At 42.2% G+C, this 60,948-nt stretch overlaps 1 protein-coding gene and 1 long non-coding RNA gene across 5 annotated transcripts; both read left to right on the top strand.

Annotated features, from left to right (window-relative positions):
* Positions 1-784: 784 nt before the first annotated feature.
* Eogt (EGF domain specific O-linked N-acetylglucosamine transferase) lies at positions 785-31,466 on the top strand. Of its 4 annotated transcripts, XM_048356125.1 has the most exons (18): positions 785-990; positions 1,552-1,593; positions 3,218-3,292; positions 4,865-5,084; positions 7,126-7,226; positions 8,037-8,145; positions 10,271-10,365; positions 11,385-11,489; positions 15,271-15,377; positions 18,977-19,080; positions 21,372-21,464; positions 21,799-21,870; positions 21,970-22,056; positions 24,796-24,864; positions 26,740-26,801; positions 28,122-28,241; positions 30,034-30,136; positions 31,119-31,466. In XM_048356125.1, the coding sequence occupies exons 4-18, from the start codon at positions 4,878-4,880 to the stop codon at positions 31,263-31,265; spliced, it is 1,581 nt and encodes a 526-aa protein (XP_048212082.1). In that variant the 5' UTR covers positions 785-990; positions 1,552-1,593; positions 3,218-3,292; positions 4,865-4,877; the 3' UTR covers positions 31,266-31,466. The 4 variants fall into 4 exon arrangements, with proteins under 4 accessions (XP_048212082.1, XP_048212079.1, XP_048212081.1 ...); XM_048356122.1 differs by lacking the exon at positions 1,552-1,593; XM_048356124.1 differs by lacking the exons at positions 785-990; positions 1,552-1,593 and having other exon boundaries at positions 3,006-3,292.
* Positions 31,467-32,365: 899 nt separating this feature from the next.
* On the top strand, positions 32,366-34,085 carry LOC125358044. Its single transcript, XR_007212256.1, has 2 exons — positions 32,366-32,641; positions 32,684-34,085. It is a non-coding gene; the product is annotated as an uncharacterized LOC125358044 (long non-coding RNA).
* The last annotated feature ends 26,863 nt before the right edge of the window (positions 34,086-60,948 follow it).

Raw genomic sequence — 60,948 nt, 5'->3', positions numbered from 1 at the left:
CTCCTTCCCTTCCCGCGCGGCCCCGCGGAGGGTTCGCCCATTCTGGCGGCTGCAGCCGGGCGCGGGTCCCGCGGTGCCGCCGCGCGTGCGGGGAGGATGCTGCGCCCGGGGCCCCGCGCCTTGGTGGCTGGAATCCGGGGTGCGCGCGCCTCCGGGGTCCCCCCCCCCACCTTTGGCTGCCCTGGGTGGGGCCTCGCTGGGCTGGGGGACCCGCGTGCGGCATCTTAGCCGCCCTGGGGACGCTGGTGGGCATCTCGGGCCACCAAGGCCGGCCTTGCGTCTGCCGACACTTTAGGATTTCAAGTCGGTGGCATCATTTAGGAGTCGTGGACTCTCAGATGCGTGCGTGTGTGTGTGTGCATGTGTGTGTCTGTGTCTGTGTGTGGGCACGCGCACGTGCATGCCAATACTGGAGTTTGAACTCAGGACTGCACTATTGCTAAACTTCCCTTTCTCTTTCTTTTTATGCCTGTACTGGGGCTTGAACTCAGGGCCAAGATGCTGTCCTTCAGCCTTTTCCGCTCCAGGCTGGCTTTCTCCTATTGGAGCTACCTCTCCCCTACTGTGGTTTTGTTAGTTTTGTTTTGAGCTGGTTAATTGGAGATAAGAGTCTCACAGACCTTTCCTGCCCAGATTGGCTTCCAACCTTGATCCTTAGATCTCCGCCCCCAGTTGGGTAACTAAGATTACAGGCAAGCACTACCACCCTCCTGCTTCCTATGCGTTTGTCTTCCTTGATCCACTTCCTCCTTTTCACATTTCCCAAAACTCGAGGTGTCCCTGCCAACTCAGCTGTCATCTGTCAAGATCTGTTTTGTTTTACTCGCCTCTTCCTAGGCTGGTGGAAATCCAATCCAGTGGTGCCGGAGTGGAGGGCGCCCACCTGTGCTGAAGAAAAAGCTTCCATCTGCTGGGGTAACTACAGATCCAACACCAGGCTCCAGGCGGCACTTTCATGCTCCAGCAGATACCCCCATCCAGATTATGCAAGTGGGTGCCTGCCCTCCTCTCTATAGCCAGGTTTCTTGCTGATCTGCCTCTTTACTATTTTCCCCCATGCTGAACTGTTTGCACCCTGCCCAAGGATGGGTGAGTTTAGTGACCACCAGAGCTCTCTGAAGGACAATGGACTTGGGTGAGGGAAGTTCAGTGCTCGGACCCTAACAATAACTTTTATGACCAGGAGGGTGAGTCAACGGATAGGATGGCCTGTCTGTGAACCCAAGACTGGCTGTTTTGCAGGCAGTCCTGTCATTCCGTTCAGGATTACTGCAGTGAGAACCAGGAACACAGTTTGCTCCCAGGAATGTTTTTGCTGCCAAATTTCCTGTTGGCCTCTGTCTGCTAATGGCTGTGTAAAATCGGACCACTTCTTTCCTGCCCACACTTAGAATCTAGTCTGTTGGGTTAGATGTTCAGTATGGTGCCTGTAACTTTTCGTTCCTCAAGAAAAGAAAGAGTAGGCTGAGCTGCCAGACCTCAAGGTTAGGGCTGTGTGAGAAAATCTGTTTGAGCATGCTTTTAAAGATGTTGTGTGCTCCTTTCTGACAGGTTTTAAATACTTGAAACCTCAACAGCTTCTGAGGAATACAGGTAAATACTTCCATTGTAAATAGAGTCATGGTTGCTATTTATATGTATTTTTAATCTTGATTAAGTTGCTGCCAATTCACTGTTTGAGAAAAGTACTAACTAAAATTATCAGTTGAGATCAGATTTACAACAGGACTGCCTACATGGAAAACCTCCATATGTACTGCTCTGGAGGAAGAAAGGATTTCATTTTGCTGTTCCCACTGTTCAGTAAGATCTCATGGCCTTGGAACTGTGGGTTTGTTGAACATAGCGGTGTCTGTCTGTCTGTCTCTCTTTCTGCAGTACTAGTGATTGAACCCAGGGCTTTGCACATGCTGGACAAGTGCTCTATCATTTAAAATATACCCCCAGTTCTATCTCATTTTGTTTGTTTTTTATTTTGATTTTGAAATAGCATCTCTCTCCCTTTGCAAGGATTGGCCTCAGACTTAACATCTTTCTGCTTCCCTCTGTGAGTGGCTGGGATTACAAGTGTGTGCCACCATGCAAGTCTGTAGTCAGTAAAGCCTGCTTTTGAAAGTTGTGTTGATCTTTCTTATCCCAGGAAAATGACAGATCTTACTGAGGAACAGCCAATATATATCATGGCTCTGTCAGCTGGTGGAAAGAGAATGAAAGCAAACCAACCAACCCAAAACAGCGTGGATACCAATAAAAGGAACTGAGATGACATGATTATTGTCAGAGGCATATAGGAGAATTTGACCCAAGAGATTTGACCCTTTCTGATTAATTTAGAAATGTAACCATTAGTACTTTTAGTAATGTTAATACTTTTTTAAGGCCAATATTAAGGACAAGAATGGCCTTAAGGGCCCAGCATTTGAAGGGTACTGTTTGATTTCACTCTTGGAGTTTCTAGGTCATAGAAAAATATTGTAGGTTTTAACTATCTTCTGGAATGAGCTTAGGTCATGATTATACCTTCCTTAATAGTCTGTGTGGCAAATAGAACACATAGACCATATATGAATTGTGATTGATTTTCAGAGACAAGGTTTTGCTATGTAGGTCAAGCTGGCCTGGGACTCCCTATGCTAGCCCCTTCAATCTGCAATCCTCCTGCCTCAGCCACTCTGAGTGCTGGGCTTACAGGCATGCGCCACCTTGCCTGGCATGGTTATTACTTTTTATTCAGCAGATATGCGCTTGCTTGGAATAATAGAACCTTGTTTTATTGTTGTGTATGTTTTTTTTTTCTTCCCAGTCCTGGGGCTTGGACTCAGGGTCTGGGCACTGTCCCTGGCTTCTTTTTGCTCAAGGCTAGCACTCTTGTCAACTTGAGCCACAGTGCCATTTCTGGCCTTTTCTATATATATGGTGCTGAGGAATTGAACCCAGGGCTTCATGTATGCGAGGCAAGCACTCTTGCCACTAGGCCATATTCCCAGCTCTAGAACCCTTTTTTTTTCTCTCTTGATAATGTCAATTCCTTCCTCACAGTAAGGTCTCAGCTGATATGATATTTAGCACTCCACCCCTGTCAGTTCCAAATGGCATTAAAAATGCTGTTAATAAGCACTGTCATACCACTGACTGTGTGCTAGATATAATTCTAAACACTTTACCCGTTAACTCATAAGCTCCATGTGGGAGGTTTATTGTTATTTCTGTTTTACAGGTAGGAAGTTGAAGTTTCCTATAGAAAGTTTAAACCACCCAGGTGACTGAGCTTCAAAGTTTGTGTTCTTAACTGGTAAGCTATATTTTCTTTCACACTACCTGACTTTATTTCAGTCATCAACATACTGGGTCATATCAAGTCCTTACCTCCATCTTTATAAATAAAGTTTTAATAAAACCACAGTCACACTTATTGCTTTACATTATGGCTGCTTTTCCCACAAAGGCATTGTGTGGTTTGCCACAGAGATTGACTAGCCAGCAGAACTAAAAGCATTTGCTTTATTCTTTTTTTTTTTTTTTGGCCTGTCCTGGGCCTTGGACTCAGGGCCTGAGCACTGTCCCTGGCTTCTTCCCGCTCAAGGCTAGCACTCTGCCACCTGAGCCACAGCGCCGCTTCTGGCCGTTTTCTGTATATGTGGTGCTGGGGAATCGAACCTAGGGCCTCGTGTATCCGAGGCAGGCACTCTTGCCACTAGGCTATATCCCCAGCCCCTGCTTTATTCTTTACAGAAAAAGTTTCCTGGCCCCTGGCTTGTTTGATTTACAGTTATCATCATATGAAATTGTTTATTTGTTAGACTGCTTATGTCTTTCGGACTAGGTCATGAGATCCTTGAGAGCAAAGCTCTTTCTTGTTTTGTTTACCTTTGCATAGAGAAGTTTTTCATTCTTTTTGCTTCTGAATTTGGTAATGTCAGTCTGTGGAACAAAATGACAATCAATAGACAACAGAAAAAAAACAACAACCACACCACACCGTACAAATCTAAGTAGGTAGCCAATAAACCAAACACTCCTGGAGGGACAAGACAGTGAGGAAAGCTTAACATTAGGATCTAGGGTTTGGGTTTCAAGAAGCCGGTAGTGGAGACTGTGACTAGTTGATGGGGAGAGGGAATGTGAGCAAGGCTTGTCTTAATATACAGATGAAATCTCCTAGGTAAAAGCCACCTGTGGTGATCTTGGACTGGGAAAGGGGCAGGTGTCAGATCCTCTATCTTTCAGTGGAAAGACTTTTCTTAGGCACTAAGGGGAATGTCCAGTCGAAAAACCCACATCTGGCCCCACTGTTTGCTAATGGTGATAGATGCAAATTTCTTTCTACCAAACAATTTTTCTGAGCCATCCTGTGTCTGCGGAGGTCTGTGGTTTCTGTGAACAACCAAAGGAATCTATTTAGGGAAGAATATTTTACTCTCCCACGCACTCACACACACACACACACACACACACACACACACACACACGCATGCACGCATAGCTGTCTCCTAACAGTGCCTGCCACATAGCAGGTATTCGATGAATAGCGACTAAAGAAATATGATTTAGTAAAAAGCGATGGCAAAACATACTACAGCTATGTTTCCTGCTTGGTATTTCTTTTTCTTTTCTGGTGGTGGTACTAAGGCTTGAACTCAGGGCCGGGGCATTGTCTCTTAGCTTTTTTCCACTCAAGGCCAGCTCTACTTCTGTCCTTTTGGTAGCTAACAGGAGATAAGAATCTCATTCATGGACTAGTCCTGCCTGAGATGACTTTGAACTTTGATCCTTAGATCTCAGCCTCCTGAGTAGCTAGGATTACAAGTACGAGCCACTGGTCCCGGCTAAGGGCATTTCTTAATGAAGAAATTTTCATCTCTAGGTTGGAGGTTGCTATGTTAATACTGCTTGTCTTTGGAGTACTTCATGAAGTCCCAGTGAGTGGCCAGGATGAGGCTCATTTCCAGAGTGCCAGCCTTCCGAGCCTGCCCCTGTATAACTACACCAGTGTCCGCCTGCCCGAGGAGCACATTCCCTTTTTCTTGCACAACAACAGGCATATTGCCACTGTCTGCAAGGAGGACTCCCACTGTCCATATAAGGTAGGTTTTGTATCTTTTCTCTCTCTCTCTTTTTTTTCTCCTGTACCAATCCTGGGGCTTGATGCTGTCCTGAGCTCTTTGCTCAAGGCTAGCCATCTACCACTTGAGCTATACCTCCATTTTTGCCTTTTTTTTGGCTTCACAGACATTCCTGCCTGGGCTGGCTTTGAATTGAGATCCTCAGATCTCAGTCCCCTGAGTGGCTAGGATTACAGTTGTGAGCCTTCAGGGCTTGCCTCTTGTTCATTTTTAAAAGGGTGCAATTGAGACTGGCTTGCAAGTTGTGCTTTACAACTTGAAATGGAAGGTAGAATTCTTTCTGTTGTCATCGTGAGCCAGTCATTATCTTTAACCCTTCTAAGTCACAAAATTGGTGAAGTGACATTTCAAACTCACCCCCTGGAGTAAATTGAAGCCACTATCATCTGCATATTCCCTGAATGAAAAGGCACATGTTCAAAGGAAAACATTTCGCACCTTTCCTTTTTTTTCCACTGCACTTAAAGAGGTCTCTTAGCACTTAATTTCAGTAATGACGCCTCAGCCTCTGTCTCCAAGTAATTACGCTGGTGGGCTTGGAAAGGCCTCAAATGGGAGCACATTAAGCGGCTCTGGCGGCCTTGGAGATCAAAGCTGGGCATGAAGTGGCATTTCCTTTCCCATGGTGCTGGCACAGGAAGCAGATGGAAAAGTGACCCTGGAAGCAGGCCAGCTTTGCTCCTGGGAGGAGCTCAGGGGAGGAGCCCTGATGGGCAGCAGCTGTGTCCCTCAGTGAGGTGGAGGGTTGACCTTGCCTGGTGTCTCTGACCTTGATTGATGACTAAAGGAGTGATCTACTCAGTTCAATTCTGTTTTGGGTGAAAGAAAATTCACTTCTGTGCCCTTTTTTTGAGGGACTGATTTTGGAATCAGTTTGCTCCCTGAGGAGGGCAACTTTTAAAAGCAACTTCAAGAAGTTTCAATTCCAGTGGCGTTTGGCAGTCTAAGTAAATTGAGCCTGTATGTTTGATGTGAGAACTGACTCGGGACCGTGAGAAAGGACAATTTTAAGGACATTGACGCTGTCCAGGCACCCATGGCTCACACCTGCAATCCTAACTACTTGGGAGGCCGAGAAACGGTGGGATCATGATTTGAAGCCAACCTGGGAAAAGAAATTGATAACACCCTTTTCTCAACCCACATCTGGTGCAGAATTGTGCACCTGCCATCTCAGGTTATGTAGGAGGCTGAGACTGGAAGGATCCAGGGCAGCCCTGGGAAGGAAAGTCCACGAGACTCCATCTCCATGGAGGGAAGCTGGATGTGATTGTGCATGCCTGTCTTCCCAGCCCCTTGGGAAACCTAACCTAGGTGGATCAAGGCTCAGGCGTATGCCCAGCTAAGACCCTATCCTAAAAATAACCAGTAAAAAACAGGTTGGAAGAGTGGTTCAATGGGTATCATGCCAGTCTAGCAAGTGGAAGGCTCTGAGTTCAATCCCCAGTACAAAAACAAAAGGAACCTTGAGATTGCTCTTCTTAGAACTAACTCTAGCTACTGTTGCTGCTGCTGCTGCTTTTTCTCCTACTTCCTTTTCCTTCTCCTACCTCCTTTCTCCTCCTTCTTTTCCTCTTCCCCTCCTCTTCCCTCTCCCTCTCCCACTCCCTCTCCTTTTCCTTCCCTCTTCCTCTCTCTTCCCTCTCCATCCTTCTCCTCCTCTTCTTGGTTTTTGCTCATAGCTAGTGTTCTGCCACTGGAGACATGCTTCCAGTTCTGTCTTTTTGCTGGTTAATTGTAGGTCAAAGTTTCCTGACTTTTTTTCCTGCCTGGGCTGCCTTCGAACCTTAATCTTCAGATCTCAGCCTCTTGAGCAGTTGGGATTCGATGTGAATCACCAGAGGCTAGCCTTGGTCACTTCTGTTCCATGCATATATGTTGTAAAATATCAATGTTAAAGTTCTATGAAGGTTTGCTTTCTTAATGGAACAAAAGAAAGCCAAGAGTTTTCTCTAAACATTAGAAGGAAGTCCAATCTAAATGTCCACATTTTATGTCCTAGAAACACTTAGCAAATCTAAAGTACTGCTGGGGTTATGAGAAGTCCTGCACACCAGAGTTCAGATTTGGTTACCCTGTCTGCAGCTACGTGGACCTGGGGTGGTAAGTTTCCATGTAGATTTACTCCTTGCTTTTACATCTGCTTTTTTTGAACCATATATTGATGCCCTCATTCCCAGCCAGACTCTTTGGTTGTTAGATCATAGATTCTTTAGATGTTATTTTGCTTATCCAGTCTTGAATTCAACTACCTCACACCGGGGTAGAAATCTGTCGTTTCCTCTACCAGAGGAGAGAAAACAGCTGGGCTAAAGTCTCCTCCCTTGCCCCACTTTCTAAGCTAAGAAGATAAATGGATGTTTTCCTCTAGGTCCTGGAAGGAAGTGACAACTATAATTAGTACCTCCAATGCATGCAAAGGCAAAGGTGAAGAAAAATACAGCCACCAAGAGTTCCTGATGGCCCTGAGCTCTGAAAGTTCTGTTTTCTCTTTTCATTAGAAGGGAACAAACCTATAATTAACTTATTACCATAACTTTATGCACAGAGGGATGATTTGGGGCCAACTATAATAGGATAAAATGAATTAAAGCAGAACAAAATAGTCATCTAGCAATAGAGCCTGTAGAAAATAAGTTCAAGTCAAATACTGTTGATTCACACTCAGGAGGATGAGATCTGAGGATCATGGTTTGAAGCCATCTGGGCAGAAAAGTCTGTGAGACTCTTATCCTCAATTAACCAGCAAAAAGCTAGAAGTACCTAGAAGTGTCACTCAAGCAAAGAGTGCCAGCATGGAGGAAAAAGCCAAGTGAGAGTGTAGGGCTCTGAGTACAGGTGTGCACACACAGCAAGTTCCAGGAAAAGGGAAAGGAAAAAAAAAATCTCAGAATCTTTTTCTTTATAAAATAGGACGGACACCCTAGAATCGGCAGCTGACATATTCTGGAAACAAGCTGACTTTGGCTACGCCAGGGAGCGACTAGATGGAATGCATGTACTCTGCCAGCCACAGGAAATGGTGTGTTTAGCTCCACTAAGAAGCGTTATCATGTCGTATCATACTCGTATCATACTGTTGCTAGATGGTAATATAAAAGCAAGATAAGTGGTGCAATGAAAGGAATCTCTCAGTCTCATTTATTGGCTCAGAATTTTTTTTGACCAGACTCTACATGACAGGTCTTGTCATGTGGCCTCGGCTGGCCTTAACCTCTGGACCTTTCTTTTTAGCTTCTCTAATGCTAGGATGGTGAGTATATCCTACCATCTTGGGCTCTGAATTTTATTTAACATCCTAAAATAAATCATATTTGTTTTCTGTTCTTCTTTTCATATGTCCATCAGATAGTCATATTTTGAGGCAGTTGAAATATATTTTTTTAAACACAATTTAAATCCTTCCCCATCATATATACTAACGAAGAGAAATTGACCTGGATGTCAGTGGCTCATGTCTGTAACTATTCAGGAGGCTGAGATCTGGAGGATCACAATTTGACAGTAGCCTAGGCAGATAAGTTGAGAGACTATCTCCACTTAGCCAGCAAAAACCTGGGGTTGGAGGGGTGGCTCAAATGGTAGAGGGCCAGCTGTGAGAAAACAAGCTGAGGAAGTGTTAGGCCTTGACTTCGAACCCTCTGTTAGAAGAAAGAAAGAGAGAGAGAAAGAAAGGAAGGAAGGAAGGGAGGAAGGAAGGAAAGAAAGAAGGAAAGAGAAAGACTAATAGGTGGAATCTTTACAAATGCCTTCTCAGATTGTTTGGGACAGGCAATATATCACAAATGTTTGCTTAGCCCGTGATAGTTTGAAGAAAGCTTTTCTGTATGTTGTCTAGTTTGCATCTCACAAGCCTTACAGTAGAGATAATACACTGATACCAATGTGTGTGTGTGTGTGTGTGCGTGTGTGTGTGTGCGTGCGCGCTCATGCACGCGCGTCATTACTGGGGCTTGAACTCAGGGCCTAAAAGCTCTGCTGTTCCTTAGCCTTTTCTACTTCTGTTTTTTTTTTTTTTTTTTTTTTTTTTGCTGGCTAATTATAGATAAGAGTCTTAGGGACTTTCTTGCCTGACTGGGTTTGAACCAGGGTCTTCAGTTCTCAGCTTCCTGAATGGCTAGAATTACAGGTGTGAGCCACAGGTGTCAGGCTCTGATATGATTTTCCAGGAGTAGAAAACAGGGACCTCACAGGAGCTGAGCAATTTCTCTATTATCATTGGATATTTTTGAGGAAAATAATTTAAATCTTGAAATAAAATCCAGAGCAGGGAAGTTTTTGAATTAGCTCCCTTCTTTTTGATTGGTTGAAATAGAAATGGGCTCTGGCAGTTCAACTATTTTGTTCCCTATATAGAGAGGTATGCTTTCCTGTTACTGATGAGATGGAGACTGACACAGAATTATGGGAAACTTTGCAGAAAGTGCCCATTATTAAAATAGGCAAACTGCTCTTGCTTATAGTCTTGCATTTAAATGTCTTCTCCTTGTGCATTCTCACTTGTTTTCTTTGGCTCCTCTTTGAAAAAATGCCTTTTCAAAATAGCTGGGGGTAGTAATGGCTCAGAGTGATTTTTTTTTTAAAGGAAACTGAACTGAATTGCTTATATATCTTCTGGCTTTAACTCTTAAAGCCGAGCTGGATAGGTAGTAAAAACCTGTAATCCAAGCTCACAGGAGGTAGAAACAGGTGGATTACAGGTTTGAGGCCATCCTGTGTTACATAGTGAGTCTGTGTCAAGAAAACAAGAATAGGCCTGGGGATATGGCCTAGTGGCAAGAGTGCTAGCCCCGTATACATGAGGCCCTGGGTTCAATTCCCCAGCACCACATATATAGAAAATGGCCAGAAGTGGCGCTGTGACTCAAGTGGCAGAGTGCTAGCCTTGAGCAAAAAGAAGCCAGGGACAGTGCTCAGGCCCTGAGTCCAAGCCCCAGGACTGGCCAAAAAAAGAAAAAAAAAAGAAAACAAGAATAAATTGTATCTCAAGAAAAAAAATTGAGGCAATTCAAGACAGATGTAGGCTGTGGAGGGATTGTCCATCATTTTGGGTGGGTTCACATCGCCAACATGTCTAGCAGAGTCTGTTACTCACTGCAATGTTAATTCACTGCTTTCTTTTTCTTTTTCTCCCAACGTGATTTCAGAGCGACTCAAGTCTGGTATGTTCCCGTTATCTTCAGTACTGCAGAGCAACCAACCTTTACCTTGACTTAAGGAGCATCAAGAGAAATCGTGACAGGTACTTACGTGGTGATGCTAGAATGTAGCCGAAGTTTGAAGTATGTTTAGGTCCTGGCTACATGCTGGATTATGATTTCATAAACTGAGGAGCTTGGAAATAGGTAAAGGAATAGGGACTCCAATTGGTTTCAGATTGCCCATTTTGTGGTCAAGGGTATATGGAGTCCCTTATATGATTCTCCTAGTTTTGAATTGGTTTTGCATTTTCTATCATAAATACAGCCTTGTCTCCCTTAATGATGGTGATACATTATGAAAATGCATTGTTAAAGCCGGGCACCAGTGGTTCATGCCTATAATACTAACTATTCTGAGATCTGAGGATGGCAACTCAAAGCCAGCCTGGTCAGGAATGTCCATGAGACTCTTATCTCCAATTAAACACCAAAAAAGCCAGAAGTAGAGCTGTGATTCAAGTGGTAGAGTGCTAGTCTTGAGCAAAATAGCTCACTGACAGAGTCCAGGCCTTGAGTTCAAGCTCCAGGACAGGCACCAAAAAAAAAAAAAAAAAAATCCCACACTGTTAGGTGACTTTAGTGCTATGTAAACATTATAATTACAAACTAGGATAGCCACATTGCCACTTGTGATGTAGTCTTAGGTGACCACCATGAGTCCAATTCATGAATCAGATTGTCATGTAGCACTTGGTGCTTGTTAAATGCTAATGAAAAACAGGTTTTTGAGAGACTAGTAATTCCTCTTAGTTACAACACAGAAGTTTGAGTCATAAAAACATTTTTAGCTGGGCACTGGTGGCTCATGCTTATAGTCCTAGCTACTCAGGAGGCTGAGATCTGAGGATCACAGTTGAAAGCCAATCCAGGTAGGAAAGTCTATGAGACTCCTATCTCTCATGAACCAGCAAAATGCCAGATGTGGAGCTGTGGCTCAAATGGTAGAGTGCCAGCCTTGAGTGAAAAAGCTAAGGTAGAGTGCCCAGGTCCTGAGTTCAAGCCCCAGAATCAGCACCAAGAAAAAAAAATCAAACTCAACTTCACTTATATTATACACTAGATTCAAGGAAGATTTCTTCAAGACTGGTGAAATTGGAGGACACTGTAAACTTGATGTTCGTACGTTGATGTCTGAAGGTCAGCACAAAAGTCCCCTGCAGTCTTGGTAACATGATTTTTTTTCTTAAAATATATGTTTTAAAAGTTTTATTTTGCTTTTAGTCCTTGAAAATTTGGGGGAGGATTCTAAGCTGGAAAACGTCATTTAATTTGTACACACTTGGGTTTCTAAAGTGAGGTAGTTACAGATGAGCTTCTCATTTGTCTCTGAAGTGAATATAGGTTTATAAAATATTTGGAAGTATACGTGGTATTTATTATTTGTAAATGAAAAATCTGTCCAAAATGAATTATTATTAACTCATATTTGATACATGTATTCTAGGGACAACTCTTAATTTTTTGTTATTATAAAGGTGATATATGGAGGGGTTACAGTTATATTAAGTTCAGTAATGAGGGTACTTCTTTTTGGACAGTGTCACCCCCTTTTCTTGTATAGGCACCACAATGTTTTGACCCACTCATCTGTTGTAGAGCATCGGGGTGTCTCCATAGCTTAGCTTTTGTGAGTAGTGCAGCAGTGAACATGGATGTGCAAGTATCTTTATCACTTTCTGACTTGTAATGTTCGGAGAAGACCTCCAAGAGTGGTATGGCTGGGTCATAGGAAAGTTCTATGTTTAGTTTTTTGAGGAACTTCCAAACCACCATTCAGAGTGGTTGTCCTAGTTTACGTTCCCACCAACAGTGCATTAGGGTTCCTTTAAAATGCACATGGATTGAAATATATAATAAAGATACAAAAAGTGGGGTTTGAAACTCATGGCCTCACCCTTCCCTTGACTTTTCCCACTTGAGGCTGGTGCTCTACTGCTTGAGCCATACCTCCACTTTCCTGCTTTTTGGTGGTTAATTGGAGATAAATGTCTCACAAACCTTTCTGTCCAGGCTGGCTTTGAACCATGATCCCCAGATCTCAGCATCCTAAGTAGCTTAGATTCAAGCTTCTCTTATGTAATGGGAGTTTTCCAGGTTAAATGTCCATTCTGAGAAAAATAATCTACTCTCGTTCAGTGCACTGAAGTTTTTTCCTGTGACGTAACAGACTTTTGCAGCGAGTACTTCCTATGTTCTACTGCTGTTTTCATTCTTTTTTTTTTTGACCAGTCCTGGGCCTTGGACTCAGGGCCTGAGCACTGTCCCTGGCTTCTTTTTGCTCAAGGCCAGCACTCTGCCACTTGATCCACAGCGCCACTTCTGGCCATTTTCTGTATACATGGTGCTGGGGAATCAAACCCAGGGCCTCATGTATATGAGGCAGGCACTCTTGCCACTAGGCCATATCCCCAGCCCCTGTTTTCATTCTTTTTTTTTTTTTTTTGGGCCAGTCCTGGGCCTTGGACTCAGGGCCTGAGCACTGTCCCTGGCTTCTTCCCGCTCAAGGCTAGCACTCCGCCACTTGAGCCACAGCGCCGCTTCTGGCCATTTTCTGTATATGTGGTGTTGGGGAATCGAACCTAGGGCCTCGTGTATCAGAGGCAGGCATTCTTGCCACTAGGCTATATCCCCAGCCCCCTGTTTTCATTCGTAGTACATTTTGAAATCTGACTCCTTATCATAGTTCCCTGTGGTATAATTATTTTCGTTATTTATTGTTGTGTAATACATTCTTTCAATTATACCCTAGGGGTATCTATTATTTGTATCTATTATCTATGGCCGTGTATGTATTATTTGTATCTATTATCTATGGCCGGGTAACAAATGACTGACTGATAAAGACACAAGTTGAATATCTGCCCATGATGGTCAGGATTTGAGATCCTAGCTTAGGGCTAGGGCTCTTGTGAGGTTGAAGTCAAACTGTTGGCCAGGGCTGTGCCATCTGTGGATTCAACTATGCCCAGAAAGATGTATTTCTGAGATCACTCAGGGTATTGCAAGCTTCATTTCCTCTCTAATTATTGGCCAGAGAATTCAGTTTTCACTCCATGGTTCTCACACGAGTGTCTGAGAGCGTGTGCCCATGGTAGAAGCCATGGCACTTGTATCAAGTCATCTCAGGGGTGACCTATGTTCCTTTCTCCTGTGTTCTCAGTTAGAAGTGAACCACTAAATTATACCTGTAAGGGCATGGAAGTCAAGGGCATGGAATTAACCTCCGCCTCTTTGAGAAAGAAATACGAAGGAATTTGTGGAGATACTTTTTTGTTTATTTGTTTTGTTTTTGTTGCCAGTCCTGGAGCATGGACTCAGGGCCTGAGCACTGTCCCGGGCTTCTTTTTTGCTCAAGGCCAGCACTCTACCTCTTGAGCCACAGCGCCACTTCTGGCTTTTTTCTATATATGTGGTGCTGAGGAATCGAACCCAGGGCTTCATGTATACTAGGGGAGCACTTTATCACTAGGCCATATTCCCAGCCCGTTGTGGAGATATTTTTAAAAGTTAATTTATGTTATTGTTATTATAGAGCTGGTGTACAGAGGGATTACAATTATATGAGGCAGGTAATGAGTGCATTTCCTTTCACACAGTGTCTTCTGTTCCCTCGCTCTCTCCCAGCCCCTCCCTCCCGTCTCGACTCATAAGTTGTGTAGTTCACTTTCATCAGTGTCCAGTGAGCTCCACTGCTGTACTTTTTTGCCATTTTCCCCTCAAATTCTGCACCCTCCCAGCAACCCTCTCGAAGGTATACACTTGAATACACAATACATAAGGAAACAGAGACAGAATTATCAAAAACTAAGAAACAAAAACATAAAATTAAGAAAGAAAAGAAAAGAGATCTCTTGTTTCCATAGCTTGGAGAATGTATATGTGTGTGTGTGTGTCTCTGTGTGTGTACCTACATACATATATAATTTTATGTAAATATGAAGAGGCACTTGGGCACTGTGCCTTTGTATTTCTCTCCTAAGAGTATCCTTTTGCTCTATTGTGTGTACTTATAATCTTGTGTAATTTATCATATCCCAGTGTATTTTAGATCTAACTTTTGCATATTGGAGAGAACATACCCCATTTGTCTCTCTGAGCTTGGCTTACCTCACTGAACAAGATTAGCTCTAATGGTGGACATGCTTTTGAAGCTATCATGATATTTTTGGTATTGCGTTTGAAAAGAATCTCTTTGATACAAATTTTTACATGAGATGTGAGCACAAGGATAAAGAGTTAAAGATCTTTATGTTAACTCTAGATAGCTCTTCTCACATGCTTGTGATTATCTTCTATTGTTTGGAAGAAAATTCTATCATGTAGCTTCGAAAGACCTTTTCTGAGAAATAGACTAACTATTCTTTAAAGAAGTTTAGCTGTGTGTTGTCTTTCTGAGGTACTAGATAAGTCTGGGAATGTAATCTTTTCTTAGATCCAATAATCTACCATAAGAACTTTTCTGGTCTTGGCTTTTCTGGTCCTTTGAACCTCCAAACAGACAGGACCTTGTTTCAATGTATGTACCAAATCTTGCTGCTTCATTGGTAGACACTTCTTTTGCTCAAGGCTAGCACTCTACCACTTGAGCGACAGGACCACTTCTGGCTTTTTCTATGGATGTGGTATTGAGGAATCGAACCCAGGGCTTCCTGTATGCTAGGCAAGCATTCTACCACTAAGCCACACCACATTCTCAGCCTGGTAGACTCTTAAGCCAGTCCAATATGTAATTTGTGGTAGGTTTCTAGTATAACTGTTTTGTACATTAGGCTAACATTTCAAATAGCTTTGTTTCTGTCTCTACATTAAAGCTGGTATCAAACTATCTAAATGAAGAGTTCATGTCTTGTACATACTAGAAGTAAAAGCTGCCCGCCCAATGATCAGAAGTTGTATTGGGGAATTTGGAGGAATCACTGAAATTACTTCACAATCCATCCTTCCAGGTTTGCTGAGCTACAGAGCTACACTCAACTCAACTTCAGACCTATAGAAGATGCTCAATGTGATGTTATTATTGAAAAACCAACTTATTTCATGAAATTGGATGCAGGTGAGCATTTAGTCTATTGGTGTTATCTGTTACTGCAACTTATCAATATATAATTATCTGTCATTTATATATTGGTGAGTGAAACTTGGTTTTCTTCTGTGTATGTAGTACTTTTTTTCCTTTTGGTGCTAGTCCTAGGGCTTGAACTCAGGGCATGGGTGCTGTTCCTGACTTTTTGTGCTTAAGGCTAGTGCTCTACTGAGCCACAGCTCCTCTGGCTTTTTGGGGGTAGTTTTTTGGAGATAGGAGTCTTGTGGACTTTACTTCCTGGGCTGGCTTCGAACCATAATTTTCAGATCTTATTACTGGCATGAGCCACAAGTGCCTGGTGAATATGTAATAATTTTTAATGAATTTTTTAAAAGCATTTTTCTTCTCAAGTAGAAGAACAAGTTTGAACTTCCAGTTATTTGTTACTATTAGTTTTATAGAAGAAACTTTAACTTTTATAGCAAGTGACTCAATCAAAATCAGAAGATGAGGGAAGTTTTGTATACCTTTTCTAACTGAATGTGCCTCATCTGATTTCTCTGGGTTTAAATTGTTTCATTATGAGTGTGTGTGTGTGTGTGTGTGTGTGTGTGTGTGTGTGTGTACTGGGGGTTGAACCCAGAAATTGGGTGCTGTCCCTGAGCTTTCCTTTTGTGCAAGGCTAGTGCTCTACCACTTGAGCCATAGCTCCACTTCTGGCTTTTTTGGTGCTTAATTGGAGATAGGAGTCTTACTGACTTTCCTGCATTGGCTGGCTTTGAGCCATGATCTTCATATCTCAGCCTCCTGAGTAGTTAGGATTACAGGTGTGAGCCACCAGTGCCTGGTTTCAATATGATTAAGAAAAATTTAATTTGCAGCCTTCCATGAATCAGAAGGAAGTTAGCTCCTGTGCTCAACTTTCCATGACTAAAGTAAATAAATTCGTTTTCTGGAAGTTACCACTGCAGCCTATTCTTGTAAATACATCAGAATGATTTTTCTACTTATGCTGGCAGCCTCTAAGTCTGGTGAACTTGTTGCCTGGAGAAAAGAAACACACTGTAGTGTATCATCTCACTCACCACGAGCGACAAAGATTACCATGCAGTGTCATATCAAAATTCATAAGAGGCTGGGCTTACTGTGAAATATAGAGTGCCTACTACCATAAATATTCAAAGATTAGCATAATTTATTGGTCATAGTTTTTTTATGTTCTCCATCTTCTGAAGTCATAATTCTTATATTACAAAGTATTAGATTCAGAAATCAGACAAGTTTAGGTCTCTGAAAGACCAACTGAAGGGCTATGTTCAAGGTTCTAACTCATTTTTTATAAATATGCAAATTTAAAGGGGCAAAGAAGAGGTTGTGATCTGCCTGTAAAAGAGGCAAATAATGTGTTAACTGTGAAATTTATGCAGATCTTATGCAATAAAGTATGTAAAGTGGGAATAGGAGGCTAAGGTAGACATGCTCTATTTCTTTCCTATAAGCATACTTTTTTTTCCCTTCTAATTTACACTATCATCCAATTTTCATCTTCTTAAGTTTTACCTTGGGAGAATGAGCTTTTCTGTGGTACAAAATTTAGTAGGGTGCACATTTCTCCAGAATGAAGCCTGTGTTTGGTCCCTCATTTATAAATGAGAATTTATAAATCTTCTGTGATACAAACATTATTGTGTACACAACTGTATTCCTCAGTGAGTGCTGGGAACACACTAAATGTTACCTGGAAGCGAATGTAAGCTCTGTGTCTCAGCTGGAGAGAGGGGGCTGATTTTCAAGAGAACTTTATTTTCTTATTAATTGGAAAATATGTTCCTTCCCAAGACTTTCCTGGGGGGAAATCTTTAACCCTTCCAAACATTTGTGTAAAATATCAGCCTGCAAAAGAACTTGGTGTTGGGGCTAGCAATGTGGCTTAGTGGTAGAGTGCTTGCCTAGCATACATGAAGTCCTGGGTTTGACTCCTCAGCCCCACATAAACAGGAAAAGCTGGAAGTGGTGCTGTGGCTCAAGAGGTAGAGCGCTAGCTTTGAGCAAAAGAAGCTCAGGGACAGTGCCTAGGTCCTGAGTTCAAGCCCCAGGCCTGGGGGGAAAAAAGAACTGGGTGTTACCACTCTTTGTTTCTGGCACACAATATTATTATTCTCTGTGGAAATGAGGTCAGAATATTTTATGGTTTCTGCTTTTAAGACTCACTGGCTTTCTTTTTACTCAGCTCTTTCCTTCCTTGGAAATGCATGAGTTTGGTTTTGAATTTTCTTTATTTTCCTTCCTCCCTTCCTCCTCCTCTCTCCCTCTCCCTCTCCCTCTCCCTCTCTCTCTCTCTCTCTCTCTCCCCTTCCTTCCTTCCTTCCTTCCTTCCTTCCTTCCTTCCTTCCTTCCTTCCTTCCTTCCTTCCTTCCTTCCTTCCTTCCTTCCTTCCTTCCTGCCTTCCTTCCTGCCTTCCTTCCTGCCTGCCTTCTTGCCTTCCTGCCTTCCTGCCTTCCTTCCCTTCTTTTAGTTGTTTAGTGTTTGTCCAAGAGAATGGTATAAGCAAATGCTGCACAGGAGTAAAAACTGGAACAGGGCTTGATTGATTTCCTTTTTCTTTCTTTGCTGCCACTCCTGGGGCTTGAACTCAGGGTTTAGGTGTTGTCCTTTAGCTTTTTTGCTCAAGGCTGGCATTCTACCACTTGAGCCACAGCTCCATTTTCAGATTTTTGCTGGTTAATTAGAGACAAGAGTCTCACAGACTTTCTTGCCTGGGCTAGCTTTGAACCATGATCCTCAGATCTTAGTCTCTTGAGTAGCTAGGATTTATAGACATGAGCCATAGGCACCTGGCTTGTTTGAATTATTTTTAAGAAAATGAGCAGTCCTAAAGAATAACAATTAGTCTTCTGGACACGAGAGTTCTGCTGCATTTTGAGTTTAATAGGCCAACACAAATTTTTTCTAGGGCCTTAATGATCATTTTCTACTTATTGTATATGAAAAAGTGAATTCCCAGGGCTGGGGATATAGCCTAGTGGCAAGAGTGCCTGCCTCGGATACACGAGGCCCTAGGTTCAATTCCCCAGCACCACATATACAGAAAATGGCCAGAAGCGGCGCTGTGGCTCAAGTGGCAGAGTGCTAGCCTTGAGCGGGAAGAAGCCAGGGACAGTGCTCAGGCCCTGAGTCCAAGGCCCAGGACTGGCAAAAAAAAAAAAAAAAAGTGAATTCCCGACTTTATGAACCAGTCAACTAAAAAGTGCCTGTTCAATCTGGGTATGTGGCTTAGTGGTAGAGTGCTTGTCTAGCACGTATGAAACGCTGAGTTTGATTCTTCAGTACCCTATAAACAGAAAGAGCCAGAAGTTGCGCTGTGGCACAAGTGGTAGAATGCTAGCTTTGAGCAAAAGAAGCTCAGGGACAGTGCCCAAGCTCTGAGTTCAAGCCTCAAGACTGGAAAAACAAAAAAGTGCATGTAAAGCGTTTCAAGTTTGAAAAGAACAAACACCCAACAACCTTGTTTTCTCCCATTATTTAAATGAAAAGTTTACCAAACTCTGAGCAATGGGTATAGAATAGACATTGCTTATTTATGTGTTCTTTGGGTTTAATTAACGTAGCTTTGTGTGTTCCCACACCAGGTGTTAACATGTATCATCACTTCTGTGATTTTCTCAACCTGTATGTCACTCAGCACGTGAACAACTCCTTTAGCACAGACGCGTATGTGGTGATGTGGGACACGGTAAGTGAGCATGCCTTCTGCTTCAGCCCCACCTCCACTGTGCCCTGTCACTGTGTAGCACTGGCCTCATGAAACAGAATTTTCCAAGACACACATTTAAATACACACACATTCACACTCATGCAGACAAGTGTGAATGTGTTCCCGTGTGTTCACTAACATGCCCATACACAAAAATGTATGTGTCCTTCTTTGTTCTTTGAAGCAGTGGACAGTTTTTCCACCTTTTATTACTATTGTTATTGTTGTTGTTATTATTATTATTGCCAGTCCGGGCACTGTCCCTGAGCTTTTGCACAAGGTTAGCACTCTACCACTTTGAGTCACAATGCCACTTATGGCTTTTTCTGTTTATGTGGTACTGAGGAGTTGAACCCAGGCCTCCATGCATGCTACGCAAGCACTCTACCGCTAAGCCACATTCCCAGCTTTCCCTCTTTTTGGTAGATGGAGGTTCCAAGAGCAAAACTTCAGGCTGGTTGTTTCAGCAGTGCTATGAGGGAGAACGCTGGAAAATGCTCATTCACTCTGCCTCTAGCACACATTGGAAGAGCTGCTGTGTAGTTTGTCCTTTGGAATTTATTGTTTGCTTTTTTTTTTATGGGTTAGAGATTGAACCTAGGGCCTCACACATAGTAAGCAAAACTCTACCACCAAATTACAGTCCTCATCTCTGTCTTTGCTAAGAGTAGCTTTCCTGTCACTTCCTTCTACATGCCACATCATGCTGTGTATTTCAGCTTACTGTGCAGGGCAAGTCTTTTGCATGTATATAAACACGCATATATATATATATATATATATATATATATATATATATCCCTGCTATCAGTTTTCAGTATGTTTTTTCTTCCTTCTGTCTCTCTTTTTTCTTAGTAGCTCTGGGGTTTTATACTCATGGCTTTACACTTGTTGGGCAAGTGCTCTACTACTTGAATCATACCTCCAGCCCTTTTTATTTTAGTTATTTTTCATATAATGCCTTGAACATTTGCCTGGACTATCCTTGGATTGGAATCCTTCTACCTCTGCCTTTGGAAGAGCTGGAATGACAGGCATACACTTCCATGCCTGGCTCCCCCCCCCCCCCCGCCCCGCATTCATTTCTTGCTTGCTTGCATTTTAAATGTCAGTACTGTGGCTAGAACTCAGGGCCTGTGAACTATCCCTTAGCTTTTTTGCTCAAAGCTAGCTTTCTACTACTTGAGCCACAGCTCTTTTTCTGGCTTTTTGGTGGTAAATTGTAGACCTTCCTGTCCAGGCTGGCTTCAAACCTTTCATCTTCCAATCTCAGCCTCCTAAGTAGCTAGGCTTACAGGTGTGACCCACCAATGCCTGGCTCTGATGCATACTTTAAATAATCCCTAGCATGCTATATAATCACTGCAGTGTAAGGGATATACAAATAGCTCTTATACTCATTCATTTAAGGAATGGCAGCAATCAAGTCTGTACCTGTTCAGGTCACATGCAGTTTTCCTTTTCCATTTCTCTTCATATTATTGGGCTCACAGATATAGGACGCATGTATATGGGGGCCGAAGTATTCTTCCACACTCCTCTTGATTATATACTAGGAAATTCTATGCCATCTTGAAGTGTGGGAGCTGGATGAAATGCTTCCTTCTGCTGTTGGCAGAAAATTGTAATTTGGTGATTGTGTCCTAGTTTCCTCATCTACAAGAGGGACAAAAATATTTGCTAGCTCATTAGGTTTGTGGGTCTGTTTATAGATTTAATATCAATGACTTCCCAAAGTGCCTGGCACACAAGAAGTGTGCCCATTTAGTAGTTATATAATGTTCTTGTGATTGGTGGCATCATCAGTGTTAAAGGGGAATTATCATGTGTTTTTCATTAATTAATGGGGAGAATCTCTTATAGCTACATGTATTACTTCTTTAATGTTAAAGATTTTAATACATTTTTGTGCTTTGAAGTTTATTTCCAAACCTGATTTGTTTACTCTGCCAGTTTTTGCTTATTGAGCATATCAGTATCTGTGTGTGTGTGTGTGTGTGCGCGCGCACGTGTTGCATGTGTTACATTGATCTGTGTTATGGATATGGGTAGAAACTTAACAGGAAAAAAAGAATCCCACAACCATAACTTAAGAGATGAGAGACTAAGCTAGGCACCGGTGGCTCACTCCTGAAATCCTAGCTCCTTAGGAGGCTGAGATCTGAGGATCGAAAGCTCACCCAGCAGGCATATCCGGGTATTTCCTCATATCTCTGGGCATCTGTGTCAAGTCCTTTCATTGCCCTAACTTACCTTATTTCCACGTGCAGAGTTCTTATGGCTACGGTGACCTCTTCTCTGACACTTGGAAAGCATTTACGGATTATGACGTCATACACCTGAAAACCTACGATAACAAAAGGGTACTGGAAACTTTACTGAAGTTCTCGTAGTAAGCAACTATTGTGTACCGACATCTCACTCCTGTAATAATTGCTTCATTTGAGTAACTAATTTCTGATTTCTTGGGTTTTTCTAAGCAGAACTCTTGTTGTTCTTAACCATGTAGCTTTTTGCACCTTTCTGTCACTCTCCCACAAATATGAATTTCACTCTCTTTGAAATTGGATGCTATGCAGATAATTCTGATGCAAAATAGAGATCGATTAAAATTTAGTTTGAAAAATTAGGAGTGCAATGTTGGTGCAAAGGATACAAACGATCTTCTCTAATGTTTTAAGCTCTCTTTATTCCTAGGTGTGTTTTAAAGAAGCTGTCTTTTCGTTACTGCCCCGCATGAGGTATGGGCTATTCTACAACACTCCTCTGGTAAGCACTTCAAGATAATATTCATGCATTATTTAAAACATTGTGGAAATTGGAAAGCAGCATTGCTCATTGTAACACTAACTAGCGCTTGTGTTTTAGATATCTGGCTGTCAAAATACTGGCTTATTCAAGGCTTTCTCCCAGCATGTGCTGTACAGACTGGGCATCACCCAAGAGGGACCCCAGGTAAAGTACAAAGGATGGGCTCTCAAGTGGGCTTGTTGTTATCCCTAAAAAAAATTCAGTGCTACCATTCCGGAGAAAAACAAAAACAGGAGACAGGTGTTTTCTGTGTTAATATTTTCTGATCCTGACTCATTAGAATTCAGGTGTCAAAAACCATTAAGGAGTTGGGTGCTGTTGGCTCACACCTGTAATCCTAGCTCCTCAGGAGGCTGAGATCTGAGCATCTGGGTTCAAAGTCAGCCTGAGCAAGAAAGTGTTTAGAGACTCTTATTTCTAACTAATGAACTCCTCCCTCCCCCTCAAAAAAAGTTGGAAGTGGAGCTGTGACTCCAGTGGTAGAGCAATAGCCTTGAACTCAAAAGCTCAGAGACCATGCCCAGGTCCTGACTTCAAGCCCCAGGATTCACACACACACACACACACACACACACACACACACACACACACAAATTAAGGCTATTGTAAGACTGGGCTTTTTCTCTCCTTTGTTTTTCCCATTTGGCCTTATTTCTCTACCTTCTGCTAAGCTCCCTTCTAACACACACACACACACACACACACACACACACACACACACACACACACACACACACACACACACACCTCTGCTAAGGAAAAAAAAAACCCAAATCCTCACTCTCGGCCAGGTGCTGGTGGCTCATACCTGTAATTCTAGCTACTTAGGAGGTTGAGATCTGAGGCTTGAGGTTCAGAGCCAGCCCAGGCAAGTAAACCCTCTTGCCTCCAATGAAATCACAAAAAGCCAGAAGTAGAGGTGCGACGTAAGTGGCAGAGTGTCAGTCATGTGCCAAAAAAGTTCAGCCAGAGTGCCAGGCCTTGAATTCAAGTCCCAGCATTGGCGTGCACACACGTGTGCACACACTTACACATATACAATCTACCAACCAACATCCAAACAACAGTGTAATGAATGAATGGCCTTTGTCTCTTATGGCTAAAATAGACCTATTTATTTATTTCATCATCACTTAATAATGATACATAGTTAATAGTAGAATGTGTAATGATCAAAGCAAGGTTCTTCAGACAGGAAAATGGAACCAAGAAACTTGAGGGGATGGTTGGGTTGGAACAGATGGGAAGATGAATGAGGGAAGGGGTGATGTTGGTCAAGATGCATTGTGGACATAGGCTGACATGCTGCGTTAAAACCCCTTTGCACAACTAGGGAAGATTATAAAAAAAAATTAAAGTTAAAGAATAAGGTACTTAGCACATGCATTACTGCTAACATTTTCACATCTTTCTGTTAAAACACAATGAAAATCTTCTGGCTATTTGGAAATATATAATAAATTGTTGTTAAAAGTAGTGAAACTTCAATGGAATTTTATGCCTCTATCAGAAAGAATGACATTGTTCCATTTTTAAGGAAATGGAAGGACTTGGAAAAAGTTATACTAAGTGAAGTGAGCCAGACCCAAAGAAACATGGACTCTATGGCCTCCCTTATTGGGAATAATTAGTACAGGTTTAGGCAAGCCATAGCAGAGCATCACAAGGCCCAATAGCTATACCCTTAGGAACACATAAGATGATGCTAAGTGAAATGAACTCCATGTTATGGAAAAAAGTGATATATCACAGTTGTAACTACTTTCAACGTCCTATGTGTATGTGTAGTTTCTATTATTGATGATGTTCTTGTATCACCTTCCTATGGTTGTACCTACACTATCTCTGTAATCTTATCTGAGTATATTGGAAACCGTGTTTACTGGTATGGGAAGTAGGAAATTCAAAGGGAATACCAAATTTGATAGACACAGGGTAAAAAAAGAGAAATAACTACAAAAGCAATACTTGCAAAACTGTTTGGTGTAAGTGAACTGAACACCTGGGGGGGGGAGGTAAAGGGGGGGAGGGAGAGGGGCATGAGGGACAAGGCAACAAACAGTACAAGAAATGTATCCAATGCCCAACGTATGATACTGTAACCTCTCTGTACATCAGTTTGATAATAAAAATTTGAGAAAAAAAAAAAGAAGAAAAAGAAAAAAAAAGAAAAAAAAGTAGTGAAACTTAATCCCCCTCATTCACTATCTTTTGTAATCATTAGCCAGCCCATTTCTGGTCTCTCCTCCTCATACCACTTTCAGCCTCTAGCATCCACTTTTCTATTTTTCTTTTTTTTTTTTTTTTTGGCCAGTCCTGGGCCTTGGACTCAGGGCCTGAGCACTGTCCCTGGCTTCTTCCTGCTCAAGGCTAGCACTCCGCCACTTGAGCCACAGCGCCGCTTCTGGCCGTTTTCTGTATATGTGGTGCTGGGGAACCGAACCTAGGGCCTCGTGTATCCGAGGCAGGCACTCTTGCCACTAGGCTATATCCCCAGCCCATTTTTCTATTTTTCTAATGCCTTGCAATCAAGTTTTTAGCCTCCAAAAAGAACTGCAATAATGTCTGTCTATGCAGACTTATTTTACTTAACATGATGTCCTCCACTTCTATTTATATGGCCACAATTGATAGCATTTTCTTCTTTTTTTTAATAACTGAGTAATATTTCATCATGCACAACCTGTCACATTTTCTTTGAAAGCGGACACATTTTTTTATTCCCTGGGAGAATGACTAAGGAATCAGGCTAAAAACATCATCACTGCCTATGTGTGTTTTTACTGAGTTGCCTTTCTTCATGAGAATCCCATTTTATGTTCACCCGTTCATCCTTTGGTGCTGGCACGGCTTGCGTCATTTTGTCTTTCCATTTTATTACAGGATGGAAAAATTCGAGTTACCATTCTTGCTCGGAGCACAGAATACCGGAAAATACTAAATCAAAATGAGGTCAGTTTGGGGGCAGGCAATTTTCCTATCACAGTGACCCTGTCTTCCCAGGACCCGTGAGCCAGGTTTTCCATATCCCATTCCAAGCTTTGATTAGGAAAGATGAGTCTGGTAAAGTTTACGTGGCCTAGCCTGGCCATTGGATTTGAATATCTAATGGAGGTCACCCTCCATTGATGCTTAAACCAACTTTGCCTTGTTCCCCCATTACCAACTAAGAGTGGAAAGACACAAAAACAACCCGGCTCTGAATGTAGCAGATCATTAAATGTTTGTCCTCATACCCAGAAGTTGACTAATCTAATTGTGATTAGAATTCTTTATTGCCAGAATTTACATGAGCCTTGGTCTTTTAATGAAGTGGTTCCCCTAAGAGGAAACAGTGGCATGCGTCTTTGAGTCCCATAGCACCAGGAGCCCTACGTCACAATTTCTTTTTTTCTTCTTTTTGCCCATCCTGGGGCTTGAATGCAGGGCCTGGGCACTGTCCCCGAGCCTTTTTGTGCTCAAGGCTAGCACTCTACCACAGCCACATTGCCATTTCTGGCCTTTTTGGAGTGGTTTATTGGAGATAAGACTCTCACAGGGACTTTACTGTCCTGGCAGGCTTCAAGCCACGATCCTCAGATCTAAGCCTCCTGAATAACTAAGATTACAGGTGTGAACCACCAGCACCTGGCTCTGTGTCACAAGTTCTAGCCACACTAGAGAAGTGGCCATGTGCCTTCCAATACCACTGGTCAGTCTGCCACTGTTGAGTGTGAGCAGTATTGTCAACGAAGTCTAGGCACTGCATGAGAAATTTTCTTTATGTAACTGTGTGTGTGTGTGTGTGTGTGTGTGTGTGTGTGTGTGTATGTGTGTGTTGCTGGTGAAGGAACTGAAGCCTTGTGCACACTGGGCAGGCACTTCACTGCTGCCCCAGTGCTGGGGCTGCTGAAGTATAGTGTATAGTGTGTGCCCCAGACCTCTTGTTTGTACACAAGTTCAGAACTTGCTGATTGATGCTGATCTGCAGTGTTGGGTTGCACTGGCCTGCTTGCAAGGGGTAGGGAGAACTGTGGCTATGGTTTTGGTAATATACTAATTATGTTTTGTTGACTTCTGTTTGCTAGAAGAAGAATCATTTTTCTATCTAGAATAATTGAAATGAAGTTATTGAAATGTGTGTGTGTGTATGTGTGTGTGTGTGTGTGTGTACACATACTTGGGCTTGAACTCAGGGCCTACGTGCTGTTGACTAGCTGTTTTGCTCAAGGCTAGCCCTCTTCCAACTGAGCCACAGCTCTACTTCTGGCCTTTTGTTGTTTAATTGGAAATAAGAGTCTCATGGACTTTCCTGCCTGGGCTGACTTTGAACCTCAGTCCTCAGATCTCATCCTCCTGGGTAGCCAAGATAACAGGTATGAGCTGCTGGCATCAGGTTGAAAACTGAAATGTTTTTCTGCCAAGACTTCAGCAAAGTTCTGGTGATTATCTGAAGCAGAACATGGAAGGGAGGAAATTTTACCATGGCATCTGGAATATGGCGGGAACAGTTCATACATGTTGAGAGCTGCAGGAATAACTTGGCACATGATGGTAATGGCAGCCTCTAGTGCTGGGTGTTGCATGCTGTTTGCTGAGTACTGGAAGGAGAGCACTGTATGCCTCTGAGCTGTGGCCTCCCCTCCTCCTCACACCCGGTGTTTCGCCAGGTTAAACAGTCAATGTGCTCAACAGCCACCATTTCACCCCAACTCACACTCAGAACCACAGACCCAAAGAATAATCGATGCCTGAAAAATCCATGCAAAAATCTCAGGCCTCTGGAAGGAAGGCAGACCAGAAAAGGAGGAAGGGAAAGTGATGCTACCGGTGTCTTTGTTTTTCCAGCTTGTGAGTGCACTGAAGACAGTGTCAACGTTCGAAGTCCGGGTTGTCGATTACAAGTACAGGTGGGTCCTCGTCACCCCTGGGTGGGTGCCGTTCACTTTTGCTTGAACGAATTTGTGGTGAGGCACAGTGGGTGCTGTTGGCACATGTAGAGAAAGGAAAGTGGACAAAACCCTCCAGTGCACACGGTAGCCTGGAAATCTAGGGCCTGATAATGTGACATTGTCCTTATTACTCAAGAGAGGGAGTGAGTCAAGGTTTTCACTTGAAATTTCTGAAGTTTTAAAGTTTGGCAGGTAGTTTTGAATTAAATACACACACACACACACACACACACACACACGCAAACACACACATTAAAGGCTTAATTGACCTCACTAGCTACCAAGTTTCAACTGCTCTCCTAAAGTTATTTCTAAGAGAATCATTTCAGGGTCATAGAATAACATGGGGAATTTTTTTTTTTTTTTACTTTCACATTTATTTTAAAGTTTGGATGTAATCATAAGGTGTGGAAAGACAGACTGTTCCTAGCAGTTGCTTTTGTAGCAGCCCAGGCCCTGGTTTTAGTCTGGTGTTATGCAAGCGATGAAGGGAAAAGATATAAAGGAAAAATTTTTGTCTCTGCTCAGTCAGCCGCAAACACCATCCTGTTTCCCAAATGTGTGATAATGAATAGTTGGTGCCATGTTAAAGGTGTTGGCTGGGTTGGGCATCTGTGGCTCACACATGTAATCTTAGCTACTTAGGAGGCTGAAGTCTAAGAATTATGGTTTGAAGCCAGCCTGGGCAGGAAAGTCTGTGAGATTCTTATCTCCCATAAACCACTCAGAAAAAGCCAAAAGTGGTGCTGTGGCTTAAGTGGTAGAGAGCTAGCCTTGAACAAAAAGAAACTCACGAACAGTGCCCCTGCCCTCTTCTCCTTTGAGCCCCTCGACCTGCTGAGATTATTTTAAATAAATCTATTCAGATGGCATGAATGCAAAGAGAAACTTATTTTTGTTTAATAAAGATCCTCTTATTACCTTAAGGAAATGTTTCAGTCTGAATCAAGTTGCCAGCACAGGTCTGGACAAAAACACCAAGATCTTTATCTTAAAATAATTAATGCAACAAAGGCTGGAGGCAATGGTCTGTGGTAGAGCGGCTGCCTAGTAAGTGAGGAAAACTGAGTTTAAAACAAAAATTGAAAAGGAAAGTGAGCTCACTTTGGAAAAAAAGAAGTTGAAATTATTCAGGAATGAAGTTCTTCATTCCTAGAGCATGCTTGAAATTGGCCAGGAAGTAGATGTGGCCTGTGATTGGAGCCAGGCTATATCGTATCATCGTGAGCCATGGTCTCTCCTTCCTCTTCACCTCTCCTGGGCGGTTCTGTGTTACAGAGAGCTCGGCTTTTTGGATCAGCTGAGGATGACGCACAACACGGACATCTTTATTGGAATGCACGGCGCCGGTCTCACTCATTTACTCTTCCTTCCAGACTGGGCCGCTGTGTTTGAACTGTAAGCATTTGGGGGCAGCTTTCTACCGAGGCAAATAATAAGGCTAAGTCTTAGATGTGCAGTAGACAATGGTTGTATAGTTTCCTGACTCTGACTTCATTCCTGTTTGCCTCTCCTCCCTACAATCAGTGTTGAGTTTTACTGTGTTACGCTTACCCAACATACACAGGCCCTGCATATGAGCTACAGCCTCAGAGAGAAAGACAGAGACAGAGAGACAGAGACAGACAGACAGAGAGACAGAGAGAGACAGAGAAATAGAGAACAGGGACGAGAAAGGAGGGGAGGGGAAAGAAGAGGGGGATGGGGAGAGAGAGAAGGGGAGGGAAGAGAGAGGAGGAAGGGAGGGGATAGAGGAAGGGGAGAGGGAGAGAGTAGAGAGAGGGAGGGAAAAGGAGAGAAAAAAGGGGGGGAGAGAAGAAAACCTAATACTTGTTTAGTAGTCAATAATCAGAGAAACTGAGGCCCTCAGAAGTAAAAATGATTTAGCCACAACATCCCTCTGACTCAGTGGTAAGTTATGAAACCATGGTCCTCTTAACCTTATTAAGGGTTAATAACTGGACTTTTGACACCAGGCCCACCTTGAATTCCTGACCTATTGGTAGCAATTCTTGTTATTTCCTTTTCCCCTTTGTATCTTAATACCTTGGTGGTTCTCCTTTTCCTTTCCCTTCCTTTTCATTTCCTTATGCTGGGATTTGAACTCGGGAGCTCAGACACTCAAGGAAAGTGCTCTACCCCTTGAACCCTACTTAGATCTTTCTTAGCTATTATTCAGGTAAGGTGTTGTGCTTTTGCCAGGCTGGCCCCAGACTGTGATCTGCCTCCTGCTACCTCCTAGATAGTTAGTGTTAAAGGCTAGCACTAACACAACTGGCCTTTTGTTGTTGTCCTGGGGTTTGAACTCAAGGCCTTGAACTTGTTTGGTACGTGCTCAGCCTCTTGAGCCATACCTCCATGTTTTGCTTTACAAAATTATTATTTTTGCTTTGCAAATTAGTATTAGTGCTATAGCCAGGTAGCTGTGGATTTCTTTTTTTTTGGCCAGTCCTGGGCCTTGGACACCGGGTCTGAGCACTGTCCCTGGCTTCTTTTTGCTCAAGGCTACTAGCACTCTGCCACTTGAGCCACAGCACCACTTCTGGCCATTTTCTGTATATGTGGTACTGGGGAATCGAACCCAGGGCTTCATGTATACGAGGCAAGCGCTCTTGCCACTAGGCTATATCCCCAGCCCTGAGCTGTGGATTCTTGTCTTAATTCATTCCTCCTAGAGGATGTAATGATAGATGACAGGAGGCTATTGGGGAAACATAACCGGGACGATGGAGTTCAGTAGACCCGGAATGGCTGCTTGCCTTGCTTGTGAACTAGCTGTGTAAGCTTAACTGTGTTCTCCCCCTAGTCTCCTCCCCTAAGGGGAAAGACATAGTATCTTACAAAACAGTATCAGGTTGGTAGGCAGGAGGGCCTATCGAGTAAGCCATTCCTCACCTCTCTCTGTGTTTGCAAAGTTAAGGTAAGGTTCTGATCATGTTAATATTTTGTATTTGAAAAATAGTTTTCACTGCTGGGGACAGAGTTGCAAGGTCTTGTACATTGCCAGGCAAAGTGCTCTTACCAAGCCCCCGGAATCTCATTAAAGATTATCCTTGCTAGTCTCATGTCCTGTGTGTAAAAAAAGCCCTTTACATGTGAATGCATGTCCCCCCACCCCGACAATGGCTGATCAGTCGACAGGTTGATTGGGTGGCCGAAACGTCATCTTCTGACACCCTCGTGTGTTTAGATACAACTGTGAAGACGATCGCTGCTACTTAGACCTGGCCAGGCTGCGAGGTGTCCACTACGTCACGTGGCGAAGGCAGAACAAAGTCTTTCCTCAGGATAAGGTAAGGTTCAGCCACCTTGTCTGCAATTTTTTATGTGGCTTCCAGTTGTTAAAATTGGGTGGGGGGGGGGGAGTAGTCATTGGGCTTGAAAGATGAACTACTTTCTAAAAAACAGAGTTGGATTCTGATCTTTGCAAATGGATGACAGTTGTCATGTTGGGAAGGCAGCGTGGTGACCCTTGGGTGTACAGAGATCTAATGGACTATGTTTATCCCAGGGGCCAGTGAACTGCAGCTCCGTGGGAGCAAAGCTGGCCCACCTGCTGTTTTTATAAATAAAGTTTTATTGGGATCAGGTTCACTTATGTATGGCTTGTCTGTGGCCAAATCCAGTTATTGACTGAGTACTAACATTAGGGACGGAGCTGAGGGTGATTGTTACTTAGTTGAAGATATTTATACTCTTTCCCTTTTCTCCCCTTTCTCTCCTTTCCCTTTCTTTCTCCCTCCCTCTCTCCTTTTCTCCCTCCCTCTTTCTCCTTTCTTCCCTCTCCCTTTCTCTCTCTCCCTCCCTCCCTCCCTCTCTCCTTCTTTCTCTTCTCTCCCCCTCTCTCCTCTCTCCCCTATCTCCCTTTACTCCCTTCTCTGCCTCTCTCTTTCTCATCTCCCTTGCCCCCGTCTCCCCTCTCCAGTTTGGGGGCTTGAACTCAGGACCTGGATGCGACTCCTTCTCTTTCTCACACAAGGCTGGTGCTCCACCACTTGAGCTACAGCTCCACTTCTGGCTTTTTGATGATAACTTGGAGATGAGTCTCAAGGATTTTTCTCCCTGGGCTGTCTTTGAACCTAGCTTCTCAGATCTCAGCCTCCCGAGTAGCTAGGCTCTCAGCCCTGGGAGGCCCTCTCCAGAAACAGTTTGCCCACCCTTGTTGCACATTGAAGTTAAAATGGTTGGTTAGCCAGAGTAAAAGGACTTTCTTTCTGTTGAGGAGACATCTTGCCGTGGCCTGATGAGGTCCTGGTATCTGGCTTGTTCTTGCAGGGCCATCATCCAACCCTTGGGGAGCACCCGAAGTTCACCAACTACGCCTTTGATGTGGAGGAATTCATGTTCCTTGTCCTTCAGGCTGCAGATCATGTGCGACAGCACCCGAAGTGGCCATTTAAGAAGAGCCGGGATGAGCTGTGATGTGTGGAGTCTTTCACAGGAAGAGAGGGTCGTCTAAATACCCACACTCGCAGCTCAATGTTTGCTAGTCCAAAGTGAACAAGGACCTTTTTCTTCTTTTCTTTTTTCCTTCTTTTCTTTCCCTCCCTCATTCCCCTCCCATTCCCTCCCTTCTCCTCCCCTCTCTTGTTTCCCTACCCTTCCCTTTCCCCTCCCTCCCCCCCTCCCTCCCTCCCTCCCTCCCTCCTTCCCTCCCTCCCTCCTTTCCTTCCTTCCTTCCTTTTTGATATGGTCTCTGTATATAGCCAAGGCTGACCTTGAACTCAAAATGTCCCTGCCTCAGGCTCCCTAGTTCTGGGATTACAGTTATGCATTACCAGGCCAGGCTCCAAAATGATTTACTCTATGCCAAAACAGATCTTCAGGATATTTTATATTTCATTGTCTTTAAGAGTTTCATTTGATTATTGAGTCATTGCTATTTATCAATAACAGTGCTATTTTTGCACTGAAAATGTTTACTTTTAATAGTTTAACGTGGAGCAGAGGCTCACATAATTGAACCTTCTTGTTAGGGCTACCAAAGTTTTCAACTTTTTCTTGGCTTTAGAATTTGTTGTAAATTTTTAAAATGTAAAATAGTATATGATTGTAATTTCAGAGTGTTCCAACTTGTTTTTGACATATGGGGGCACATTCAGAATTGCTTTTTTGTTTATTGTTTGCCATCTGTTCGTAATACTGAGTGTTGTAGGAAAGGAAAAAGAGCAGAACACACACACACACAGTTGTAATACTCAATTCCAAGCCTTTAGCAGTGTTATAGATCAGTGTTAAGTCCTCTGTATATTTATTAAGAACCTGAGTACACCCTGGGCACAGGTTTCTCACTCTTGTAATCCTAGCTACTCAGGAGGCTGAGATCTGAGGCTCACGGTTCAAAGCCAACCCAGACAGGAAGGTCCGTGAGATTTTTATCTCCAATTAACTACCAGAAAACCAGAAGTGGAGCTGTGGCTCAAAGTGGTAGAGCGCTAGCTTTGAGCAAAAAGAGGTCAAGGACTGCATCCAGGCCTGAATTCAAGCCCCATAACCAACAAAAACAACAAAAGAATCTGAGCAAATTGGGGCTAGAGATGTGGCTCAAGTGGTGAAGCTCTTGTTTTGTGAGTGTGACACTTTGTGTCCAAACCCCAGTACTGCCACAAGAAGGAAAAAAAATCTGAGTAAGTCATGGTACTGTATTGATTTTGAACTCAAATCATGTGATAAAGGTCCATCAGAACCTCCTGCAGTGCTGTCCTGCACACCTGGGGCTGGGCTCTGCTGACTTCTTAAGCCACAGAATTTACATAGGAATAGTGGTTATCATTATGCAGGTATTTGTAAGATCACAGGTTGTGTGTGTGTGTGTGTGTGTGTGTGTGTGTGTGTGTGAGTGAGTGTGTGTACATAAACAAATCTACCTCTATTAGCAAAAAATGATGGTTTTTGATTTTACAGACTAAAGTAGCTTCATACAGAGATTTTTATTCCTTACAGGAAAAGGAGATCATTAAACAAAAAAAGTAGGTGTGTGTGAATTATCCAGCCAGAATAAAAAGCTGTAAGAATTTCTACTGACTATAAAGAAACGTTGAAACAAATGTCTCAGCTGGGATTCATTCATGTCTTACTGTGTAACAACTTTCAGTTTTGATATTACCAATCCTGTTTATTTCACTGGGAAGGGTGAACATTACATTTTCTTAACATTTGACTCATCTAATTTACAGACTAGCTCTGTTTTTCTTTCATTAGAGGTTGGACAATGACATCAAAGCTTAAGAATTAAAAAAGTTAAAATTGTTAAAAACAAAGAGAATATACAACAGAGAAGTGACCCACAAAATGGAATATTTATACCTGCACCTTATCAAAGGCTTCTGACCTCCATCTTGCTTCAAAGAATTAGGCAGAGACTTCTAGAATTTAGCAATATTTATGAGAAGATCTGTAATGAAAATTTATATTGATCTAACAATAACTTTGACTTGGATCCTAAGACTGTAGAAAACAACTATAACTATAAACTTTAAATGTCAGGCATTTCTATGCTTCTAGGTACATAATATTAAGTAAATATGAAGACAATTGTTTGGAGGAAAGGAATTGTAAAGATGTTATGCTGGGTGCTGGTGACTTAACACATGTAACCCTAGTTGCGCAGGAGGCTGAGATCTGAGGATTGTCATTCAAAACCAGCCTTGTCAGGAAAATCCATGAGACTCATCTCCAGTTAATCACCAAAAAGCCAGAAGTGGAAGCCACTTCAAGTGGTAGAGCACCAACCTTGTCAAAAAAAGTTAAGGGAGAGTGTCAGGGCCTCAATTCAAGTGTCACTACTGGTACACACACACACACACATGCACACACACACACACATAAAATAAAATAAGAAATGGCATTGCATTTCAGAGGTATAATTGTTTGGGAAAATTATCTGGGAAACATCCTCAATATTTATTTTTTTACTTCATTTTATGAAGCACATGGAAATGGGATTCCACAGACTGAGACTAATTCCATAGACAAACGAGAAGTTGAGAATAATTTCATAAGACTATATTTGACTATTTTGCATTTGAAGAGAATGTATATAAGCAATAATGTACTTTGACACTTTAATTATGGAATTTTATCAGATTTTCTTTTTGTGGGAACAACGGAATGTCCTCAGATTGTTATAAAGTTTAAAATGTAAAATACTGCTGTTTTTATTAAGTCTTAAAGGGATGGAATTTCATTGTTTGTACATTTCAAGTGTGGCTGTGGAATAAAATTTTTTATGTTTCATTTAAATATCTGAAAATGTTCAGGGTTTTCTCTTTCTGAATGTAATATCTTTTCTTTCTTTTCTTTTCTGTAATCTAGTATGTCCTAGATGATAAATTTTAAAGCAGCCCACTGGTAAAGAATTTAGTTCCAATTTGGCTGAGGACCCACCCAGCAGGCTGAGATATGAGGGTAAAGGTTTGAAGCCAGTTTGAGCGGTAAAATCCATGAGACTCTTAGTACCAATTAACTACTAAGAAGCTGGAAGTGGAACTCTGGCTCAAGTGGTAGAGCACTAGCCTTGAGCACAATGTATAGGTACGGCCCAGGTCCTGAAATCAAGCCCTAGTGGTGGCACACACACACACACACACACACACAGTTTAAACAAAGATTTTGTCTAATATTTAACAATTTTTCATCCTTCTCTCATAATGTTACATAAACTTTCCCCAAATGAACTATAATTATTATGGTTTGCTGTGTAAGGGACTTCCCTAAGTTTTACAAGCCTACAGTTTCCTGTCCTTCCTGCTTCATTCTCTTGCTCATGCTGTCTACAATTTCCTGTCCTTTGTCCTTCACTCTTCTCTTGCTCAAGGACAGCGCCAGACCAATTAGCAGTTGTGGTTCTGGAGATAGAGCAGCAAACAGGACTGAATGAAATTCTTGCTTATCTGGTCACTGGAATTAAGCAACATCACTAAGTATATAGTACTTCAGATCCCGGTACATGGTCCTGGTCACTGAATTATGGGGTCAGCAAAGTCCTCATCAAAGATATGGCATCCGAGGAGAGACTGGAAGGAGGCAAGGGAGGGACATCTGCCAATCATTGAGTGAAGAGCTTTTCAGTCGCAGAAAGTATGTATAAAGGCCCTGAGGCCTACTGTGTTTGAGGGCCAGCAAGGCATCTGTGTGGCTGGGTCATTCTAGACAGAGTAGGAGGTGAGCTCAAACATAACCAGTCAGGGACGCAGGTGGCAAGCTCTGATCCTTTGCTGCTGCTGAGATGTCAGTCATGGTAGGATTCTGGGCAAAGAAGCCTTGCCTTAACTTTAAGCAGGATAATTTGTAGCTGCTCTGTTGGGATTAGGCTGCATAGAGACATGTTCTATGGAAACAAACTCTGGGATGAAGATGAGGTGGGTATTTTATGGGGGAAGAGTGTGAGGATCAGTAACTGGGAGAAAAGAGGCAGAGGGAGAAATAGAATTGCAATGTAGTACCACAAGGGGCCTCAGTGGGGCGCTGTCTCAATGACTTTTAGGTAGCTTCCTGGGGCAGGCGAGAGATTCAGGTTTCTGCATCATGGGACAAGAGCCCACTGCACATAATTTGTTTTTTTTTTTCCCCCCCACCTTTACAATATTTATTAAAATGCAAAGACTAAGATGTTTCAATTGAGTAGAGACATTAAGTAATTTACCCAAAACTGCACAGCTTCTATGGAGCAGACAGATTGAGGATAGGGAGTTCTTTATTGAAAAGTTTAACCAGGTGTGTGTGTGTGTGTGTGTGTGTGTGTGTGTGTGTGTGTGTGTGTGTGTGGCTGGAACGGAGGCAAGAAAGTTAATTTGGAAATGAAGAAAATAGTCCTGGGGCTCAGTTAGGCCTTTGAAGAAGGTTACAAAATAGCTTTCTTTGAATAGAGAACACTTAAAAATATGCTTTTAAGCTGGGTGCTGTGGCTCACACCTGTAATTTTAGCTACCTAGGAGGCTGAGATCTGAGGATTGTGGTTCAAAGTCAGCCCTGGCAGGAAAGTCCGTGAGACTCTTATTTCAAATTAACCACTGGAAATTGCAAGTGGTCCTGTGGCTCAAAGTGGTAGAGTGCTAGCCCTGAGAAAAAGAGCTCAAGGACAGTGCTCAGGATCTGAGTTCAAGTCCCACGACCAACAAAAAAAAAACACGTGTTTCTCACTAGAAGCATGGAAGTAAGTGGGCCCAGGGATGACTTCCCCGGCAAAAACAGTTGTTTAAAATAACCTTCTCCAAACACGGGATGTTTCTAGAACCCATGAAGGCCTTTCTTCACCAGCAGATTATTTGTGGGCATGTCAAAAGATGACATATGCACTCTTAGGGAGAAAAAAAGTTGTAGCCAGGTGCTCAGGTTCTATCTCCTACTTGTCTCATGAAGTACATGCTCATCACCAGCAGGTGGCAGGCGAGCCCTTCCAAATGGTCTGTGTGTCCAGAGGCAGGTTGTTCTGAATCTCATAGTAGATTCCAGGAGCAGGGGCTGGCTTTGGCTTGTGGTGCGATTGTTTTCAGTATTGCTGAGGGAAGATGTCAGGATTCGTTTTCAGGTTTCAGTGTGGCCTTCCTTCATATCCAGGAGATTCTGGTCACCTTGTGGGAGGAGGGCTTGTTCCCTAGAAGGTGAGCCCTGTGTCAGAGATTATGTGGGACATATTTGAATTGATTTGCTAGGGAGATGAGCTGGGCTCCAGCTCTCTGCTGAGGGTCTGCACACAGCAAGTTTACACCCCTCCTCCCCTGCCCCAGTCTGCTTTGGAGCTAATTTCTTTCATGTGTTGGTCTTACAGTTTATCACAGACACAGTGTTTTGTCTGAGCCAAAGCAATCTGTAAGAGGGCTTCCTGGAAAGCTAACATGCCCAAGAATGGCAACCCCCCCATTTAGGAGCACTGTTTAGCATAGACGAGGTGCAGTGGAACTGAGCCCTGTTGTGGGGTCTCAGGGTTTTGTTAAATTTGTGTTTCACAGAGTGCTGGGGCTATATGTGTTGCTGGCTCTGGCCGTCTTTCATGGTATCTGTGCATTCATTAGTAGTTTGTTCACATGAGTGAACCATACCATGTAGACCAGCCTCTCAGAGCTTTGAGTTCTCATTGATAAGTTGGCAGGGACATATATTAGACATGAAAGACTTAAGAAAAAAGCCCAAACATGCTTCTTTAGTGTCTTGTTGATGGGATATGTTTAATCAATGTGACTTTACAGTATGACCATATGTCTTACTATTTAGAGGTGTAGAACCTGCAGCATTTGAATTCTGATCTGCAAAAGTGTGCTCCAGATTGAGCCAATCAGAATGTCTATAGGTGCAGCCACAGGGTCTAATGTCCCCAGATGAATTTGACTCTGAGAAGACCAATGAAGCTCAAGGCAGTAAACAGCTCATGACATTCTAAAAGGAACGTGTAATATGTGCTGTATCATTTGCATATGCGTGCATTGTATTGTTTTTTGAGCTCCCAGGTGCTCTCCCTTAGCTTTTTCTCTCAAATCTGGAGCTTTACCTCTCTGGAGCCATTTTGCTGCTTAATTGAAGATGACAGTCTTGTGGACCTTCTTGGCTAGGCTGGCTTCAAACAGTGACGCTCATATCTCAGCCTCCTGAGTAGCTAGGATTACAGGTGTGAGCCACCAGCGCCTGGCCGCACTGCATTGCTTTTTAGAGCAGCATGAGATCAAACGATGCAGTTCTCCGGCAGCGTGCCATGAGCATTGGCCACGGCCCCCAGCCCTTTCTGGGGACAGGGGTCCCTGGCTGCCTCTTTAGCACACAGCTGCTGTGGCTAATTGCATTTTATATGTTGAATAAAGTCAATGGTGCTACTTGGTCACAGCTGATTGGACCTCAGATCAATAGTGGAGCTATAGTCTATCCAATCAGGAAGCTGCACGATGAAAGGTTAAAGGTTAATCAATGACCCTTTGAGATTCCTTCTGCTGGGCTCATTTCTCATTTGGCAAAGAGAATGGCAAAGTTCTGGTGCAAAAATAACAATCTGAACTGCTGGAGCTGCTCTTGCTGGGATCCGCCATCAGCTACTTTTCAGTTACACAGGAGACCATGCATCTATTCAGTTCCTAAACTGGATTATCCCTTTCTTAACAATCTTTCTGCAGGCAAGGGTCAGGGGCTTCTATGTTATAGGCCATCCCTCCTCATCAAGGCCTTGCTGCCTCTTGAATTTGGTTCAGCCGGACAAGTGTAGGTAAAAAAAACAAACACCAATTGTGATTTCCAAAGAGATCTGGAGAATAAATTACAATGACACAATCCAGTTGAAGCACTTAGTGGCACAGTGTTCAACAAGGATGCTAGAAAAACAAGAACAAAACGTGAGAGAACTGCATGATAATCAGCCAGTAGATGAAGTTCACTTTTTAGAATGGGCACCAGTGGCTCACGCATGTCATCCTAACTACTGAGGAGGCTGAGAGCTGAGGAATGGGGTTCGAAGCCAGCCCAGGCAGGAAAAGTCTGTGAGACTTTCTTTTTTTTTTTTTTGTGAGACTTTCTTATTAACCAAGTAAAAAGTCTGGAAGTAGAGCTCTGGCTCAAATGGTAGAGCACTAGTCTTGAACAGAAGTCAGGCAACATCCTGAGGCTCTTGAGTTTATGCTCTAGTACCCCCTGTGCCCCTTCTTCCCACATACAGAAGAAATGACTTCCCCAAGTCCCAGACACAAACTGGAAGCTTAACGGTTGTAGACGTGTAAATAAAGCAGGTGATGGAATGAACCGGGGCAAGGACAGGGACATCCCACAGACCTAAAGCCAGGCCAGCAAAGGCCAGCATTAGCATTTGAAAGCCAGCTGCAAGGGAGGCTGGAGGGGAAGGAAAATGGGAAAACTGTAAGAAAACAACACATTATACCACGGAGACCTGAGATCTCTAGGCGGGTGGTAAATGGAGCAAAAAGACAGCCAAGCCCTGATTCACAAAAAGAGCACTTCTACGATGATGGGGAAATGTAAATGCTCTGAAAAATATCTTTGTCTCCATATCATTTTTCAAAAGATACAGGTAATATTCAGCAATGTTCAGAGAGAGAGAATCGATGCCGAGGCTCTGAGATGTGTTTATGGTTTACCTGTGGAAATGGCCCAGGAGTGTGTCCTTTCTTAGTTTATGAGGATGCTCTTCACCCCTCCCCCCCCCATGGCTTTTCTAGACAACTAAAAGTAAGATGCAGTGATGGAGTTGATGGAATGCCTTCTTGTCTGGTCCCCAGAGTTTGGGATGAGATTTTTTGGCCTGGCCTGGCAGGCATCTCTATGCAAATTAATGGCCTTCAGAAGTTGCTTTGTAATTCTATCATATTTACTCTCTCCTTGATGGCATGCTCTTGGATCATCTCAGTTTTGCAGCTCAGATCACAGTCTCTTGGAAAGAAGAGTTTTATGGTGGATGTTACTTGATGCCAGTCATATAAGTGGAGGATAAGGAAATAAAATAATACCCAGGAAAAGAGGCGCCTGGTCTGTGACAGCTGGGAAAGCCGTCATGTTCTGCCCTTCTCCGCTTCCTCTTCCATCTTCCTCTTTTCCTCCTCCTCCTTCTTCTCTTTTCCATCTTGCTGTATTTTCTTTCTTCTCTTTCTCCTCCTCCTCATCTTCCCCTTCCCTATTTCTCCCTTTATCCTCTTTCTGTTCCTCCTCCTCTTTCCTCCTGCCCCTCTCTTCCCCCTCAGTGGTATAAGTCTGATCTTATGGTGGAGCTAAACACTTATCTGCCGAGACTCCTGAAGAAAGGTACTGCCTTGCTGGCTCGTAGGAAACAGCATTTTATCCAAGTGACCACAGGCATAGTAGAACACTGTGGCAGACTTTTGATTTCTTATGTTGGGGGCCTGTGCCTGGACCTTGGGGGAGAACCCCGATTTGCCTGTGGAGAATGCCTGTGCACCACCCCCCATCAAGGCTTTTAGTTTGGGAGAAACTGTTCCAGGAGGGACACCCTGCACCTCCCAGGGGCTTTGCCGTGTCGCCAGGAGTCACATGCTCGCTGTGTGGCCTTTCGCAGGCTCTGTGCAGCTTCTACTTCTGGGTGGAGTATCTTCATCAAACCAACGGGGGCTTGCTCTGCTTTCCCGCGGGTGGGTGGGGGGAAGCAGCCCCTCATAAGAGATGATGGGGGGGATTTGCTTGTTTTGTGCATGAGCCTCTCTGCTGGGACCTCAGTGGTGAAGGAATAGAGAGGAATGGTACCCATCCAATAACCACATGAGGGAGGGTGGACCGCACACACAGAGGCAGGTGGAGAAGAAAAGACAGAGAAGAAACTAATCTGGCACAGCACAGTGACAGTGGGTAATGAGGTCCGTAGCCCTAGATTGCTTGGAGACATGGTGGGCGGATGGGTTAGGAGGTAGACATCTTCACAAGCACCTAGAGGAGATGCAGCTCAGAAAAAGAGCCCAGGCTCCAGGCCTGGGGGACTTGCACTTGTGCCTGCTGATGGTTTGATAAAGGGCATGGATCAGAGCACCGCCTTCACCTAGCTCGTCTTGTCTGCTTACTTCCCCCAAACCAACCCAGATGCCCCTCAGTAGACGAGTGGATCAGGAGTGTAACTTGAGCCATTATAACAATAGCTCATACACTTTACACATACAAAACTGCAAGGGTACTACACACACACACACACACACACACACACACACACACACACAAACTAGCCCTCAAACCTTCCCCCAAGCAAGAACGGAGAATGTTTGGGAGGTGTTTTCCCGCAATCGTGTCAGAATGTGCATTAGTGTATTTTTTTTTATGAGATGAGATGCATTCCAGTCAAGTTGGACTTTTTTCATCGATCTCTGAATCTTACCCCATTCTTCCCTTCCCCCCTAAGTCTCCTTTCTCTTCTTCAGGGAGTCCCTGAGTCTGACCTTTTGCTTTTCCCCTCATGTACCACAAGCAGAGCAACCACATTCATCACCCCCGAAAATTGCCATGCAAGCCCAAGGGTTGTGCGACAGTGATGTCAATGGGAACAATCCATTATTCCATCAAGCACTTGGCATGTCAATCAATGAAAAAATATGTGCTTCAGAACTGACAGCTCAAAATAGACTCTCTAACAATTGGTATGCCAAGATCTTGATAGTATAATGAATTATTCTTTAAACCTATCATTGTATCCCATCAATTTGGCCATATAGACTTTGGTGTGGGGGTGGTGATGGGGTGGGAGAAGAGACTAAATTAGAGAAGTTTTCTCATATAGCAAGCAAAACAACTTTGCAACCTGAGAAGGGAAGAGGAGAGCTTTGTGAAATAGAATGAGGTTGAGATAAATACAGAATTACAATTCACAAAGTTCCCTGACTTGACTTGACTCTTGGATAGGAAAGCAAGTTTGCTTTCATTGACCACTTGTGGAAGTTTGCATCTTCATTTTCTATGACCATGTCCTAGGGAAAAAAATCAGGAGCCATTTATTGCTGAATTGGCATTGTTATACAAGCTTGGTGAGAAGTCTCGTTAACTGATTATTTGGGATGGGCAGGTGTTTAAGGCAGTACTGGGCTAGACATGGTATTTGGTGGGCAGAGCAAATTTCCCTAGTTAATCTCTACTTGATGATGAATTCCCACATTTTGATGTGTCATTTTTCTGATCCCTCATGGACTCATTAATTTCCTCCCTTCTCAAATCTGACCGCTTCAAAGACCTACACCCACATCTCCTTCCTTTGGGAACATTTTGAAACCTAGCTGAGAAATTTGCATAGCTCATGGGCTTTTATGGGGCCCTGTTAACACTTTGGCCGGCATTCTGGGTGACTTTTTAACATGGCAAAAAACATGTTTGGGTTTCAGCTGGTCAAATTGCTTTCATCCAAAAATGTCAGCTTTATTTCTAGGAAAAGCAGCTGTCACTTTTTTTCTTCTCTGAATATCTGCCTTGAATCAATCACCTTATATAAATGATTATTTTCACTTGATACAAATGTTTGTTTTTCATTTATCTGATTATTTTTATGTATATGTTGCTACTACAATGTTCATTTTAAATATCAAAATAATGGCAATACCACTTTGTTCTTAGGAATAGTTCTTAATTGTTCACCCATTGTTTGAAAATAGAGAACTGTCTCATTAATCTACTGCAGAACATTCAAGTATTTCATTAAAATATTGCCCAGATAGGAGAGTTAACTTCAAATCCCCTTCATGTGTCCTTCACAGCCAGCGATATTATCTATTCTGCATTTTTAACTACCAACCTGAAGAAAAATCCGGGCATGCATGACCTTTTAATTTGCGCTTCAAAGAAAACATTTCTTAATGTTATGTAATAAATCAATCATTACTTGCTTAATAATCTTAATGCATGCCTTTGAAGTCAGCAAGCTGCAAGAGAGGCTTGGGATTTTTTAAAAATTGACAACTCTCTGGTCATTTGATATAAACTGTGTTTTATTGATTAGTCACGAAACTGTGTTTGATATTAGCCCCATGTAAAGGCTTGAGATCACGGAGAACAATGGAACACACGCATGTCTGCACACATGCAGACACATGCATGCAAACATCCATGCATTATTTCTATAGTGCTTAGAAAACATGATGATTTTTGTAGCTGAGCATTTGAAATTTGTCAGATAATACTAACTCCTCCTTAATTCTGACTTAACCTTGGTACAAAATTTTCAACTGTATTTTGTGTGTGTGTGTGTTTGTGTGTGTGTGTGTGTGAGAGAGAGAAAGAGAGAGAGAGAGTATGGGGCCTGGACAGAAGGCTTCATAATCTCCCTTGTTTCTGTTGCTCAGGCTAGTGCATTACCCCTTGAGCTACATCTCCACCTCCGGCATTTTAGTGGTTAATTGGAGTCTCATGGACTTTCCTGCCTAGGCTAGCTTTGAACTGTGATCCTCAGATCTCAGCCTCCTGAGTAGCTAGGAGTACAGGCATGAGCTATCAGTATTTAGCTTCAGCTGTATTTTAATCATACTGTAGCTATATTATTTAAGATGAAAATTTATATTCTTGCAACCATTTTTTTTTGTTGAATTTGCCTTGATGTCTTTTATTTGAGGAATTTTAAAATTTAGGCTTTCCCCCCCCTAGAAACAATATCTTAGTTACTTAGTGTTAATATTCTCTTTACTGTACCGAAAGAGGCACTAGATTTTTTTTTTAATTTTGCAAATGAACCCAAAATTCCATAGTGGCAGATCAACTGCTGTTTTAATGACTAACTGCTGAATTATAGGCTTCCTGATTTGAAGTGTATTTAGAAAAAGCAACAAAATGCAATTAATCTGATAGTAATAGAAGTGGAAGTTAATATTGGCCTGAAGCTCAATTGCTCATTGTAAACATCTAGCTTGCATAATTTACAATCACAACCACTGACTTCTGTTTCCAGAAAAAAAAAATTCTTTTCCATTGCTGCTCATACAACCCTTTGTGCCCAGATTCTTTTTCAGATCTAAACATATATTATCAAGTTCTGACACTGGCCTTCTGTGAGCTTTCTTCAGTCTTCTCATTGTTATGAGGAGCTGTGGCTCTTAGTGATACAGGGTGTCTCAGCTCATAGGTTGCTAGCCCTTTGACCCTGGGAAAGACATTGAACTCACCAGGGCCAGTGTTGAGGTAGCTCTCTCTACCTTGAAGAGTTTCTCTAAAGATCTATGGTCTGTAAAGGTCTATGAAGCTGGGTGCCAGTGGCATACACCTCTAATCCTACCTACTCAGGAGGCTAAAATCTGAGGATTGTGATTTAAAGTCAGCCTCAGCAGAAAAGTTGTGAGACTCTTATCTTCAATGAACCACCAGAAAACTGGAAGTGGTGCTGTGGCGCAAAGTGGTAGAGTGCTAGCCTTCACTGAAAAAAGTTCAGGGACAGCACCCAGGTCCTGCATTCAAGCCCCATTACTGACAAAAAAAAAAAAAAAAGGAATAGTACATGATACCCAGAAAATCACAGGAGTTTCAACAAGCTCTAGTACAGCAAGAATAGGAGGAAAATGTGTTGGGGTCCATCATACATCAGAGGTCACATCTAGCTCCCAGCCCCCACACTCAAGGTCAGCTATCACCACTATTTGCTGAGTGACTTTTTGTTCTTCTTCCTGCTTCCTCCCCCATTGCCTTTTCCATCATTTCTGTTCAATAATTAATATGGAAAGGGCTTTCTGTATTGAAACAGTGCTCCCCAAAGCTTTGCTACATCTTCTCCACATCATTTCACTTCTCTTTTATCTGAGCACTTGCAACACATTTAGACAGAGAAAGTTTGATCTGTTATTTTTATTTTTAAAGAAGCATTTATTGCATAGAGACTACATAGGGTGGCATTTCACTGTAGAAATATGTGAAAATATAGATGGGAAAAATCACTGAAAAGAGATCACAGCATTTATTATCTAGACGGCTATGTATAACTCTCAAACACACATGTATATAGATATACATCCACAATATACATGTATGCATATATAGGTGTGTGCATGTATATATAGTTTATATTCACAACATACATATTTGTGGATAGCCTGCCGCTTACAAAAAGGATTTAGTGGACACTTTACTTCCTCATGACCATAAATATATTTACATTGACACTTTCAATGTCTGCAAATAATTTCATTGGGCCAATTGCATGATGATGTCAAGTTAAACTGACTTAGCTGAGTGCCAGAACACAAGCAGTTTAGAGCTTTGCTTCCATACTGATAAACAGATCCATGTGGAAGTAGGGCGCTAGTTATCTAACTCTCTGGCAGAAATTCAAACATCCAACTACTCCCCAAATTTATGGCACTGGATGATCTAAGTTTAGGGGACAGTGGCTGAGTAGCCTTTGCCCAGAAACATTGGCCAATGCATCTACCCCAATCTGTTTCAATCATTGAAACAATTGAAGTGTTCTGGTGAGTAAGAACAGTGGAAATATTGATGTTCACTAGGATTATGCCTGCACATGAAGTATAATCAGCCCTAGAAAGCTGGACCATGCACCAGGAACTATTGTTTTTGATTGAATAAACCCAATAAGAGAGCAGTGGCATACATTATTTAATAGACAGCCCAAGTGGCTGTCACTTCTTAAACTAGGTTAAGTAAAAAAGGCTACACAGGTTAATTAAAAGATAACACCAGGCAGTTAGACAGAGTGCCTGGGTAATTGTTTCTTCCACTAAGATAAGTATGTAATGCATATTACAGAGGCCTAGAAAAAAAAATAAACTTGGGTGACAAAAATTGAGACATTTTGTATTTAAACCTGGAGTTCTCTTAGCATATTAGGTATTCATAAACCTAGGTGCATAATGAAAGATTTTCAAATATGATCTGCAAACAGTGAATACTGATTAGTACTGATTGTTTATAATTGTATAAAAAAGATGATATTAAGAATCATTTTTATTACATCATGTCTCTAGAACCAAATAATTACTAAATAAACATAAAAATGTCTGGGATAGTCCTAGCAGAGGATCACAGTAACTCCACAGCAATGTACATATGATCATATAAGATGAGGCTAAGCAAAATGAACTCCAAGATATGGCAACAAGAGGATTTTATTGTTGTTGCTATCTTTAATATACTATGTGAATTTCCTATGGCTTATCCCCTGTTATTACTGTATATGATTTTGGTACACTGGGTATTGTATATATGTTTATCTGAATTAGGGAAGGGAAAGGGAACATCAGAATGGTGAGACAAAGAATAAAGAGCGAACCAATGCAATGGTGATACTCATAAGACAATATGTTAGAAAGGAACTGTACAACTAGCAGGCTGGGAGGGAGGGAAGGTGAGAGAAAAATGAGGGAGGGTGTAACAAGTACGACTCATGGCTGGGAATATGGCCTAGTGGCAAGAGCGCTTGCCTCATATACATGAAGCCCTGGGTTCGATTCCCCAGCACCACATATATAGAAAACAGCCAGAAGTGGCGCTGTGGCTCAAGTGGCAGAGTGCTAACCTTGAGCAAAAGGAAGCCCAGGACTGGCCACCAAAAAAAAAAAAAAAAAAATGTACTCGCTACCTTATTATCTAACTGTAACCCCTCTCTGTACATCACCTTGACAATAAAATTAATTTTTAAAAAAGAATCATTTTTAAGACTGGGGATAGTGGTACACATGAGTAATCCCTGTAAGGAGGAAGTCTTAGAAGAATAGGACAAAAATCCCGAGACTCTAACAGAAAAAGAACTAAAGCAAAAAGGGATGAGAGTATGGCTCAAATGCTAGGCACCTACCCAGCAAACACAAGGTCCTGAGTTCAAACCTCAGTTCTGCTAATTTATATGGCAAATTTCAACCCTGTTAAAAAAAGGTAGTGTGAATTGTGTGATGAACACACAGGTAAACATGAGGAACTTAATCATGAGTCTGTGGCAAGTCTGATCTCCATCTTCACTCTACCTGCTTCTGCATTTGTTTTGAAACAAATCCCCAAGATTACATATCGTTTTGTTTGTTAATATTTCAGTACATTAAAAGGTAGTTGGGATTGATTGGTCCCCAATGAATTCCATCTGCTATTCAACACTGTCAGAATACCTTTAAAATATTGGTTAATGATAAGGCATCTGTAAAATTACTTGATTTCTCAAAACCTGTTTCACATCCTCTAAAAGAGATGTTTAGACAGCATTATGAGGATTATGAGAGACGGTTCCAGGCAACATCACAAAGTGGTGAAAATGTTAATGAATCATCATCAGTAGAATTTGGGTTGTGTAGGTAACTGACAAATGAAAGCATTGAAAACTTGTGTTGAGAGGCAGAGGATCTCAAAGCTTCTGGAAAAGAAGGTGGGAAATGTGATAGGTGTTTTAGAAAAAGGCAATCAGTAAGCAGTCTGATCATGAAATTACACACATGCAGCCACAACCAACAGCCCAGACTCAGAGTGTCTGAACACCGGTGGGTGTTCAAGGCAACAGGATAAGGGTTTGGCAAAGTGGAAATCAGTAGAAGATGGATGAGGACTAGACCAAGAACTTGAGCTTCAAAAATGTTCAATTCTGTTTAAAGGTTAAATAATAAATAATACCACAATGAAGAAGGCGAGCTATATATGGAAACTGTTTTCAAGTGTTGTCTGATGGGTCCCTCACTTCTGCAAAAGGATTGATATTGCACATTTATATATAAGCAATACATTTGAGGTCCTCTCGTTAATTGACCGTCTAGTTAACTGAATCTTACGAAATGAAGATGGCTAGATGGCTTTGAGATTTTTGACTCTAAAAGTGGTTTTATTTACATGATTCCATTCACTGAGTGTCTCTTTTATCTTTTGACTGATAGTAGTCAATATCTACCTTTATTCCAAAATTCGGCATATAGATAACTACAAAATGTAGAGTCTTTCCAGGTGTGTTCATATTTCATGTTCATCCGCAAATTAATTTTGTTACTGTGCTTCAGAAATTACTTTGGACACTTCCTTGGACAGCTCTTAGCTTTTTTCACAATGGATCTATGATATGACTTGTATCTGAGTAAGAGTCAATGGCTAATAAGCTGTTAATTTAGGCTGCTAAAAAGATGCTAATTGGGGCTCTTCCTTTTAGATACCATGTGTAATTAACAAGGGTTTTGGCTGCCTTAACTGGAAGGAATGGATAATACGAACATTTTGGGGGACCAGTGCTCTTGAGAGACATGTTAAGAAGCAGTCAGGCATTTGGTGTCTTCAAATCACACAAGAACAAAACTTGAAAATCACATGAAGAACTTCAGCTTTTGTCCTCCACAGCCTGCCTTCCAAGTAAAACAGCAAGAGATGTAATCATATTTGGATTTTAGAAAGGTTACTATGGATTATAGAGAAGCAAGATGGGAAGTAGAGGGAATATCGGCCTGTACAAGTCCATGAATAGGAAAATGGCGGTGAACATGGAACAAAATAGGCAGCAACTGGCACTGAGAATCCATCGGGCTTCATTGTGCTTGGAAGGCAGAGGGTGAGGGTGAAGAGTCAAGGGTGGTCTTAGGATTTAGCAAACAGGGGAGATGCAAGCCACAGAGAGGTGAGGAGAGGTGAGTTAGGCACAATGGCAAGTTCTATCATGGTGGTGTTGGATATGAATTAGCTGCATTCAAGTGGACCGGATGAATGCTTGACCTTAGAGGTCAGATTAGACATCACTGGTATTAATAATGGTGTTTGACAGCTGAGTGATGGTAGCTCATTCCTGTAATCCTAGCCCCTGAGAAGGCCGAATTCTCAGGATCATGATTTAAGGCCAGCCCCGGCAGGAAAGCCCATGAGACTCTTATCTTCAATGAACCACCCAAAAGCCAGTAACCCATCAAAAAAGCCAGAACTGGAGATGTAATTCAAATGGCAGAACATCAGCATGAACAAAAAAAGAAATTCAAGGCCCAGAGTTTAAGCTTCAGTAACACACACACACACACACACACACACACACACACACACACACACACACACACAGAAAGCCATCGGAATGAATAGGATTAATGATAGCTCTAAACCAGCGGAGAATGTAGGTGAATACATAGATGCTGAGCTCTACTTTGCCCTTTCAGCTGGTAGTTTCCCTAAGTGTAATCATGATAGTACTGCTCTATCTGCAGGTTTGGTGGTCATTGTTTCTCTTGCTTGTAATCAACTGAAAATACTAAATGGAAAATATCAGAAATAGAAGATTTATGAATTTTGAACAAGTTTTATTCCAGTATATTGTTATAAAAATTGTTCCTCAGGACTGGGAATATGGCCTAGTGGTAAAGTACTCGCCTTGTATACATGAAGCCCTGAGTTTGATTCCTCAGCACCACATATATAGAAAAAAGCTGGAAGTGGAGCTCAAGAAGTAGAGTACTAGCCTTGAGCAAAAAGAAGCCAGAGACAGTACTCAGGCCCTGAGTTCACGCCCCAGGACTGGCAACAAAAATAAAACAAATAAAAAAAATTGTTCCTCAATACTTCCTCTCAGAGTATTTGCTTTAGGTGCTTGAGATACCACGAAGAAATAATCTGACTACCTTGATGTAAAGGCTAGGTAGAAACCCACGCTATTAGTCTCTTTTCTGTGGCTAATGTATAAATAATGGTGTATATGTATGTACAGGAAAAACAATATAGGTAGGTAGGTGAGTAGAGATGGGAAGAAGAGAGGGTTCAGAGTTATCTATAGCTTTAGGCATCTAGTGGGGGCATTAGAACATGTCCTTTGTAAATAAAGGGGTGACTACTGTAGTTTCTTTGGGAGAATGTCTTTTGTTTCAAGAAAGGAGCCCAAGTCACTGGGCTGCCATTTGACTTTTAAGTTGGAAGATTCTCAAGATCATGTGACCGATTAAACATGGCCATCCATTCTCTGGTCTCCTTCTCAAAGAGGTGAAATACATTTCTCTAGAGCTGGAATATATTCTTTCTCCTCCCTCCTCTTAAGTTTGATTGAGCTCTGAAACTACTGGCACCAATCCAAGATGGCAGAAGTGGGTGAGCAAACCCAGGCATGAGAGACGGGAAGCTTTCTTGTTCCTCTCCCTCTCAGAGTATTTGCTTTTGGTCCTCGAGCTACCTGGAAGAAATATTCTGACTACTTGGATATAAAGGCTGTTTAGAAACATGTGTGCTGGTGCAGAGAGAAGAACCCAGCTGTGCCCCAACTTCTAGCTAATGGACACAGTCATTAAATATGTGAGCAAAGCTCACACTGGCTGTAGCCCATGGAGACCAGTCCACAGATACCACATGGAGCATAAATAATGTGCACTGAACTCCTGCTGTATTCCGATCTCACCAAATGGTAGATTCAAGGCCAAGTGCTGGTGGTTCACACCTGTCATCCTAGCTACTTAGGAGGCTGAGATCTGAGGATCCTGGTTCAAAGCCAGCCCGGGCAGGAAAGTTTGTGAGACTCTTATCTCCAATTAACCACCAGAAAACCAGAAGAGATGCAGTGGCTCACAGTGGTAGAGCACTAGGCTTGAGTAAAAGAGTTCGGCACAGTGCCCAGACCCTGAGTTCAAGCCCCAGAACTGACAAAATAATTGTAAGATTCAATAAAAGGTAGGTTGTTTTGAAGTCAGTGAGTGGTGGAATGTTTACTCAGGAGTAGAGAACTGAAAGACTGCTTTGTACTCTATTCCCTCCTAACTCAGTTTTGTGAAACACTTTATCCGAAGTAGAGTCTTTGGCTAAGTTTCTAATCCAAACTGTACATTGGATTAAACCCTCTGTTTTCATTGGTAAATTGAGGGTGAAAATACTTACTATCCTTTCTTCTCAGAATTATTTTAAGGCTCAAGTGAAATAATACATATGAATGCACTTCATAAATTATAAAGCCCTCTCTACCAATACAGATGAATTTAAGCAGACTTTGTCAAGTGCTCTCCAAATAGATAAATTTAAATAGAATTTTATTGTCTAGTGCAAGTTTTAAACAGACATAAATATTCAAAATGGTGTTAAATGTACAACGTTAATGAATATACTTATAATTGTAAGTTATGTTAAGATGAACCAGAATTACTTGGGCTCTCTATACCTTGATTTAGGAGGTTTATTTCTTTGTCAGTTCTCTGCTTATTTAGTGTGTTGATTCTTTTCAGTAGGATACAGTTTCACTTATGATCCTTTCTTTTAACCTTGTACTGGTTTAAAGGGCCTTAGTTTACTTAAGGCAATGAAGCAGAGTCATTTTGGTGAAGAGCAAGTATCCACATTGATCATTAGTAAATTGAATTACAAAGTTAGCATCAGTTACTTAGCAATCTGGTGAACTGGTACCCCTTTCTTCCGGGTAACCGAGTTAATTTGTGGAATTTATATGAACACCAATCCTGCATTTTTTCCCCATTGCAATGCGTTGGCAAAAGTGGGTAGATGGAGGGTTCCAATGGAGTTGTGATCCTTAGACGATGGTTTCTTGTGTTATATTCAGTTGTTCAACATGTGTGTGTAACAGCCAGCTCGCAGTCATTGGGAGGTGGGCATCAGTGAGTGGTCCTGTAGGCTGTGTCTTTGGAAGCATTCTCACTGACCATTGGCTGCCAGTTACTTCTTGGTTGTGGAAGGCTGTGTATCGCATTGTAGGATATTTAGCAACATGGCTGAATCCTAGCCACTAGAAACTTACCATGACAACTGTGAGAGTCTCTACACATGGCCAAATGTCTCTTATTGAAAACCATGGCAGTAGACAGCGTGGGTTTTCTATCCTAAGAAGCAAACAAATCCTCCACTTCCCACCCTACTCCACTGATCCACCTGTTTACCCATCACATACACTTCTGTTTACTCAGCCCATCTCTGGTGGTATTTCCTCCTGGGCAATGATCTCTTGTTTATCCCCTTGATATTTGACAATGGATTGCTCTTCCTTAGCCCCACTTGCAAACTGACATCTACACTTGAAGGCGATTTTTTTTTTTAAAGAAGCCATCCTTTAAAAGGTCATAAAACACTTGGCATTCGGTTCTTAGAGTGTGTGATGAATATTTTAATAGTTAAAAATGTAGCCAGGCAGCACAAAGAAATGATTTAATGCTGTAAATAAATCTCTTTGTGGGATTTAATGTGCAAAAATGGACAGCGATGGCTTAAAAAAATCATCCTCCAATTGATGATAACTATATACCATGGCGTACCCTGTATGTTGGATCCATATCTGGTAAGAGTGCTCACTATATCTTTCCTAGATATTGAGGGGGAGATGCTAAGATCTTTTATCTCTTAAGACCTCTACTCTTTTTTTCCCCCCCTCAAAACTAGATGCCCAAATGGTTGAGTTGCTGGGAAGTAGTACTTACAACATACCCCTCAAAAGAGTCACATTCATCGATTAGATAATAATACAATAATAACACAAAAGTAGCGTTTACAATGTGTAGGGCTCTGATCTCAGAGTTTGAACTTGTGGTAATGCTCAAATAGTCCTATGAGCTAGGTCAGGAATTAGCAGGTTCTGGCCTCACTCTAGGCCTAATTTATCTACTATGTATTTTCATATAGCCCAAGTGCTATAATTTGTTATATTTTTCAGTGACTGCAAAACGAGATCATAAAAAAGAGTATTCAGTCTATCAGCCGGCACTGGTGACTCATGACTATAATCCTAGCTGCTCAGGAGGTTGACATCTGAGGATCTAGATTCAAAGCCATCCCGGGCAAGAAAGTCCATGAGACTTGTATTACCAGTTAATCACCAGAAAACCCTGAGTGGAGCTGTGGCTCAAAGTGGTAAAGCGCTAGCCGTGAGCAAAAAAGCTCGGGACAGTGCCTAGGACCTGTGTGCAAGCCCTATGATCAGCTCCCTCAAGGAAAAAAAGCTACTCAGGAGGCTAAAATCTAAGGATCCCAATTCAAAGACAGGCCAGGTAGGAAAGTCTATGATGATCCTTTTATTTTTTTTCCAGTTCTGGGACTTGAACTCAGGACCTGGGCACTGTCCCTGAGCTTCTTTTGTTCAAGCTAGCACTTAACCTCTTGAACCACCACACCACTTCTGGCATTTTCTGTTGATGTGGTACTGAGGAATCGAACCCAGGGCTTCATGCATGCCAGGCAAGCTCTCTCACTAAGCCACATCCCCAGCCCCACCCCCTCTTATCTGTAATTAATTACAGTGGAACCATGGCTCAAGAAGTAAAGTGCTAGCTTTGAGTATAAAAATGAAGGGAGAGCATCAGGCCCTGAGTTTAAGCCCCACTAACTGATACAGAAGAGGGGAAGAGGGAGGAGGACTGGGAAAGGGAGGCAGGAGAGTGGAAAGCAGAGAGAGAGAGAGATAGAGAGAGAGAGAGACAGAGACAGAGACAGAGACAGAGACAGAGACGAGAGACAGACACAGACACAGAGAAAGACAAAGACAGAGACAGAGACAGAGATAGAGACAGAGACAGACAGGGAAGATCCCTTTTGAACTGTGAGAATTATGAAAGTCAAATGTCTGAGTCTACAATCAAATTTTCTTGGGGCCCCACTCTTTATTTACCTCTTATTTATCTCTGTGGCCATTTTCACATTTCTGGGAATAAAGCTGACTCCTTGAGGCTGGCTTCCCATTACCACAAAGCCTAATGTTTAGTATCTGACCCTCTATAGAAAAAAAAGTGCTGAGCTAAATCCTATTATCGTCCTCATTTTCTAGAGGTAGAAATAGAAGCACAGGGAAGCAACCAGAATCATTTGTTCTGAGTTACTGAATGGCTGGGTGGCAGCATCAGGATTTGAACCTAAATAGCCTGGTTGCAGAGATACTTAACTCTACAGTGGTGTCCCAATAGGGTAACAATGACATTTGCTGGTACAGAAACTCCTAGCTTTAAAAACAAGCTGGCAAAAATAACTCGCTGGAATTCAACTCCTTTTCTTATACTTTACAGTCAGTTCATCGTTTATTTTTATACTTAAAGAGTTCCTGTGCAGCGATTGCTGAATGAAGTCAAGAGCAGCTTTGCCCTCCCAGAGCTGTGCATGTCTTCCCTTCCACATTTCTAAGAATGAGTGCTTCTTCTCACTCTCCTTTCATCTGGGGGAATTCCTATGCCTGCGGGAGAACCCTCCCCCCACCCTCAGGTGCAGTGATCAGCCCCCATGTCAGCTAGTGGTGGAAGGAGGAAATGTGAAGGACAGAAGGACAATTTCTAGGTCTGCGGTTTTCACGCGGAGCAGTTTGCCTGGCTCAGACCTGGCCTTGCTCCATTCAGTGTACCTGCTTCACAAGATGAAAGTCTGCACGGGTTGCTAGGAGCTCGCATCAGGTCCGAGGGAGGCATTCTATTTCGAATCCAGTGTTTGTGCAGGCCACAGACTCTAGCCCCTCTTCCTGGGTCAAGATCAGTTCCTCTTTTTCTTATGTTGTTAAAAGGCCCTGGACGCCATGCTCCCTGTGGGCTGGTTTCAAACCATATTTTCTCCACAGGGAATCCATGCAGAGACCTTTGGTGGTGTTTCTGTCTTTCTGGAATTGAGAGGGAATTTGTTCCTAGTAGCAGAAGGCTATCATGATGGATATTAAAAAAAAAAAAAAAAACAGTGGGGGGGAAAAATAAGAACATGAAATGTTCTACATCTCAATTGGGATGCTGCTTCCATGGTGCCCGCATTTGTCAAAGCACATCCAACTGTATACATAAGATCTGAGCATTTTATCTCAATTAACAGGGCATGGTTGGGGAGAGAGAAGCACAGGAATGGTTAATTATAGCCCTTGTCTGAGGCTAGGTAAACCCAGAATTACTTTCTAGTAATCACTTCTAATTCTTTAGATTTCTTGAATCCCAGATCAAGGTATCCCCTTGTGGGAGGCTTAAATTCATTCCTTCTAATTTGTGTTCTGCATTCCTTTGAAAACAGCCATCTAAGGCCGCATAAGGATAACAGATATTTATCCCTATAAATAGCCCATGTCAGAAAGGTAATCTCTCTCTCTTTGCAGTTCTCTTTATTATGCCACACTGGGTTTACAATTAAATAAAGATAGACCATCTACTCAAGGTCCAGGCATTGAGTGTAGTAGGTGCTGATTTCCTCGTATTTGTGGGAATATCAAAGTGTAAAGATAAGAGATATACGACTTTAAAATAAAAAGTCTTTGGTTGCAATCATTCATCATGCCTCTGATACTGATTTCCAGTCTTAGATATAAATATTTCAGGATCAAGATGCTTTCATCTTTCTCTGCCTTGCAAGAAGTGAAGATTGGAAACAATCCTCCTTAAAGTAAGCAGCTTTAATCATTGTTTCTAAATCAACTCAACTGTGGAGGGGAAAAAAAAAACAGAAAAAAAACCAAAACGCCGATGTAAGAATTCTCTAATCCCTGGTTTAGTTGTAATGAAATTGTCCAGGCTAAGAAGGGAACAGATGGATTTTGATTAATTTCTACTAAGACTATCAAGAATCAAACTCAATTCTTTATAAACTTGTCAAAGTAAATGTTATATAATCATAAGCAGATGAAGGGAAAAAGGACAAATATGAATTTGTCAATGGGTTATGAATAGATAAGAAGAATGTACTGAAAAACATTATCCTTAGTAACCTGTTAGAAAGATTTGAATCAGGGTAATTGGAAAAGCTTATAATTGACATGTAATAATTGTACATATTTATAAACCACAAAGTGATAATTCAATAACTGTCAATACGGTACAATGATCAAATTGGGGGTAGTTAGCATTTGTAATATCTTAAACCTTGATCATTTCTTTTTTAAATTTATGTACTAAAATTTATTTTTGTTGGTCCTGGAGCTTGAACTATAGCTCTGCTTCTAGCTTTTTGTGCTTTATTAGAGATAAAAGGCTCATGGACTTTCCTGCCCAGCCTAGCTTTGAACTGCAATCCTCAAATCTCAGCCTCTTGAGTAGCTAGGATTATAGGAGTGAGCCATTGGTGCCCAGCTTATCATTTCTTTGTGCTGGAAAACTTAGAATGCCTGTCTCTTTAACATATAATAAAATTTGGGAACTAGTTGTGCTGCTGGGCTGTATAATCTTGTAAACTGTATTTGGGTTCCAGTTGAGAGACGGCCCTCCTCCTCACTCTACTTCCTAGCTTCTAGAGACCACTATTTTATTGTCTACTTCTATGGCATTTATTTATTTATTTAATTTTTTGTGCTGATCCTGGGGCTTGAACTCAGAGCCTGGATGCTATTCCTGAGCTTTTGTGCTCAAGGATAGAACTTATCACTGGAGCCACATGTCCATTTCTGACTTTTTTTGCTGGTTAATTGGAGATGTAAATCTCACAGGCTTTCCTGTCCAGACTGGTTTTGAACTGCAGTTCTCAGGTCTTGGGTTCCTAAGTATCTAGGATTGTAGGTGTGAGCCACCAGCACCCAGATATTAACTTAAAAAATTTTTTTGTCTTCAAATTATTGTGTAAAGGGGTTACAAGTTAACATGTTCATTTTTGTGTGCCATGTATCTTGAGAGTCATCCCTTGAAATAAGCACATAAGTATATGTGAAAATATCGGTACTTGTTTTTCTGTGTGTGGAATCAGAGAACATTTTTTGGATAGACCCTTTCAGAGCTATTGCTTTAAAAGTAGTTTTTTTCCCCCCTGAGGGACGGTGCACTGGAACTTGGGCCAAGGACCTTGCACTAGGTGAGTACTGCTGAGCCAAGCTTCCAGATCTGTTTTTCATCTAGTTATTTTGAGACAGAATTTTGCTTTTTGCTTGGGCTGGGTCCTGGACCTCAATCCTTCTATTTCAGGCTGGCTCCCCATCAGTGTCTTCCACTGAGATGGGCTCTTGTGAACCTGGCTGAGGCTGGTCTCCCAAATCTTCCTGATTCATGCTCCTGAGTTACCAGGATTAGAGGCATGGGCCACTACTCCAGGCTTTGAAAAGCTTATTTATTTACTTTTAGCAGAGGACTGGTGCCCGTCGCCTTAGCCACTCCCTCTAGTGGGCTGTTGCCCTGCCTACCGCATGGGTTTTCCGGGAAGGGGGCCTAGCCATTTCTCAGAGGACTGAAATGCTGTTCCCTACATTCGACATTTATGATTCCAGCACGATAATTGAAAACAAAGATGAACTTTACCAAGACATAATTTGGAATGAACTTAGACAATTCACTTGCCACAGTTCATTAGTTTTATGGCTGATATTTCGGGCAATGAGGGGCAAATTCTCAGCTTCCCCTGTCCTTGGTGGAACTTGTCAGTTCTCTCCGGTGGCAGAGAACTGGATGAGAAGGGGTAGGGGAAGACACAGATTTAAGGGCTCTAAACTTGGCACACACTTGCAATTAGAGTTGAAGACAACACAAAGGCAGATTTGAGTGGTATCGGTCCCACATTTGCGTAGGGTATGAGATGTTTATATCCAACAGAAAATCAATAATGGCTTGTTTTAGATTTTAAAATACTTCTGCTGTCTAGCTTTGTCTCTTCCCAGCATAATTGCACGTTTTCCATTTCTCTCTGCCTGGTCTATGTGATGGCCACAAATTGAGAGCTGGGTGAGCAAATAGAATCCTAAATATAACCTTCAATATCATTGATACGTAACAAATTGCCAATTATAGGCAGTATTCATCATCAAAAAAATTCTCAGATCTCATTTAGAAACAAAATAAATTCTAACTTTGTTTTGCTGCCCTGAGAGTAAAAATGTGCTCTTTCTGAGAGAGAATATATGTGTATATATACACACACATAAAATACATTTAAAATGTATATATACATATATATGAAATGGAGAGTTATTAATGAACTATAGGATTGCTGTATCCTGAGTCAGTCCATAGCTAGTGTATTAGACATTAACTCAATAGTAGATACATCCATTTTGTAGGTTATTAGTTCTTTATCGTAACTGTGTCTTAGAAATAGCATCTGTTTAGGTAAAAGAATGCTGGGCTCACTGTAATAGCACTGTGCTGTTTGCAGAATTTGATTCAGGGGTCTTGATAGGAGCCTACTTTCCCGGGAGCTTTTGTTCAGTGCCTATTTGTTAAGTACGTAGGGAGAAAAGACAACATCTGTCAGAATAAAAACAGCTGGGCCTGACTTCTTCTTTCTTTTAAGAGGCTCAGTGCTTCATCCCCAAGATCCTGCCAGGAGCCACGAAATTGTTTTACTTTTCTTTAAAATCAGAAGGAAAAAAAAATGAACACAATCCAACTTGGATTATATATGTATGTCCTTGTACAGCATGGTCATAAAACACAGTTTTAATAGTTTTTTTTTCTAGTCCAAGACTGAAACTCAGTATCTGACACTTTTGCTCATTGGCTGGTAGGTTACCACCCAAACCACACCTCCAACCTCTGTTTTTTTGTTTGTTTTTTTGTTTTTAATGGAAGAAGAATCTCAAAACAAGAGCCTTATACTTGCTCGGTTGCTTGTTTGGTGTTCTATCACGTGAGCCCTGCCTGTGGTCTGGCGTTTTGCTTGTTAAGAGATGGAGTTTTTCAGACTTTTCTCTCTAAAATGGCTTTGAACTGTGATCCTCCAGTCCTGAGCCTCCAGAGTAACTAGAATGACAGGTTTGGCAAATTCCAGAGATCTTGAATGCACAGAATGAAGTCACCAGGTAGTTTGTAGAGGTGTGGTGTGAGGGAAGAACATCTGGAGGTGGTATTGAAGCCTCCTAGGGTCAGTTTTCACCAGCTATGGGCAAAGAGTGCATGATAAAGAACACATACCTTTGGACCAACCCAGACCCATGTGTGAGGTAGGTGATATTAAGTTTCAATCCATAAAGCTCAGCTTCGTACAGCATGGAATAGATCAGACAAGAGGCAATCATAGATTGGGACTGGAGGAGAGATTGTCAATAAAGACTGATCAGTACAAAGGCTCGTATTGCATTTACCTCCTGTCTCTGGGATTTTTAAGCTGATGTAACTCCTACTATTGATGGAGATGGTGCTTCTCTAACTTTTTTTACCTGCTGACCTCAAACCTCCATTCTCCTCATCTCTGCCTCTCTAGTAGCTAAGATTTGGGGCATGATAACCACACTAAGCCTAGAGCATCCTTTCTAAAAAAAAAGAAGCTATGAAAAATGACAGACAGGGCTGGGAATATGGCCTAGTGGCAAGAGTGCTTACCTTGTATACATGAAGCCCTGGGTTCGATTCCCCAGCACCACATATATAGAAAATGGCCAGAAGTGGCGCTGTGGCTCAAGTGGCAGAATGCTAGCCTTGAGTGGGAAGAAGTCAGGGACAGTGCTCAGGCCCTGAGTTCAAGCCAGGACTGGCAAAGAAAAAAAAAAAAAAAAGAAAGAAAAAAAGAAAAATGACAGACAGATTCAAGTGAACGATCTTATTTCACGTCAGGATCATTATCATTGTTTGAGAGAAGAGTTAATATTGTCCCAATTGTAGGTACTTAGAAACTGTTTTTGCTTAAAAACAAAAACAAGACAAAAAGCCAAACAACAACAACAACAGCAGAAAAATAACAGTCATTGATTTCTTCCTTGGGCCCACAAGTTAGCTAAAACCAGGAAAAAAGCTTGATATCCCTGCTTCTATGTTGCATCTGTCTCCTCTGAGTCTCTCTCCTGCAGTCACCTTGGAGACCAAAAATGACAGGACTGATTGATTACAGCTTTGTGACGAGAGACCAAAACTATCTTTAAGCAAAGGAACATCAGTGTCTCCCCAGGACAGACCACCTACTGAATGAGGAGCATTAGCTATAATGACGAGGCTGTACCCCGGAGCAAGAGGATTCATCTCATGGGACTGTTCCTCTCAAATGAAGACAGCATCTCAGAACCAGAAGTGATATGGTCATCAACCAGGCCACACATTGCCAGGCACTGCTTAACCATGCATTCCTCTCTCTCCTTACCCCACTTCTTCTATTTAAACCTAGTGCTCTTGTCTGTACCCCAGAGATTGGTAACTAGAGAAGGGATGGACCAGGGGTGTGAGCCTATGTGGTTTTTGCCATTTATTTCTTTCCACCAAAGAAGTCTGGGATAAGTGCAAGAGCAGCAAAGAAGGACGGGGTCTGCCCTGTGGCGAAGTGGGCAGCTCACAGTAATAAATGAGCTTCCTGCCTCCACTTAGGAAAGCCAGCCATCTCTCCCGCAGAATAAGCGAGCCAGCAGAAGCTCTTCCCCACCTGTGGCCACCCACCGGCATTAATAGCAAAGCTCATTGCATTTCCTTCTACAGGGATAGAGCCGCTGCCTCCCTGTGATGTGCTTTGGCAACCAATAAAAGGTTCTGCATTGGTACCCAATGGCCTAAATCCAGATGTGAATTCTTTTCTATTGACTCTTCCTCCTGAGCAGTCTTTCTGTCTTTCCTAAAGCACAAAACAGGCCCTCATGATGGGTGCAGGCCACAGAGAAGGGCCAACTACATTCTCGTGGATCTGATATCTCCTGTGTAGGCATGGAGAAAGAAGCAACATCCTTAGACCTTTCCAAGCCCACAAACCCCACTTACTGGAGTTAACAATGAATGAGATCGGCCAGACTTTCTTAGCTCCTCCTTCCTCAGGCACCTTCCTGTTTCTCTTCTGTGTGCATCCATTGCTTCAATAAAGCACTTAACCATATTTTGCCCGAACAAAGCACTTACCATATTTTCCACAAATACTTTTCCCTTTTAAAAATTTAATTTCCCCTTCTTTATAATTTAAAGTCATTAGATTCTAGACTACTGGAAAAAAAAAAAAACAAGAACAAGAGAATACTCATAAGTCTATCATACGAAAAGACCCATTCTTAACATGTACTTCCTTCCTCTTGGAAAATAATTCACTTTTTTCTAGTTAAAAGCTTTTAACTCCAGGGGCTGGGGATATAGCCTAGTGGCAAGAGTGCCTGCCTCGGATACACGAGGCCCTAGGTTCGATTCCCCAGCACCACATATACAGAAAACGGCCAGAAGCGGCGCTGTGGCTCAAGTGGCAGAGTTGCTAGCCTTGAGCGGGAAGAAGCCAGGGACAGTGCTCAGGCCCTGAGTCCAAGGCCCAGGACTGGCCAAAAAAAAAAAAAAAAAAAAAAAAAAAAGCTTTTAACTCCAGGTCAGGTCCTGGTGATTCTTGCTGGTAATCCTAACTATTCAGGAGGCTGAGATCTGAGGATCACAAGTTAAAGTTAGCCCAGCTGGGAAAGTCTGTAAGATTCATATTTCCAACCAGCAAAAAGCCAGAAGTGGCTCAGTGCTAACCTTGAGTGAAAGAATGCCAAGGGATAGTGCTAAGGCTCTCAATTCAAGGACCGGAGTTCAAGCCCCAGCAGTAGCACCGAAACAGGCAAACAAAACAAAACTTATGACTCCAAAAGAGCTGTGCTTTCTGTATTTGAGGTGGCTAGTTTATAGTAGGTAAAAGGGCAACATTTGCTGAACCTAGCTCATTGAGTAATGCTGATTTTATCTTGCTTAAAAAATCCAATTAATCACATTACAAATGCCTGGAAACCTTAATAGTGAACTTAGACCAGTGATAGAAAAAAAAATCATTCTTGGTGTCTGAATTCCCTGCTCCAATCATGCTCTAGGTTCAGTGTTTTCATCTCTCTCCCTCTCTCTCTCTCTCTTTTTTTTTTTTTTTACTAATTGTCAAATCAGAATAAAAAGTGTTTTAAACCATGCACTCTTAAGCTACATATTATTTGTGGTAATTTTTAAAATTTAATTTATTTATTAATTGAACACAATTTTTTTGACAAGGT

The sequence above is a fragment of the Perognathus longimembris genome, chromosome 10 (assembly GCF_023159225.1).
Source record: "Perognathus longimembris pacificus isolate PPM17 chromosome 10, ASM2315922v1, whole genome shotgun sequence".
Classification (NCBI taxonomy): Eukaryota; Metazoa; Chordata; class Mammalia; order Rodentia; family Heteromyidae; genus Perognathus; species Perognathus longimembris.
The sequence above is the reverse complement of the archived record's forward strand: the minus strand, read 5'-3'. Positions and strand labels throughout refer to the sequence as shown.

What these genes read in the sequence shown, in the direction of transcription:
- Eogt (XM_048356122.1), top strand. Translation starts at nt 4,878, where the DNA reads ATGTTAATACTGCTTGTCTTTGGAGTACTTCATGAAGTCCCAGTGAGT. An exon ending in ACTCCCACTGTCCATATAAG is followed by an intron (nt 5,085 to 7,125) that starts GTAGGTTTTGTA and finishes TTTATGTCCTAG; the next exon opens with AAACACTTAGCAAATCTAAA. An exon ending in ATCAAGAGAAATCGTGACAG is followed by an intron (nt 10,366 to 11,384) that starts GTACTTACGTGG and finishes ATTATACACTAG; the next exon opens with ATTCAAGGAAGATTTCTTCA.